At 37.4% G+C, this 70,992-nt stretch overlaps 5 protein-coding genes and 1 long non-coding RNA gene across 6 annotated transcripts in view; 5 read left to right on the top strand and 1 right to left on the bottom strand.

Annotated features, from left to right (window-relative positions):
* Positions 1–22,660: 22,660 nt before the first annotated feature.
* LOC140143475 (uncharacterized) lies at positions 22,661–23,026 on the top strand. The gene has a single exon (XM_072165312.1). The coding sequence runs from the start codon at positions 22,661–22,663 to the stop codon at positions 23,024–23,026; it is 366 nt and encodes a 121-aa protein (XP_072021413.1).
* Positions 23,027–23,210: 184 nt separating this feature from the next.
* On the top strand, positions 23,211–23,639 carry LOC140143464 (uncharacterized). The gene has a single exon (XM_072165301.1). It carries the CDS (start codon positions 23,211–23,213, stop codon positions 23,637–23,639), a length of 429 nt encoding a protein of 142 aa, XP_072021402.1.
* A 17-nt stretch (positions 23,640–23,656) lies between these two features.
* Positions 23,657–24,079, top strand: LOC140143453 (uncharacterized). Its single transcript, XM_072165290.1, has one exon. The coding sequence runs from the start codon at positions 23,657–23,659 to the stop codon at positions 24,077–24,079; it is 423 nt and encodes a 140-aa protein (XP_072021391.1).
* Positions 24,080–28,612: 4,533 nt separating this feature from the next.
* On the top strand, positions 28,613–49,628 carry LOC140143437 (scavenger receptor cysteine-rich domain-containing protein DMBT1-like). Its single transcript, XM_072165285.1, has 8 exons — positions 28,613–29,147; positions 33,754–34,110; positions 36,200–36,544; positions 39,465–39,785; positions 40,720–40,893; positions 43,689–43,847; positions 47,176–47,508; positions 47,843–49,628. Exons 1-8 carry the CDS (start codon positions 28,613–28,615, stop codon positions 48,247–48,249), a joined length of 2,631 nt encoding a protein of 876 aa, XP_072021386.1. The 3' UTR covers positions 48,250–49,628.
* A 1,643-nt stretch (positions 49,629–51,271) lies between these two features.
* On the bottom strand, positions 51,272–55,928 carry LOC140146645 (uncharacterized). The gene is made up of 2 exons (XR_011858279.1): positions 55,601–55,928; positions 51,272–52,885 (listed from the first exon to the last, which is right to left on the bottom strand). It is a non-coding gene; the product is annotated as an uncharacterized lncRNA (long non-coding RNA).
* A 7,853-nt stretch (positions 55,929–63,781) lies between these two features.
* LOC140146643 (scavenger receptor cysteine-rich domain-containing protein DMBT1-like) overlaps positions 63,782–70,992 on the top strand; it is a 15,710-nt gene continuing 8,499 nt past the window's right edge. Inside the window, exons 1-4 of the mRNA XM_072168515.1 lie at positions 63,782–63,948; positions 66,769–67,125; positions 68,303–68,647; positions 70,778–70,992. The exon at positions 70,778–70,992 is cut by the window's right edge and continues 106 nt beyond it. Of these exons, the coding sequence (XP_072024616.1) occupies positions 63,888–63,948; positions 66,769–67,125; positions 68,303–68,647; positions 70,778–70,992 (978 nt within the window). The 5' untranslated portion in view covers positions 63,782–63,887. The remainder of the gene's footprint in view (positions 63,949–66,768; positions 67,126–68,302; positions 68,648–70,777) is intronic.

The following is a 70,992-nucleotide window of genomic DNA, read 5'->3' as shown; positions in this document are numbered from 1 at the left end:
ACTTGATAGGGATAAACAAAATACTACTGCAGTTGAACATAGAAGTATTAAAGTTTAGTTTAGTTTAGTTTAATATCTTTATTGCACAAAATATCAAAATGCGGTGTGTGGTGCAAAAGGGCAACCCCGAACAGGCACGCAGGCCCACTGGATGGGGGCCCTTATACACACACCAAAATAAAAGAACTAAAATTACACAGTACATAATTATAAGCATATTTAAAAAACACTATAAAATACATTAAAAATACAATATAATACTAAAATTGAGTTGCCAAAATTGTAATGGCATCGCATAAATCAATAAACATTAGTGAAATTGCACAAGGTACATGAAGGTAAACTGATAAGTTCACAACTTGCAAATGTTCCCCCGCACAAATCCAAAAACACCTCGGCACAAAGATCCCCTGCACACCCCAATGACGCCCAAAACCACACCGTAGCACCATATCAAATTGACTGATCAACACTCACACTCCTCGTCTGATTCCTGCTGGAACTTGACGTTGGTGGCGTCAATTTGAGAAAGTACCACAGTGCAGCACGAAACGCCACCGAGGCATGCCTAAGACCTCCATACCGAAGCATTTCCAGACATGTACAGAAGAAACATTTGCAAATTGTGAATTATGAGTCCTGCATGAATTGTTCTAGTTTCACTCCCCTGACCTTATAACCCACTTAGCCATATTTCTACCAACTCACTCCCCTGAGTAAAGACAGATATCTCCACTAGTGGCGTAGTCAGGATTTTGGAACCGAGGGGGCACAACTTGTAAATGTACCGACGGAAATATTTTTTGCCGACGGAAGTTGTGATTTTGACCTTTTTTTTGCATGGTTTGAAAAAGTAAAGAGCAAAAAACCAAAAAAAAAGCATTATAGGCGGTACCAACATAAAAACACAAATTGTTTAGGTAAAATTCAATTTCATTCACAATTTTTAATCATTTTTATACAATTCTCCCCTTTTTTCTGTCACCCTGGGTAAAAAAATAGTCCATTGTTACATTTGATTATGATTGTCTTTCGTATAGCCAGTGTATTCGATCCAGTAGTAAAATTGGGAAATATCCCAGTCAGGCACTGAAGTTCCCAGTGGTGTCGATTGTCGCGCTATTTCGTTCGCAGAGCCTTTACTTGCACGCTGTTTCAACAGATTGGTATTCAGAGTGATTGATGCGATACAGTTCTTGGAGTGTTTATATTTGACATTTTGTATGATATGAAATGAGCGTAATTTGTTTTCCCAGTCAAAAACAAGGAAATACTAATTTATTTATTACGGTCGAATTTGTTGCGCGCACGGGAACACCGAACATCCCATAAAAGCTACTTCATCATGCAGGAATGGTATTTTACAACATTTCTTTTATAATTTCATTTTTTAGACGAAAAGCTCGTGATTTTTTTGGGGAAATTGTAAAAAAACACCCTTTTTTACGGTCGGGACTGTCGAGACGGTCGGTCGGACGAGAACAAGCAAACAACTTTTTTTTTGGACTTAGGGAAGGTAAGACGAAAATACCCAGCAAAGTAAGGCTAACTTTCAGTTAAGGGGGAATGATACCCTGATTTTCATCAGTACCCCTCTTTTTTTTTTCTTGCAAATTAATGAACTACATAAATATGTTCATCATCTCATGTCCTAAACTTATAAAATATCTCTACCTACAAAGTGATTTTAAACCATTTAAGAAAATCATTTTAGCCCTATATATTTTTTTGTTTACTGTATCCTGGTAACTGAGATGTGTGTTTCATAACAAACCATAATTTATTCTATTGAACATGTCCAAGTAGAATACATGAATAGAATACATTAAATCCTTTGTTATACTATCTATAGAAATGTACTCACGGATTATAACACTGAATAAATTAAATAGGCCTAATCTCTTTCACATAGACAATTTAATACTACACCATGTATGTATCTTGCATAATGTGTTGTTAGGAAAGGAGATTAAAAAAGGCTATAAGGTCATCAAAGGTCAGGTTATAGGTCAATTGGTTCAGGTCAAATTCAGGCATCAATTCTGAATACATGTGATAGTCTGTGATATCATACATGTCATAATGAGGCATCAATTTTGATATTTTGTCTGTTACTGGATATATAATGGAAATGTGTGAGGTGGATATACTAAAATACCTTGGGATGTAAATGGTGAGTACAATTTAGATTGCCTAGATGAGATGGATTGGGCAAATAAATATAAAATAGTTACCAAAATCACAAAATTGAAGCTTACGGAAAACTACCTAATATGGTGGTATAGGTGACAAAAATACAATCTTTTTCAACATTGCTGTAGTGTGGTTGTGATAACCTGTTACCTATGGCTTAATTAAGTTTCAGTGAAATAGTGTCGCAAGTTCAAAATACAAAATATAGCTCAACATTGAAAATAGAAGCATTTTAACCAAGTTCATGAAGTCATAAAAGAAATCCGGGACCACTTATTCCCATTTTACATATCAACATTATTTCCCTAATGTGTTAGCAACGCATATCTAAAATTTCAACGAAATCCGTTGATAGTAAGCTTTCCAAAATGAAGTGAATTTAAAACATCAGTGATGTACCACTTTTTGGCTTATACCATTAGAAGCATGTACGCGTCATTGATACTGATGCCACCAATTGAACGAGAAGATTTGCCCTTCATTTTGCATACCACTTTGTCCAATTTCTTTTTCTCATTTCTTCACAAAATGCAAAAAAATGCACAAAAAAATGCAATGGGTGTAGTACCCCCTTTAAGCTTCTGAGAATACAAAGTTTCGAATTCGGAAACTTCGTGTGGAATATTGCTATGTTTCTGGAATGTGACAAAATCCTGGATTCGCGAAATAAAGTACTCTCGAAAATGGCGAATATCGGCGATTCGCGAAATAAAGTACCCGCGAAATTAAAGTGTTTTACAGTATACAATAGTTAAGCATTTTTAAGCCCCCTTGCATTCCGTTTACTTTTTCCGCTTACGATTTTTCTTTTCGTAAATGTCGCCATGAAAACTTTAGGGAGGGGGACGTACATGCCTCCATCCCACGCACCGCTTCCCAGCAAACATTGTAGTACCGGGCCAATATAGTCCATTATACTGGCCCCCGGGATTAATCCACCGCCTAAAATATCGTCAACAACGTTCACTATCCTTAGATCTACGGGTATAATGGGCTATTCCAGAAATTAATGGTACCCCCCTAAAGAAGACATTTAAGTTTGTTCAGATACGCCACTGAATAATAACACAAATAAATTATACTTACTTGCTCCATGAGATACCCCAATGAGTACTGCTAAAATTCCAACGCAGACCACCCTCGCCATAGTGAAGAGATACACAAACAACAAAATGTATGTGCGTGTTTGTCTCAGTGCGACAAACCACTCAACATCTCAATCTCAAGAAGTCAATGTAATATAATTCCAAAGTGTTGACATAATCATCATGATTTAATGCAAAGTTGTTGATCTTGAAGTCGACCTCAAGCCCCGGGCCTCAAGCTCCTGAACTTTGGCACATAGCCCACTCATGGTGTGATTCTTCTGTGTGTACACTGTAAAAAATAATTGCCCAATAAAAAATCCCATAGGAAAATGGCCGAAAAACGGCTTGTGCCCCCATCAGACCCGGTGCCCCCCCCCATCATGGTCGATGCCCCCCCCCCCCCTATATGATGACCCACGCTACGCCACTGAGCACTAGTACTCCATCAAGGTTAATTAATTGTTTTTACTCATCTTGTTGAAATTTGGGTTAAGAGTTTTAATCGGCTTTCACTGAGTAAATTTTACTCAATAATTACTCCAGGGTCGAGTATATTCCCCTTTTGACTCAAAGAGTAAAACGGTACTCAACTGAGGTTGAGTAAGATTTACCACTTGAGCTGAGCAATTATTCAACATTTACTCTTCGAGGAGTATTATATTTTGACTCAAATTGGATTGAGTAAAAATTAATACTATAGATGAGCAGATAATTTGCTTAAATTAGGGGTAAATATCAATTTACTCAGGCTATAACGAGTAGGCCTATATTGAAGCTGCAGCATCAGGAATATAGATTCAATTTAGCTGTTGTCGTTTTTTTAAGTTACTCACTCCATGCAGGTACCTAAAGTTGAATCAAAACATAAAATTCTTCACACATTGACACATAAATTAAAAACCTCGGTCGAGGTTTTGCCAAGTTTAAAAAATACCGGTTAGCTAACGAAATAACGGTTAGTTAATGAAAAAAGAAGAAGTGAAATTTAGCAACGCGACGAGGTTTATTTGTCCGTAATAGAGTTCTATTGTATCCGCTATTGTATTCTATTCATATTCTAGTCATAAAAACTACTGCAAGAATCGCGGCATATACAGTTATTGCTAGTCTCTACCGCCGGTGTTTCGTATTTATTAAAATTTAAAATGATCCGATACTCTTACAATTATAGCCTTATACGTGCTTACAATTATAGCCTTATACGTGAAGTCAGCGATTCCTCCTGGACCTTCTATTGCGATCTTGCCGGTGCTTGTAGAGTTGCGGGGACCACAATCCCACCTGACATCCTGGCCACCCAACAAAGACCTGATCTGGTCCTCGTCAACCGCCCTTCCAAAAAAATAATTGTCATTGAGCTCACCATCCCTTTTGAACAAAACATTCACAATGCTCATGTCTACAAGACGAACAAATATGCCGGTTTGATCATGGACTTACGGGAACAGAATTATGACGCCAAACTTCTATGTATTGAAATTTGCAGTCGAGGCCTTATCTCTGACAAAAACAAGTGCAATATTGATTCTATTTTCCCTCTTATAACACCGAAGGGCGAGCAAAAGAAAAGGATTTGTAAAAAACTTCAAAAATAAATAAGTAAACGTGCAATATTGGGTTCATATACAATTTTTTATTCAAAATACGACCACGATTGGTCTGTCGAATAATGCTTTGGCTTTTTGACTTTATGGATCCCCCTTTTAAAATGTCTTTTATTCCTTTTAAAAAAAGATGATTTTTACTGAAGGTTTATTTTCTTGTACAGTGTTGAATGTTTTGTATGTATTGGTATTTATGCACCTGCGGAGATATGGGGATGGATTTTGTCTTCTCCATTCTCTAGTCTGGTTTATGTGTTTTCTTTTCAATCATTGTGCTTAAAGTTTATATGTTTTTTAATGATTGCAATAAAGATTGAAATGATCAAATAAAATATTAACAAATTGCAATTATGAAAACTACAAACTTTTAAAGTGAAATATATTTACCATCGAAAATATATCATACTAAATTGTATATAATCTATACCGAACCCTGAAGTGCCCAATTATATCAAATGGAAATTCATACTAGCACCTATGGGCATCTGTCGACGTATAACAATGTTAATCTTTCGTTCATGCTTCACACCTAACTCGTTTATTTACACACTGCACGCAAGACGCAAATTGGAAAGGCTAGCATCGAGCGACGGAGATAGCGGCGGCGGTAGATGCAAGTATGAACAACATCATTCAAGCGTTTAATCCCTTATCATCTTTAGGTCCGAGAAGTGTGAAAGTTTGTGAATGATGTTGTAGAATCTTGGTATGCAACTTCAACCGCAGTAGACATATTACCCCTGGTATGATACAATAATCCATTAATTTCTCGGTTTGAATGTAGAATCCACAGTCTTTTGATAGTTGATGCAGGGCTACGACACTGAAAAATTTGCATAGCAAAATGACCCGTTTCCTCCGCAGCCAATTTGGTTTCGCTCCATCGAAATCAAGCTGGCCACGGAAGAGACTACCCTCCTTTGTGTTTGTTCATTTGTGTATGGAGAGCCATTTTTGGAGTCCGACGCTGCATTGTACTAGAAATACCTTTTCTGTGACATCGCTGTAGAGCCAACCAGGAACATGTATTCATTTTGAAAATATAGCATTAAAATTAGTGGCCCCCGTGCAGTGGAAAACCTTAATTCTTTCATTAAAAAGAAATGAAAATTTAAAAAAACACGGATCCACCTGTGCACCTATAAAATGGACACATCAATCTCAAATATGAATGAATTTTAAGAAACATACGGGATATGATGAACCATTGACTTGACGCCATGATAGTAGGATCTATTAGTTGTTTTATATACAATGTATATACCGTATTGTCATAATACCAATATTTGTCATAATATATAATGAGTAATATTTAGCAACGTAAATGTGCAGTTCATATGCACAAACGAATACTGATCTTTATGATATTCAGGTTTTTGTACACCAAGTATAACATGTTACATAGGAGGTCATACTGGTTGACCTTCATCTATTGTATTTGTTCATTTGTGTATGGAGAGGAGGAACGCCATTAAACGCCATTAAAACTCCATCGGTATTAGGGCGTAGTTCAGTGAACTCACCGGATTGCTATTCCAAGTACTTTGATAATACAGATAATATGTATTAATGGGTCGAGGCGATTGCATTGAAAAACCTAATAAATTATTCATAACAGTTACGTAATCAATCGATAGTGCGGACACTTTTCATTTGCAAACCACCAAAATTCGTGATCTTTTAGCGTTGGAAAAGAAACCACGTGAATAGAGTGCCCTCTCAAGAATATCTACTCTCTGGTTGATGCTTGAGTAAATATTTTCTAAACACTTTAAAAAGACAGCTTTGTACTACAGACCTTTGGTTCAGGCCTCTTGCAAACTGGAATGTGTGTGTGGAGAATTGTAATTTCAATATCCGATGCTAAGGAAACAAGCAGGTATGACTATAATATTAATCAAAATCAAGAATAATATCAAACAAATCCTCCTATTCTCTCAGTACACTTGATTTAGGCCTGCATTATGATTATTGTAGGCCTACGGTAAAAAAAACTTGAAGAAATAAGTTGCACTAAACAAGAAACCTTTCGTGCTTGGCTGATCCTTACTGGATGAAGGCCATATAAAGGCCCTGCATGTTTTTATCGATTGGCTCCAAACAAAGGATTTGAACCGGCGTCCTTCACTAAATCATGGCGCAGTGCAGTCCATTTAATCAAATGTTGTTATCAACCTATTTGATCGTAGTGTATTTGTTATGCGTGCGTTTTCACCTACGAACGAGGACACCCACTTGACATTTCACTTATAAACTACAGACACACACAAAAACGAGGACGTCCTCATTTTTTAACGCTTGCAGAGGGCGCTATACAGCTCAAAATTGCATAGGGGGTAGGTCCCCCAATGCCGGTATTGTGTCGAGGTCCTCGGTTAGTCGATTAATTGTCAGGTTTTCACACGAATGTCCACGATTAGAATGCAAAAAGTCAAATGTATAAGGTCCTCAGTTGTACAGTGAAAAGCTAGGTGTCCTCGTTTGGCGGTGTAAACGGGTTATTGTGTGTGTGAGACGAACTGTCGCGGTAGATTGCAATCATGCTTTTGTTGAATGCATTTGAGAAGTCCACCATATTTACGGTATGATACGTCATTTGCACAACCTCTATTGATCTATGGTCTACAGAAATGCCTCCTCTTCACACCATTCGCTACTTGCACGGTTCCGCCATTATGCACTATGTGCGGGAGAGCCTCGAACTGGCAGCATACATGAAAGGAAGAATTATGTAACCTTACACAGAACGTTATGACTAGTTCAATTCCCATTCATGTATGCTGCCAGTTCGAGGCTCTCCCGCACATAGTGCATAATGGCGGAACCGTGCAAGTAGCGAATAGACCCTGTTCACACCAATGGTACGTTCATATCGATCGGTTGGACGTCCAAAGGTCCCGTAAATGCATTATAGAATAAGACGGCGTGTGGCATGTATTGACAACGCAATGTTTGCCTATAAGTAATGATGGGATTTTAAGTATTATTTCAGTTTCGAAATCTATAGGAACAAAAAGAGTATGGTGTACACATTCCAGGAAAATGTTTACTCGGTTTCTTCCATTATTCTAATTCAGTGTAAATGATTCTCTAACGCTACACAGAAATTTTGCGCGGAAAATCATTGAGATTTTACACAATTTGACATAACTTTAGAAAATATTGATAATTTTTTGGCATTTTGAAGGGCAACATGAGCTTGAGTAAATGTTAAGAAATCAAACACCGCGTCCCCGGCGCTACTCCCATGTAATCGAAGGTCGTAAAAGATAATCCGATAACAACAGTCATCGATATGTCGTTTCCCGTCTCTGGCTGAACTATGGGGTTCAGTATTTAATTTTACTAATAATTCTTGTGCCCCATAGCATTAAGTAACTAGTATTTTGTTAAGTAAAATAGCTGGATAAGAAATAGTCGTTTTTTAAACAATATTATTCAAACTTTCTCAACAGCAGGAAGAGCTATTGAACATATTTTTAATAACATCAACTCACCTAGAACAAGAGTGCAGTCGTGCATTCACTTAAAAAGTTAATGGTAAAACAATTCGTGATGTACTTTAGATTGCAATTGCATGCACACATCATCAACAGCTTGTGCGTTTGTGTTTGTGTTACATGTCACAAATTGTTGAAAATCATAGGTGGTGTGGCATAAAGTGCTGTAACATTTTTTCCATAAATCTGACAATAGTAAAAGTATATATTTTCGGATAGCTTATGATACAGGGATAATAACTTTTTGAATTTCAAGTTGATATACAGGGTTGTCCAAAATATATACAGGGTGAAACAAAAAGATAAGTGCTTGAAAACTTGTCCATGCAATTTACCTATTTATTTTTCACTGAAATGATTTTAGCAATAATAGTGATATATTTGAATAATATAATGACGATGCTTTCACAAAATATACAGTTTGTTTAATAATAATAATAATAATAATAATGGACATTTATAAAGCGCACAAAACAAAGGGTCTCTAGGCGCTGCACAAAAGGAAAAATACCGTTAACTACAAACATCTTAAAAACTACAGAAGCATAAAAACCCATCAAAAATAATATCAATTAATAAATCTTAATCTACAATAGGATAAAACCAGCAATCATAATAATACATAAACATCAATAATGCTGAGCCAATTTACACTTAAAGCTAAAAACGACTAAAATCAACCAAATATACACATGCTGAGATCATTAAAACACGATAATCAATCATAGAGTACATAATCAGAAATAATGTGAAATAACATGGTTTAAGTTCTGCCTAAAGTTAAAATATACAGGGTGTGCCAAAAATCTGTACATAATTTATATAAAATATTTAGATTGTTTACGTACACATTATTTGCCCATGTATTAACAAATGAATATACTCCAAAATGACTTGAATGTTGCAGAATACAGTAAAAATGTTAAATTACGCCATACAAAATTATATAGGGTGTCATTAAATAGTAACACAACATAATTTCTGCTATTTAAAATATGCAGGGTGTCATTAAATAGCAACACAACATAATTTCTGCTATATTAAATGTACGACATACAAATATGTTGTGAAAAAAACCCACAGGTTTAAAACATGAACATGTTTACTACATGTACATCATCCCATGAAGCAATCCCATGATTACTTATTTTAAAAAGGAATGGAAATTAGTCGTCATACATGTATAGGATGTAGCATAAAATTCCATGATTTGATATTTTCGTAGCATAAATTGATCACAATAATTGTAAGTTATCGTTAACTTCAGACATATACCTTGTCCCTTACAAAACGTTTCATACAATGTAATTACAGTGTACTCTGTAACACAATGATTAAGCATGTCAATAACCAGGCATGATAATTGAAATGTGTACAATTTGCCCAATATAAATAGGCCTATTGAAATTTTTTTTTTTATACTACTTATACAGATAATTCTAGATTCCTAGAGTCAGCAGCTTTCCAAAAATGTATAATCTTACTATGCTAGGGTGAATGGCTGAAAAGATTTTTAAAACATATGTATGTAATGAAATCGCGCAACTTCACACTTCGAATTACTGAGTCTTGCATAACGACAAACATGGTTGTCACGTGACGACTCGTTGGTGGCGCTTCACCAAGAGAAGGTCGAGTAGAAATCTACCACGATGGCGAATTTGGTACAATCTGTGATGATTTGTGGCAATTAGCCGCATGATGCAGTCATGTCTACAGTAGAATTCATCTCGACCTTTGCAGGACTTAAACCCCATTAAAAGCTATTAAACCAAGATAACACTCATTGAAACAGCTCAACTGATTAAATCGGATCTTCTCTGGTTGTGCACATGTGTCTGTTTTATATGTGCGATATCGCTATGAGGTGCTATAATACAGCTTCAGTTGGGTAACTGATTATAAAGGAAACGCAAAGAAACAATGGTATGTGGACCTTTGTTCACGAAATGAGACAATGGCCTGCTTTTTGTTAACCAGCATTCTTGAAAATGAGCAACATAATGATTGTTGACTTAACACGGTTTGGAAATAATTTCTTCATATTTTTGGTGTTATCTGTCGTTTACATATCCTTCCTAAAACACAAAAGTGCGACTATTTCCAAACACCTAAATTAGCTAAAACTTTAGGACATGTTACAAAACTATATTTTCTAGAATTTCATAGAATAGTTTAAATGTAGCTTGTACCGTTTTTTGTGGCATCCTTCAGAACGGAGCGGTCCGTTACCAATATAGCTCAATATTTTCGGTCAAATCTCCATTCAATTAACACGGGGAGTTGGCTAGCTATGAGCTAACTATGCTTTGCCCTCACTCATATTCTACGAAAGTGCGACTATTTCTGAACATCTAACCTAGCTGTAATTTTAGGTCATGTTAGAGTAATATATTTGCTAGAAGTTTGGAGAATAGTTTAAATATTGGCCGGTTATTTTTCACACAGTGATGTTAACTAGGCAAATGCAATATACTTCTAACATACACTATTTGTAAAAGGTCGCGCGTCAATGGTGAGAGCACTGTGTATTGTGTATAGGAAAACGGACAGTAACTGCAGTATGGACGCAAATGTGGCCTGCAGACAGCTAGGCTTCCCAGGTGTGGAGGAGCTTACAACTTTCAATGAGTTCCCTGGAGCAGAGGGGGTGATATGGATGGACGAGATCTCATGTGTGGGAAGAGAAACATCTCTATCTCAATGCGATTTCCCAGAGAACGGTGGAGGGAAAGCACCAGCGAAATTAGGCCTACCGGGAAGGAATTATAATGGTCCACCATAATGAAATCAACTTGACGTTATATTTTCATCAATGATATACTTCCGGAAGGACAACTTTAATCATGCTATTAATACATATGTATGTGGAACATAGGCCTATGCACCAGGCAGTGGTCCAGTAAATAATTAAATAACTTGACATAACTATTTTCAATATTGCTATACTTTCAGAACAATTAACGTGCTATAATTTTTACCTCTGGCCTTCATTGTCGAGTTCTTCGAAGGCGAACTTTTTGTAGGTAGTGATTGATGAAATGAAACTACGTATTATTTTTTGAAAGAGCAATATATGGATATCACACCAATAATATTTTACTGTCTCGGTTTACTTGATATTTACAAAATAATTATAATCATGGTCATGATACAATTGATATAAAAGTCGTGTTTTTAGTATGTTTGTAAACGGTAAACGTTCTAGCGTTTGTGTGAGACTATTTAATGTTATAAATTGTTTGTTCAAAAAGAAAATTCTGTGTTCTTGTAACGGTAAAAGACTTCTGCATTGATACAATTGCAACTTTGCTTAATTACCCTTCGTTTTAGGGGTCACGCACTCTCATGTCCATGCACATATTTCACACGATGATGTCAAAGCCCCGACGTTTGACCGTAAACTTTAGAATATCATATAGTGAAGAACAGATTATTTCCAAGATTATTGAGGTGCATTGTATTAGAGATTTACCCTCTCAAAGCATCTTCGTTTGTGATCCACACCTTTTAAGAATCCTCAACGACTAAATGTCTATACAACTGCATGCTTGAGATATATATTTATTTTAGCAACAAGACTAGGTTGAATATTAGTCATATAATTGAAGACATAATTAAAAAGACTAGTTTGCGTATGACGTACATGTACTGTCAACCAGACCAAAAATGCCGTACTGCGCAGGTCAGCAACCAAATTCGCCGCGCCTTTGTCCTGACGTCAGACGCAAACTAGTCTTTTTTTAATTCAGTCTTCAAGTACAGGATATTAATATTACGTTATAATAATAATGATAATAAAGTAGTAATAATAACTAGAGCTAATTGCGCATACACATATACGCGACCTTAGCAATAGCTAATTAACTAGGCCTATGGCTAATTAGCCCAGCTAGCTATCTAGCATGCATGGATGTATTAAGGCATAAACAGCCAGCAGTAGTATAATATGCTGATTTTACTGAGAGGTCTTTTTTGAAATGCACTGTAATTTGAAATTGACCATAGGGACAATGGGAGCAAGGTTAATTTGTTAGCTCACCTATAGCATATGTGAGTTCAAAAGGTCCAGCAGTTTGGTGTAATTCATTGAATATACATGTATAACTACAACAGAAGTTTGTAGTATCATATAATTAGGCCAAGTAAAATAAAAAACAGGTTGTAAAAAAAGGAGGAAGAGGGGGCTTTTTATTTTATATTTTCATGGCAAAATCGGTGTGAATACCCATAATTTGAGCTGTTTTAGCGTACACAATAATGCCTGGAAAAAGGAGGAGGCCTCTTTTAATATTTTTGTTCTGAGGATATAGGCCGGCTCCTCTAATTTTCATAAAACCTTCCAAAAGTGTTTCTTGTATATTAGCAAGGCTATAGAAATATTTCTGCTTCCTAGATATATCTTTTTTAAAGTTATAACTGAATAAATATATGATTGAAGAAACCTCAAAAAAGGAAGTGGGAGGGTACATGAAACATGTTTATTTTTTTATTTGGCCTTATAATTATTAATTATATTACATAATTATTTTCCATAATTGTGAAATCATTTTGTTAACCAAAATTATTCAATATTCATGTAAATATTTCTGTGCAACTTTGGTCATGCGCTATTAGAGTGCGACTTTCTAAGGTATTTTTCTACATACCGGAAGTAATATCTGCATGACCTTTGACCCCAATGGATGAATACAATGTGTAATGTTATCATACTATATTATAATTTGTGGAATGACTTAGTATTTTTTAGTAACAAAACAGAAAATCACATCAGCCATAATGACCTTCGTATGACCTTTGACCTCAAGGCTAATGCATGTGTCAAGTGACATCATCTTGCTGTGTAATTCGTGTAAGGAGTAGCAGTTTTAGTAAAAATAACAGGAAATAACATTTTCGGCCATAATGACCTTTCCATAACCTTTGACCTTGAGTTGGTCACGTGACATTTGTGCCACCAGCTATTGGTCCTGATGACCAAGTAACATTGTTGTACCATATATATTTGCGACAGCAGCAGCATTTTATGGTATTTGGTCATATACCGGCAGTATCCCCTTAATGACCTTTGACCCCAATTCTGGACAATAACTTTTAGACACTGGGTATAGCTGATGCATGTACCCAAGTGCCATCATCGTGCTGTATAATTTGTGGAAGAAGTAGCATTTTTAGTGAAATCACGTTTTTGGCCATTGACAGGAAGTGGATGACCTTTGACCTGAAGTTGACCATGTTTCATTTGTCCCCCCACCCAATGGTCCTAATGACCAACTATGGTCAACATGGCTCAAAGCATATGGCTACGGTGGCTCATTATAAGATTGACAGAAAGAAAGAAAGAAAGAACTAGATATGGTTGCGGTCGCCTGCGACCGCGAGCATGCACAACCGCCAGGTATTTTAGGGGGGGGGGGGCTGATGCAAAATAAAAAATGACCCCTTAATCTGTGAGAACCGGAAGTGATCCTTTAATTACCTTTGACCCCGCAAAAATATAACATAGTGCTTAGGATGTCATAAGGAATATTCCTGGTGAATTTCAGCTTAATCGGAACTTATACGTGGATTTTGATTTAAAAAAATTTATGATTGACCTTTTGACCCCCTTAATGACTTTTGACTTCAATGAAAAAAAAACCTTATCTACACCGACAAAATGCATTGTTCCAATTTTAATTAAAAAATTCTACTATGTTTAGTTGTCGAGATAAAAATTCTTAAAGTTATTTAGCTAAAAACAGGAAGTGACCCCTTAATGACCTTTGACCCCCAAAATAAAAATACCATGCATACACCATGTAACACTAATTCATGTATGATGGGTATATTACTCTGGTTTGTTTACATTTTGAGATAAAAAAAATTTAAACTTTTTTGATAATTTTGGTTTTTGACCGGAAGTAACCCCTTAATGACCTTTGACCCCAAAACTGTAGGCATCCTAAAGACCCTAGATAATAGCGATGCATGTGTGCTAATGGCGACTCTCTGCTATGTAATTTGTAAAGACAGTGATTTTTTGAATATTTTTTACAAATTTTTCAGACTTTTACCGGGAGTGACCCCTTAATGACCTTTGATTCCAATTTTGTGGTATAACTTTTAGACACTGGCTATAGATGATGCATGTGTGTAAGTGACGTCACGGTGCTATGTAATATGTGGGAGGAGTAGCATTTTTAGTGAAAATCCAAGTTTTGGCCATTGACCGGAAGTGGATGACATTTGACCGGAAGTTGATCATGTGACATCTGTGGCATCACCAAACGGTTATACTGACCAAGTATGGTCAACATGCCTGAAAGCATGTGGCTACGATGGCTGATCATAGTGTTGACAGAAGAAGAAGAAGAAGAAGAAGAAGAAGAAGAAAGAAAGAAGAACGCGGTAAAAAGAATGCACATCGCCGATGGCGGATGTGCAACTAGTGGCAAATGGTGGTCATAGACCACAAACCTAGCTGGGTTTTGGTGTTGTGGAGGTATTTGACCCCTGCAAAATGTTCCAAAAATGTTCCCATGGTCATGAGGTTTGTTGTCACCGAGTTTGAGTCCTGTATTCCTTACAGATGTCCAAAAAATACATTTATAAGATTTGACCTCTGCATGACCTTTGACCTGACCCCTACAAAATGTTCCCCTGATCATGAGATTTGTTGTCACAGAGTTTGGGCCCCATACCCCTTACAGATATCCAGAAAATGAAATTATAAGATTTGACCCCAGATAACCTTTGACCTGACCCCTGCAAAGTGTTCCAAAATGTCCCCCTGATCATTAAGTTTGTTGTCACCAAGTCTGAGCCCCGTACCCCTTACAGATGTCCAGGAAATTCATTTCTAAAATTTGACCTCTGCATGACCTTTGACCTGACCCGTGCAAATTGTTCCCTGGTCATGAGATTTGTTGTCACCGAGTTTGAACCCCATACCCCTTACAGATGTCCAGATAATGCAATTGTAAGATTTTGCCCCTTTAATGACCTTTGACCCCAATTCTGTATGCAAGTTCTAGGCGTGGGGTATAGCCGATGCATATATGCAAATGACATCATTGTACTATATAATATGTGGCAGAAGAAGCATTTTGAAGGTATTTGGTTAAATACAGGAAATGCCCCCTTAATGACCATTTACCCCAATTCTGTTTAGACCCTATGGGCACTGCATATAGCCGATACATATGTGCAAGTTACATAACTGTAGGGTGTAACATGTAGGAGGAGAAGCATTTTGAAATTTATTGCCAGAAAGAAGAAAGATCGGATAGCATTACAGTACCTAGCTGGGGGGTGTAAACCCCCCAGCTAGGTAAAGAAACAAAGAACTTGACAGAAACAGACCTTAGCAATTTTGCAAATTGCTAAGGAATAACGGCAATAGTATTGTAATGGTAATATTTTAGGTATAGGCTCACAAATAGACTGTGCTTTAGCAGGCGGTTCCGCTTTGGCACTGCTATCCTTTTAAACTAACTCAGCGCTTGGCGGCCCTTCCGGAGCGGAACCAATTTTAGTTCTCGTGTGTTATATATATAAAAACAAAGTATTTAGATCGCAATGGTGCATCCCCATAATTATGATTTAGTATGGGTGGCAACTGGACTAAATGCTGAACTCTATATCTTTATATCCTTTGAGTAAATTAGGAGTTAAGAGGAACTATCTGTTATTTTTGAGAATATAATTGCCACGGTCAAAAATAGATTTTCTTTATACTTTCATATTTGATGGACCTTGACCTCAAACTAACACACATGGGATAAATTTCGGAAAAATATCCCCGTTGCCATGGTAACAGGCAAATGTCAATTTTAGGCCTATTTTCACAATTTTTGCATTTTTCAGCAGTCAATTTGTCAAGTTTTGAAGCCAGTGTTACTAATATACACAATATATATATACTATTTTCTTTATAAGGTATGAATAGGTCAAACCTTAGATGCCGCAATGAAAGTATAAAAATAATCACCAGATGTCAGGGTGGGTTATACCATTTATTTGAAATAGGGTGTTTTTCAATTTTTCAAAGTATGAAAATATACCAACTTTGTATAGCTCATAAACCATATGGTAGTGTTCCGATTTCAACATCGACCACAGCATGTTGAGATGATACATTGGTCTTATGAAAAAGTTACATTTGAGCTTGGGGAAAACACATCTGTATATACAGTGTTGCCAGACATTTGCCTATTTTTCGAAATTCAACACAAATCTCACCTTAAGTTAAATGATGTGAAAATGAATCATCATCCTTTCAAGGAACATTTATTAGAAAGAGAGTTTTTATTCATATCAATTTTGATCAGTTATAATGGTCAGTGTTGTTCTAAACCACATGGGTGTTGCCATAATTGGGGTTTTATTGTGATTTGTGGATATTTTCAACTTTTTACATAATAAAGAAAGAAACATAGACCTCGTCATGTTGAGATGATATATTGGCCTTATGAAAAAGTTATTTTGATCTGGGGGGGGGGTAAAACATCAGTTTATACAGTGTTGCCAGATATTTTCCTATTTTTTCAAAATTCAACACAAGTCTCGCCCTAAGTTAAAAGATATGAAAATGAAACTTCACCTTCATACGGAACATATCTTTTTAGAAAGAAAGTTAATTTCATATTCAATTTGATCATCTGGGATGGTCAGTGTTATTTCTAAGCCATATGGGTGTTGCCATAGCTGGCGTTTAATATGACAATTTAGATATTTCCAGCTTTTTACAAGTCTTAAAAATAGTACACATCCTTAAAATTATTGTGGAATGAACGCAATATTAAGGTTAAAAATTACCCTAAGAACACTTAGTATGTGAATTTAAATTTTGAATTTGAGTTCGGAAAATATTTCCTTCTATACAGTATTGCCAGTTATTATCACATATATTCAAAATTCAACGTATGTCTCACTTTAGGATTTATATTGTTTAAATCGCTGCCATGAATAAACCACATGGATGATGCCACTATAAATGGAGTTAATAGTGAAATGTGGATACATTTTCAATTTTAAAATGACACCTTATTAAAGTTACAGCTATAGTATTCCAATTTTTTCACAAAAAACACCCAAAAAGCACACAAATTTGTCCTAATTTGGCGCTTTTATGGGCACCTTTGCCTTAATGCACCCAATTTGGTGTATTGTCTCCACTGCAAACCCACCAATCGACATACCAAAATTGCTAAGGTACCCCCAAAACCGTGGCACATCCCCGTATACCTTTAACCAGGGAGAACCCCCCTCCGGGGACGGGGTCATGTCATAGGTATACTGTGCCCAGTAGTCCTCTTTTTCTACTTGAAACGGATATTTCCTCAGACAACTTTTATCAACATTTGGTGATTTTTTATTTTGCTTTAACCCTGCAAGTATCTGCAAAAGTGTTCATATAAATCTCCTTCAGTCTTGAAAGCTTAATTTTAGTTGCTTCCTTTTTACAAGCTCATGTCATCAATGAGCAGGGGATGCTTGAATGACAGAGAATTAGCAACAATATCATGCAACATTTCAATGGTCATTTCTTCTATACTTTCGACTCTCCTGCGAGCTCCTCTCTAGAAAGGTAACTGGACATTAATTTGTCTGGCTGTGAAAAGGTTCTGTGCATTATTGTCTTTGACTATTCATATATCTTTCGAGACATTTGCTGGATCTATATATTTTTTTGCCCATTTCTTCCCCATATCTTTTTTGCAAGTATAGTTGGGATGTGTGCTTTAATAATATGGGGTAGGCGTAATTTAAACATTATCTTACTCTTATATGCATCTTTTGCAATGTAACAATCTTATGTTATTTTAATTTATTTTAGCCTAGCTAGTATGTGTATATTGGTAAAAACATTATGGTTTTTATGTAAATATTTTAAAGTATACATGTTTGATGTTTTCTGTGTTGTATTTTAAGGGGTTGGTCACCCACCTTTGCACAGTATTTTGTCGGACCTGAGAGCACATCAGACATACCAAATTGCATTTTGAATACGAGGATTGTCCTTCTGATATAGAATAATTTTTATTTTTTTTTAAATTTTTTTATTTTTTGACATATTACAGTTAATTTAATAAATCTAATGATGTGTACTTAAAGTGTATGTAGCTAGGATGAAAAGCCGACCACTAATCAATTAATTAATGTTAATTGAAAAATTTGACCTTTCATAGTGAAGATATAGATTTTTCCCCAAAAGACCTTAGGTGTTTTGGTGAAAAATCTATATCTTCAATACGAAAGGTCAAATTTTCATATGGACGGCTTTTCATTCCAGCTACATACACTTTAAGTACATATCACTAGATTCATACAATTTACTTTTGAGATCTGTTAAATTTCAAAAATATAAATTTCTAATCATTTGCCGTAAAATTTGTATTATATCGCAAATTTCAATATATGTCTGATGTGCTCTCAGGTCCACAAAAAATATGTGAAAACGTCGCTATTTGAACCCTTATGACTTATAAAAATATCGACATCTCACTATCAAACGCTAATTATGGCAACACCCATGTGGTTTGGAACAACACTGACCATTTATACAACTTATCAAATTTAATATGAAAGTAAATTTCATTTTAATAACTTTCCTTGTGAAGGTGAAGTTTCATTTTCGCATCATTTAACTTAAGGTGAGACTTATGTTAAATTTCGAAAAAATAGGAAAATATCTGGCAACACTGTATAAACATATGTTTTCCCCAAGCTTAAGTGACCAAATATGTATCATTTCAACATGGTGAAGTTGATGTTTCACTTCCACATATTTTTTAAGGAATGCATACCATGGTATTTTGGTATTTTTAAAACTTGTAAAAAGTTCAAAATAACCACATCTCGCTATTTAACCCTAATTATGGCAACACCCATGTGGTTTGGAACAACACTGACCATTTATACAACAAATTTAATATGAAAGTAAATTTCTTTCTAATAAACTTTCATTTTCAACCTAAGGTGAAACTAGTGCTGAATTTTGAAAAAATAGGAAAATATCTGGCAACACTGTATAAACAGATGTTTTTCCCCAAGCTCAAATGTAAATTTTTCATAAGACCGATGTATAATCTCAACATGATGAGGTCGATGTTTCATTTTCACATCTTTATTTTAGGAATGCATGCCATTGTATTTTGGCATTTTTAAGACTGAAAAATTGCTGAAAAAGCTGAAAACTACGTTGAATTTTGAATTATGTGATAATATCTGGCAATGCTGTATAGAAGGACATATTTTCCGAACTCAAATTTAAAATTTTAATTCACATACTAAGTGTTCTTAGGTTAATTTTTAACCGTAATATTGCGTTCATTCCACAATAATTTTAAAGGTGTGTACTATTTTTAAGACTTGTAAAAAGCTGGAAATATCTAAATATTGTCATATTAAACGCTAGCTATGGCAACACCCATATGGCTTAATATAACACTGACCATCCCAGATGATCAAATTGAATATGAAATTAACTTTCTTTCTAAAAAGATATGTTCCATATGAAGGTGAAGTTTCATTTTCATACCTTTTAACTTACGGCGAGACTTGTGTTGAATTTTGAAAAAATAGGAAAATATCTGGCAACACTGTATAAACTGATGTTTTACCCCCCCATCAAAATAACTTTTTCATAAGGCCAATGTATCATCTCAACATGACGAGGTCGATGTTTCTTTCTTTATTATAGAAATGCATTTTGGTATTTTTATAACTTTTAAAAAGTTGAAAATATCCACAAATCACAATAAAACCCCAATTATGGCAACACCCATGTGGTTTAGAACAACACTGACCATTATAACTGTTCAAATTTGATATGAATAAAAACTCTCTTTCTAATAAATGTTCCTTGAACGGATGATGTTTCATTTTCACATCATTTAACTTAGGTGAGATTTGTGTTGAATTTCGAAAAATAGGAAAATGTCTGGCAACACTGTATATACAGATGTGTTTTCCCCAAGCTCAAATGTAACTTTTTCATAAGACCAATGTATCATCTCAACATGCTGTGGTCGATGTTGAAATCGGAGCACTACCATATGGTTTATGAGCTATACAAAGTTGGTATATTTTCATACTTTGAAAAAATTGAAAAACACCCCTATTTCAAATAAATGGTATAACCCACCCTGACATCTGGTGATTGTTTTTATACTTTCAATGCGGCATCTAAGGTTTGACCTATTCATACCTTATAAAGAAAACAGTATATATATATTGTGTATATTAGTAACACTGGCTTCAAAACTTGACAAATTGACTGCTGAAAAATGCAAAAATTGTGAAAATAGGCCTAAAATGAAAATTTGGCTGTTACCATGGCAACGGGGATATTTTCCCCAAATTTATTTCATGTGTGTTTGTTTCAGGTCAAGGTCCATCAAAGATGAAAGTTTAAAGGAAATCCATTTTTTGACCGTGGCAAACATTTAAAAAAATTCTCCAAAATAACAGATAATGCCTCTTAAGTCGGGCCAACGGCGACTAAATCGTCAACCCCACTGGTTTTTCAGAAGGGATCCAGTGAGGAGGGTGGTTGGATACCCCGATGGAAATAAATACAAGATCCATCTACAAGAGCGGACGAGCTCTCTTGAAAGAGCCAACGACCATCCAGCAAAAGGAGGGTGGCTGGACACCCTGATGAAAATGAATGCAAGTTTCTATCTACAAGGACGGATGAGCTCTCTTGAAAGAGCCAACGACCATCCAGCACAAGTTGTACATGACAGTGCCATGACAACATTACCCGAAGGAGATGCTTTTAAAGCACCAGCAAAGGCAAGATCCGCAGGAATCCCAGTCCGCGGGACAGCACTGAGGCAGAAGGTAACGGGAGCCCACTGTATTAATATATTCCCGAGAATACCATTATGAGTCGCAGATCAGATGAATACGTGTTAAACAGATGGGTGTTGGGACCCTTAGGGTACCTATCCGAGATGCTACTGAGGAAGAGGTTGCTGAGCCTGAGAGGAGTGCGAATGATGACAGCGTTACCCCAAAGTCTACGGAAAGGATAGCGCTTGACGGCAGCATTACCAATCGGTCTCATGTCAACCTGATGGGGAAGAAGGGAAAGGTCTTCCAAATAGGAACATGGAATGTAAGAACTATGAATCAGGATGGAAAACTGGAGCTGCTACTTGAAGAGGCAGATAGACTACATCTATATGTTCTTGGCCTCAGTGAGACTAAATGGAAAGGTGAAGGATCTTTTCAACCAGACAAAAACACCAAAATTTTGTTCCCAGGAAAACCTAGTGGGAAGAAAGAAAATGGAGTTGCTATAATCTTGAAAGGAGCGGCATGCAAGGCATTTAATTTGCGAGCTACAATCCCATCTCCGATCGACTCATCACTGTAAGACTTCTTGCCAAGCCCAAACCAATAACCATCCTGCAGGCTTATGCCCCAACATCCAGTCACGAAGATGCAAGCATTGACGAGTTCTATGAACAGATGCAATCGGTTTTGGACAAGATTAAGAAAGGAGATGAATGTGTAGTTATGGGTGACATGAACGCCAATGTTGGAGAAGGCGAGGACAAGAAATGTGGAATTGGAAAGTTTGGCCTAGGAGACAGAAATGAACGAGGGGACAGGTTTGCTAAATTCTGCTGCGCCAACAACCTAGCCATCATGAATAATTGCTTCAAACATCACAAAAGAAACCTGTACACATGGAAATCACCTGGCGACCGTTACAGAAATCAGATTGACTACATCATGATGAAAAGAAGGTGGAAATCGAGTGTCTTGGATGCAAAGACATACCCTGGGGCTGACTGTGATACAGATCACATACTACTAGCAGCAAAGATGCGAGTGAAGCCAACATGCACCAAATCAAAGAGAAGATCAGGCAAACTGAATGTTAAGAGGCTGAATGACCCCACCATCAAGGCCAAGTTCAAGCATGAATCCGAACAACAATTCAGAAATGAAGCGATGAACCAAAATACATCAAGTGAAACTAAACCTGAATTCTTGTGGGTAACATACAAAACCATTTTAACACAGACAGCTAAGCAAACAATTGGTAGAGCCAAAAGAGTTCCCAAGAAGCCATGGATTAGCCAAGAAGTACTTGATCTAGCTGAGGATAGAAAAGAGCAAGTTGCGCAAACAAAGTAACACGCCAACCCAGAAGCAGCGATATAAAGAACTGTGTGCTGAGATCCAGAGGAGGATCAGAAGAGATAAGACAACATGGCTTGAAGAACAATGTAAGCAGATTAAAGACTTTGATGCAACCGGAAAATCCAAGGCAATGTTTGAACAGATCAGATTAGTAAAAGCCAAGTCTACTCCAACACAGCAAGCATGCATCAAGGATATAGAAGGAAAAGTCCTCAGTGAATCGGAAGATATCATGAACAGATGGAAAGAGTATGGTGGAAAACTGTTTGAAAAACCAGACAAAGAAGTACCACTTTCCATGCCAAAAACACCGGTTGAAGAGGTAGAGCCACCACCTCTCATATCTGAAGTTGAGTATGCAGTCAGCCAACTCAAGACTGGGAAATCACCAGCCGAGCTAATAGGACGGTATGGACTAGAAGCTTTACACCAACTATGCACAAGCATATGGACAAGCTGTGAATGGCCAGAAGACTGGAAAAACAGGAGTTTGTGATGTTATTCAAGTCTGGGGACCCCAAGCAATATTCCAACTACAGGACCATCGCACTCATCAGCCATACCATCAAAGTTCTCTTGATGATCATTATACATCGCCGCCTGAAAGCAAAACTGGAGCAAGAACTACCAGAAGAACAAGCTGCCTACAGAAAAGGACGAGGAACCAGAGACATGTTGGTATGCCTTCAGATCAGATACTGATGGAGAAGATACTTGGAATAGGTGAAGAAGTCTTTGTCATGTTTATTGATTATTCAAAGGCATTTGACTCAGTCGGTCATGTTAAACTGTTTGCTGCAATGGAAGAAATGTGCTTCCCAGTACATCTTGCGTCTCTGCTACAATCCCTGTATGTAAACCAGAGAGGACAGATCAGGAGGAATTGTGAAAATACAGATAAGTTCAGTATGACCAAAGGTGTGAGACAGGGTTGCATTGCGTCACCGTATCTTTTCGTGACATACACAGAGAAAGCGATGAGGGATGCTGATGTAGATACTTATGGCATCAAAGTAGGAGGCATACCAATCTCAAACCTTCGTTATGCAGACGACACCGCACTCCTGGAAACATCAGTAGAGGACATAAAAAATTGGCAACATCAGTAGATGATACTGGCAAAGACATGAATCTCAAACTCAACATGAAGAAAACAAAACATCTTGTCACAGGGGCAGTAGAAAAAGAGTACAACATCACAATAGATGGAGAAGAAGTAGAACAGGTCGATCACTTCAAGTATCTGGGCTCAGTAAAAACATCAAATGCAAATTGCACGGCTGACATCAAAGCCAGCATTGGAATGGCCAAAGGAAGAATGATCGAACTTCAGGATTTGTGGAATGATCGAAACCTTCCAACAGAACTGAAAATGAAACTGATCAAGATACTGGTATGGAGTGTACTCCTTTATGGCCTGGAGGGCTGGACTATGACCAAAGCAGATGAAAGACCGAAGCTTGCTGCTGAAATGTGGTTCTGGAGAAGAATGCTAAACATCAGTTGGAAGGAAAAACAAACAGGAGCATCCTTGAGGAACTTGGTGTGAAGAGACAGCTGCTTGGAGAGTTGGTGACAAGAAAGCTAACATACCTTGGTCACATCCTTAGAGGAAGTGGCAGTGCATTAACACTTCAGATAATAGAAGGAAAAGTTGAAGGGAGAAGGAGGAGAGGAAGACAGAAGAAACAATGGTTTGACAACATCAAAGAATGGACAGGAATGAACCTAGTCAAGCCAAGCGTCTAGCTCAAAACAAAACAGCTTGGAAGAAGGAGATAAGGAGATGCAGCCAGATGGTAGCCAATCGTCAGTAGTGACGGCAGCCGAAGAAGAAGAAGAAGGTTTACTTATTTACCAAATAATCTCATGAATATTTTCTACCATTACTGATATATTTTTCTGATCAGCTTTCATTTTTGCAATGTTTTTATTATCTGTCAGAGCTTCCCGGCTCCCATGCTGGTTCACAACACCCATTATTTCACGAGAAAAATTTAGCGTGACCGACTTTCCGCAATTTATCAGCGGCGTACCGGGCGCAATTCCAAAGAGGGCTTAAAGGACACTCCGGAACAATCACAACATTATGCCTTATTTGTTAGAAAAACAAACAACTATGGAGCACGAATCACGTGGTTTTATTTAAAACAAACTCATATTGACCATAAAAGCAAATAAAAACAGCCGCTAAATTCAAATTTCCCGGGCACCGAAATTGCCTGTGGCAATGTCGTCCCAGTAACACAATGAATGCCGACAAATGAGCACAAATAACCATGACGTCATTACCACATGTAATATAGACTATTTACATATGCGCCTCATGCTAATTATTGAAGCCCTCTCCAGGATTTTACTCCATTATAATGCTCCGCCAGCTGCCAAGGGTCACAAAATAACACTGCGCGGTAAGCAATTGGTATTGGTATCTCATTGGCTAAAAACGCCGCTAGAAACTAATCGCTATAGCTTAGCGATCATGTTATAAATTTAGCTGTTTGGGTTGTCTTTCAAAATATCCAGGCAAGATTGATTATTCTATTGTTGAATGTCAGACAATAAAGCTTGTATTTACACAGTATCTATAGATAATAACTCAACGAATTCGCTGTCGTAGTGCACGTTAGAATATGACCGTTGCTAGGTCAACTGGATCACAACTCTGAACTGGGGCATATCAAAATTCGGAACAAATGTATGAGCCACAGTGTCGACACCCTGTATTATAAATATTTTTCCCTGCAATGAATCACGTCTTAATACTCCGTTGGTGAGCGACGGGCGATTGGTATTTCACCGAACGCAAGAAAAGTAGTCCTATCTAATTGGCTAGAAATCGATCGCTAGATCACTCAGTGGTGAAGTACAAACTCAAAATGTAGAGATGTATTCATTTCTATTTAAATCAATATTCTGTTATTGACGCAGATAAAGAAAGTTGCATACTGTCTAGATATGGTGCATTGTATTATAGACTTGTGATTTAATATTCTATACAGCACGTGAATCTGACCTGAATAGGCTAGGCGTGTTCCTTTTATATGAATATAATTCTCAAATAGTTTATATCATATTTTTAATGTACGATTTAAAAATCGTTACGGTGAAAATGCAATAAAATATATCCGTTTAAAGAAAACAGCAATCGCCGCTGAGTGTATTGAATTTCCAGTTAGTGTATTGAAAACAAAACCTGGGTTTTACCTGACAACAAATCGATTTTTTTGTAATGGCAACCTCATATGGGGTACTAAGCATGCGCAAATCATACAAACGTGTAGAATAGAAGCTCTGTGGTATCTCATATCGTGTAAATGATATGCTTAGCCTGAATCTCGAACAAAATCGCCATGCGAGCTATTGAAAAACGAGTGGATTCGCCGTACTATTTTTGATACGAAGATATAGGGATGATGACGCTGTGTGAGCCCAGGCTTGGAGCAGTAACCAAAGATTACTAACGTGCACTACGACAGCGAATAGTCCGAATCATATCGTGTAAATGATATGCTTAGCCTGAATCTCGAACAAAATCGCCATGCGTAGCTATTGAAAAACGAGTGGATTCGCCGTACTATTTTTGACACGAAGATATAGGGATGATGACGCTGTGTGAGCCCAGGCTTGGAGTAGATTACTAAAGATTACTAACGTGCACTACGACAGCGAATAGTCCGAATCGACTCGCACTTCTGAAACATAATTGGATTGATATAAGTTGTGTGATAGGCCTATGCTAGTTGATGTGTTTACTATTGATATGATAAAATCTCAAATCCTTGAATATATTTCTGTATTTTTGTTATTTGAACAATACTTTTTGAGGCACGTGAATATATATAACTATTTAATTTCTTGCTTGCGTATTGAAAACATAAACTGGCAAAAAAAATTGAATTTGTATGAGTTAAAAACGTTAAAAGGGCAATGAGCATACGCAGATCGCAGCAGAGCATGCGTATATATGCGTAGCGGAAAAGAAAAGTTTTATGTATCTATCGTTCAGGTGGTGTTCGTACAGGTACAGGTGGAGTGTTATACTTTGCCTGTAGTGCTCGGCCAACCACGGCGGAACAAAATAGCCACGCCGTGCTGTTGAGTATAGTGGTTCGCCCTACTATCATAGCGATTTCTGACACGAAGATATAGGGACGGTGACGCTGTGTGGTGTGACAATCAAGCCGAAAGACATGCACTAAAGCTAATATCAGGTGATGCACTCTAAACAAATACGTTGGTAGAATGTATTTACCTGAGGTCATGCGACATGAATTAAGGGCAAAACGTGTTACATACTCAAAATTAGAAAAATAATCATGCTTTCAAACAAAAATGATTGTCATCTCAGAGTTAGAGCCTACAAAACCATATATCGTTGTAAAGCTGAAAATGTAAGGAATACAATTTTGCAACTTGTAAGTTAATACAGGGTGTCCCAGAAAAAAAATACCGAGTGAATTATTGAAGTCGAGAAGTAGACATCAGAATCAAAAAAAAATTAAATGTAGCGCATAACCTATTATTGTGCATCCCGATCCCGTACGAACATTTTATTTGATTCGGTTGACTGGTTCCGAAGTAATTAACGATTACATAATGCGCGCATCAATGCAAATCATTCCAAGTTTGATCACAGGTGGGTTTTTCATACTCGCTCACCGCTTCCTTGTTAAGTTTAGTTCACATGATCTATTTTATAATCCGACTGCGTTATGATATTCATGCTTTCACTGAAAATGCATAACAGTTTGTCAAAACAAAACATGAAGCCCATTGACAGTTAACCACTATAATAGTGCGCATTGTGTTGAATGATAATTCTTTCAAACTTGGAATGAAGTCAATTGACGCGTGCGTTATGTAATCGCTCATTTCTTCGCAATCAGTCACCCAATTCCAGTAGAATTCACGTATATAATGCAGAATAAAATGAGCTACACGCTGATGTTTAGATGTTTAGATGTTTGCATTTTTACCCAGCCGTGACGTTAGTCACGGCTGTTGAAACAAATTCATCAGGTTTGGTAATGAACGAATAAATAGAGTTTTTCTTTTGTCAAAACCAATTTGAAGAAAACTTACTAGTTTTTCTTGCTGACAGTTTCGTCAGTTAGCAACTGACTTTATCAAAGCTTGGTGTTGTTGTGATGATCCAACAGCTGACGACTGGCGGGAAGTTATGTCACTTCCGGTGTTAGTCTTGCTGGCAGTCTTCAGAAGTGGATCGTACACGTGACTAAGATTGTAGACCCCCTCGTCTCTGTTCATTACTCCTCGCCCCTCTTTCTGATCTGTATTGATTCTTTAATCCACCTGGCTTTCCTATCACTCTCTCTCTAAGATTTTGGACTCCCCCAGTTGATAATATGATTAGCCCTGGCTACGTGATCGCTTATGGCTGAGTTCTTAAAATGGCTCTCTGATTCTTTCCTCTTTGACCTTGTATACTTTTGTTGACTTGCTTTCTCCGCCTCCCTCCTGTGTTCATCCAGACGCGTGCCGAAAGTTCTTCTAGTTTCACCAACATAAGTTAGCTCACAGCTACCGCAGGAACTTCATAAACACAATTAGGGTTTTAACCGGATCTTGTTTATCTTTCGGATGGACCACCATTTTTCTGATCGTGGTATGGGGTCTCATGGCGGTCGCGATGTCATGTTTTTTGAGAGTTCTACTTATTCTTTCCGACACTCCCGCTACGTAAGGTAACACCACCAGACCTTTACTTTTTTTTTCAGATGTTGTGCTCTTACTTTTCTTTGTCTTTTCTTGTTGTTTGACTTCCATTTGATTCTTGACTTTATCAATTGTCCACTTAGGATAACCACACTTAGCTAGAGCCTGTCGTATGTGTTCCTCCTCTTTGACTTTATCATCCTCCTCCGTAACTAATCTGTCTTTCCTATCTTTCTTATGTTTGACGAATGCCATAATCCGTGACAGACTCGAAAAAGATCCGGATCTGAAAAAACGCACGCTGTTAGAGGTTGAAGCTATTATGGTTTTAATGAAGTTTGTTCTGACCACTACCTACTTCACTTTCCGGGGCACCATCTACAAACAAAAATTTGGTGCAGCGATGGGGTCACCGGTCAGTCCCCTCACAGCGAACATCTTCATGGAATGGTTAGAACAGCGCGCCATCCTTACTGCCCCACTACAGTGTAAACCCCGCCTCTGGAAACGCTATGTCGACGACGTTTTAGAAATAGTTCAAAAAGGCTCAGCTGAAACATTGACAGAACATCTGAACCAGGTCGACACTACCTCTAGCATAAAGTTCACGTATGAGGAAGAACAGGACCACCAAATTCCGTTTTTGGACACCCTAATAATCCGCAAACCTGACAATTCTATCAAACTCATGGTCTATAGAAAAAAGACCCATACAGACCAATATCTGTCTTTCACGTCCCATCACCCTCTTCATCAGAAAATGGGAGTTGTGCGCACGTTACTTGATAGGAAAGACAGATTAGTTACGGAGGAGGATGATAAAGTCAAAGAGGAGGAACACATACGACAGGCTCTAGCTAAGTGTGGTTATCCTAAGTGGACAATTGATAAAGTCAAGAATCAAATGGAAGTCAAACAACAAGAAAAGACAAAGAAAAGTAAGAGCACAACATCTGAACAAAAAAGTAAAGGTCTGGTGGTGTTACCTTACGTAGCGGGAGTGTCGGAAAGAATAAGTAGAACTCTCAAAAAACATGACATCGCGACCGCCATGAGACCCCATACCACGATCAGAAAAATGGTGGTCCATCCGAAAGATAAACAAGATCCGGTTAAAACCCCTAATTGTGTTTATGAAGTTCCTGCGGTAGCTGTGAGCTAACTTATGTTGGTGAAACTAAAAGAACTTTCGGCACGCGTCTGGATGAACACAGGAGGGAGGCGGAGAAAGCAAGTCAACAAAAGTATACAAGGTCAAAGAGGAAAGAATCAGAGAGCCATTTTAAGAACTCAGCCATAAGCGATCACGTAGCCAGGGCTAATCATATTATCAACTGGGGGGAGTCCAAAATCTTAGAGAGAGAGAGTGATAGGAAAGCCAGATGGATTAAAGAATCAATACAGATCAGAAAGAGGGGGCGAGGAGTAATGAACAGAGACGAGGGGGTCTACAATCTTAGTCACGTGTACGATCCACTTCTGAAGACTGCCAGCAAGACTAACACCGGAAGTGACATAACTTCCCGCCAGTCGTCAGCTGTTGGATCATCACAACAACACCAAGCTTTGATAAAGTCAGTTGCTAACTGACGAAACTGTCAGCAAGAAAAACTAGTAAGTTTTCTTCAAATTGGTTTTGACAAAAGAAAAACTCTATTTAGTCACGGCTGTGTCTTTTTTCTTACAGGTTCTTTCTTTCTTCTTCTTTCTTCTTCTGTCAACCATTACATTTGCTCTAGCACTCACATGCTTAAATCGATTTTGACCTAACTTGGTCACAATGATCATTGACTATGCCCCTACATGTCACATGAAACTTGTGGGGTCAAAGGTCACGCAGGGGTCACAGGGGTCAAAAACGTGATTTCAACTAAAAATGCATCTTCTCCCACAACTTACGTAGGACAGCGACCCCACTTGCACACATGTATTGCTATTACCCAGTGTCTATGTGGTGTACACAGATTTGGGGTCAAAGGTCATTAAGGGGTCACTTCCGGTATAAAACGAAAAACCTTCAAAATTTGTATTAGCTAAGTAAAACATAGCACAGTAATGGTATGTTCACATATGATCTGCAGTCACCCAATGTACATGTGGTATTTTTTTTATTTGGGGTCAAAGCTCATTAAGGGGTCACTTCCGGTATAAAAAGAAATACCTTTAAAATGCATCTTCTTCCACAAATTATGTGGGACAGAGACCCCACTTGCACACATGCATTGTTATTACCCAGTGTCTATGTGGTGTACACAGATTTGGGGTCAAGGTCATTAAGGGGTCACTTCCGGTATAAAACGAAATACCTTCAAAAAATTTTATTAGCTAAGTAAAACATGGGACAGTAATGGTATGTTCACACATGATCTGCAGTCACCCAATGTATATGTGGTATTTTTTTATTTGGGGTCAAATCTCATTAAGGGGTCACTTCCGGTATAAAACGAAATACCTTTAAAATGCATCTTCTTCCACAGATTCTGTAGGACAGAGACGCCACTTGCACACATGCATTGTTATTACCCAGTGTCTATGGGGTGTACACAGATTTGGGGTCAAAGGTCATTAAGGGGTCACTTCCGGTATAAAACGAAAAACCTTCAAAATTTTTTATTTGCTAAGAAAAACATAGGATAGTAACGGTATGTTCACACATGAATTGTGGTTACCCAGTTTATATGTGGTATTATTTTATTTGGGGTCAAAGGTCATTAAGGGGTCACTTCCGGTATAAAACGAAATACCTTTAAAATGCTTCTTCTTCCACAAATTACGTAGGACAGTGACGCCACTTGCACACATGCATTGTTATAACACAGTGTCTATATGGTGTACACACATTTGGGGTCAATGGTCAGTAAGGAGTCACTTCCGGTATAAAACGATATACCTTCAAAATGGCCCTTCTGCCACAAAAAGCATAGCAAAGTGATGCCACGTGGACACATGCATTGACATTAGCCAATGTCTATGGGGTTTTCATATATTTTGGGGTCAAAGGTGATTAAGGGGTCACCACACGGCTGTGTTCGTGGTCTTAGACCACAGCTAAGTCTAGTGATGTTTCTTTCTCGACTGTATAATGTGCCACAAATTTCATATAGGGTGGAAAAGTTAAATTTTGGTTCAAAAAGTACAAAATGTTGTTCCTCTCTTATTTACTCCAATAAACAATTTTTCTGTAGGCTTCCAAAAAAGCACACTTGTAATAATGAGTTAAGTTGCGTAACTATGATACAGAATGTTCAAAGTTGTACGTAATTTTAATATTTTTTATGACTTTATCCATCAAAACTTTTTCCCCCATCCCCTACAGAAACCAATGTCATATTTGAATTCCTCATCAAATTTCCTTTTAAAAATTATAAATCTGACATAGGGCAACTCCTTTAAGAGATATGGCCTTCACAGCACTTCGGAGTACAGTAACGTATAGGGAAACCATCAAATGTAGGATGCAATTGCAGCACTCTTAAAACAAATCAACCTAGTTTTAACTAAATTCTTGTCACATTTTGAACTAGATATAAATGCCAACACAATGGTACATAATCCATGTCAATACCTTTATACTGGATTATGAATATAGAGGAAAAAATAAATTCAAGAGACACTAAAAATCAATATTCCCTGTACTTTAACACATGCTTGCACCGTAGCAGCCGGTACCGTAGAGTCTCCATTCCGACATTGCATCATTCAAATTACAATATCTCAAAAAGTACAATTAATATTTATGTCAAATGTTTTCCTCAAATTTGGCCAGATAAATTACCATTAAAATGAAATATAAATCAGCTCAATGCCTTTCTCCATTCTATTATTACAGCAAAAATGTATTTAAAAAATGTCAAATTTGTAACGCCTCCACCGTTTCCTATACCTCAATTAACGGCGCATGACCCTAACTAATAGAGCTTATTAGCAGTAGGTCGAACGGTCGAATTACCTTTCTTTAAGCAAATGTTGCGTAAAGAAACACAATTAAGCCAAGAACAAGTTTACCTAAGTTTGTAGAATTGTATAACGATTCACATGTGCAACACATTTTTATAATTTATGAACACCATGATCGGGAGAATCACACCATGATTGGGCTATGTTCCCAAAAAGCTTGAGGTCGACTTCAAGATCAACAACTTTGCATTAAATCATGATTATTTCAACATGCGAAACCCACTTTGGAATATATTACTTGATTGACTTCTGAATATTGGGTGGTCTGTCGCAGACAAAAACAAGCATACATTTAGTTGTTTGTGTAGCTTCATCTCTTCACTATGGTGAGGGTGGTCTGCGTTGGAATTTTAGCAGTACTCGTTGGGGTATCTCATGGAGAAAGTAAGTACAATGTATTAGCTTTTATATTCTGTGGCGTGACTGCCGGGGGCAGGTGGCAATTACAATTACCCTGGCATTTTGTTTTTGGCCCCGCCCTTTTACCAATGCAGGGGAAAAGAATAGGAAGGAGTGAAAGGAAAGGATTGCCGGGCCAATGTAGTTCACATACTGGGCCCGGCAATGCAATGTTTGCTGGGAATCGGTGCTGCAATGTTTGCTGGGAAGGCATGCCCCCCTCCTTAAAGTTTTCCATGGCGACATTAACGAACAAAATAATTCTTTCATGAAGACTTTTAATAAGTGGCTGTGCAATAATGATGAGGCACCGGGAGGCGCGTAAAATTTCCTAACGGCTCTCCAAATATCGCTTCCCCCCCCCCCCCTCAGCCTGACAACAATTCTTCTTCTTCTTCTTTAATTCGCGGATCTATTTTCTCCATAATAAAAAAAAAATTGGCGACTCAAATTTATGCTTATTTACAATTTTATTTAAGCTCTAATTCGCCACTCTTTCTGATTAATGCAATGAACCGCCGTTGCGATTTATATTTGACCAATAAGGTAGCTCGCTTTTCCCGGAGTTATATCTCATTGGCTAAAACCAATCGCTATTGAAACCATATAGTTGCATTGAGATGATTTGATTGCCCGCCACTTGAAATCATTTCTGGTATTTAAGTGACGTGTTTGGGGCTCGAGCAAACTGACATAGGCCTATGAAAATATTGAGAGAGAGAAAATTGGGACTCAGCGGGGATTGAACCCCGGTCGCTGGATTCATATGTCAGTTTGCTCGAGCCCCAAACACGTCATTTAAATAATTATTTCTCGGGCTTACATCGTTTATTTCCGATCCTCGCATATATTAATTTGTGTCTCGCATTGTCTTACGCCCTGCTAGGGTGAAGCATATAGGCCGCCTCCTTCCTCATTATTTAGTAAATAATATTATTACAATCTAAAACCGATGGGATTCGACAATAAACCTCACTACCTTAGCTTTAAGTTAATTAAATATTTACCCTATTAAAACATAATACCTTCACTGCTCTTCTCCATCTGGCTCATTATTTGAGCCCAGGTTTAAATCTTGGATGGTCAGTGAATATTTTTCACCGGCTGTCATTTATGTATGTGGAGACTTGTGTTATAAGCATTTCATATATTTAATTATTAATTGTTTCACTTCTCTTGAACCTCTAGCTCCCAGCAATTTCCATCTCCAACTATTTGATCCACAAACGAACACGACGGGGGGCACACAAGGCATCGTGCAAGTCTTTTACGACGGAGAATATGGCACACGTTGTACTAACCATTGGGATTTTGTTGATGCCCTTCTTGTCTGCAAAGCGCTTGGCTTCATCGGAGTGCAGAACCATGCAGCGACGTTGGGCGAAGGCCTGGGTGATGCACTGTTTGAAGAATATGCGCGCTGCAAGTTCACCAACTTTCTCAGCACAGTGTTCAGACGTCGTTGCTCTACAAGTGACTATAGGAGGCAACTGTATAGACACAGGTGTGATCATTCGCAGGATGTTGCTGTTGTATGCCGTGAAGGTAAGGGCGCAGTACACCAAATCAATACGCGAAAGGTGCAATAGGGATGAGTTCCTGTTAAAAGTATTGTGAGTGGACACTACGAATGAGCCATAAACTCGGCAAATTGTATTCTGAGATACAGTGCAAAATGTGCGTGAAGGTCGAATAGGTGTCTCAATTAGGTGCGACATGTTTCTCATTTGATAGCGTTTAAAGCAATCAATAATCCTATTGCTGAAGAGGATAATAATCTTCTACATATAGAATCATTAAATAGCTCTAGTCTTTGTTTTCTTTGGCTAAATCCTGTTCAAGTGGTGGGTTACAATGGCATTGTATTTTGTCTAGGTATGTACCAACAATAACAATGAGAGGACATTCCTGAACCTCGTTGACTTGGGGATGATTTGAAATGATCGCCAAGTATGACTTTATTACCAGCAATGTGGAAAAATAGACACATGTAGAACCGACAAAAGGTACCATTTTGTTGGAGGAGCAGAGTTTAACAAACCATAACCCGGCTTCTGGATATCGTTTGAAGTCAAATGATATACTATTTTAAAGCTTATGATATTTTCTAAACACGAAATAAAACAAATTTGACCGGGGCCGACTTTGCGGCCGATTCGTAGTGTCCAGTCACATAATGGCTACTGGAGACAATTAATGTGGTGTCCTAAGTTACCATGTTCTTAGTCAGGTTGGCATGTTCAGATTTAAATGAAAGATGCTAGCGTATTAATGACTAAAATATATATGATGTCCGAATTCTTGATAACGGAACGAAAGTTTTAATGCTAGTTTTGGTGTTGAAATAGCGGCGTCGCTTTTCAACATTTTCTAATAAAAAACTAGACTACCCGTAGTCCACTTGCCCATTAATGCTAGTTTTGGTGTTGAAATAGCGGCGTCGCTTTTCAACATTTTCTAATAAAAAACTAGACTACCCGTAGTCCACTTGCCCATTGTGCATACTCTGGATATTGTATTTAAGCTTAAAACACTGATTTAATTAATGTGTGCACAATTGATAGATTTTCACATCTGTTCTTTTCAGTCACCCTACTCCCTCTGTTTGTTGGCTTCCCAAGTGGACTACTGACTTTGGATTGCGGTCAGAGATGCGTAACACGGCTGTCTAGTAACATGAGCTTATGGATGAGATTGTCGAAATTCTGGCCTACTAAAATTGGCCATGATGTAATGCATCTTTAAATGGGTCTGGCTTGTGATTGGTCGCCCCGATCTCGTTATGGTTTAAATCCTCCGGATACCTGTCATTACCATTAATAACTTCATGGTACACAAGTATGTGGCCTACCCCGCCTTTGTGTTGTGTAATTGCATGAACGCGTCAATAAGTGCATGAACGCGTCTTGTATTAATTTTGCTTGCGGTTAAATTTGATTGATAAACAAGTATGATTGACAGTGTGAGTGTTAGGGACTTTGCCCGTTCAAAATCCCGTTTAAAATTGAAAGTCCATAGTCTATTTTTAACATGGAATTCAAGTCGCGATTAATAAACTGGCAGATTCTAAAATCAGAATTGTTCAGTATTGAAGTAAGTGCCAATACAGTTATGACATTCAATAATATAAGCCTACGTACTCGTACACTTTACTTTTACTGTCACTAATATAATTATATAAACTTTTTCATAACAATTTTATACTAGTATTTTGATGTAATTAATATCAGTGTAATTTCGAGTTCAACTGAATGCTTTCATCATGATTAACATCAAAAATAGACTATGGCATAGTCTAATAAAAAACGGAATCTGTAAATGTAACTAAAATTGAAGCTTAAATGAAAATTCAGTCCTTAATTAACACATGGATGACGCAAAAGGTTTTTCAATGGAGAAGTTATTTGGTTGTCTGCGCCCGTAAAGAAAGAGAGAATTTCAGGAAAATATTTAATATGTATACACTACCGCCTGATTCAAGTGCTTCATTTGGTTTTATAATTCCAGCTTTTTGTGTCTCCTATTAAGAATTACAAACGATGTGGACGACACTTCCGTAAATCATATTAACAGACATTCTTCTTGAGGTCGATAATCAAGTCAATAAAACATTTTATCTCAATTCATTTTTTAGAGCCACACATGGTGCGTTTAGTGGACGGCAAGACTAGAGTCTATGGCAGGACCGAGTCACAAGGTCGTGTTGAAATCAACCACAACGGGAAATGGGGAACAGTTTGTGACGATCATTGGTCTATAGAGGACGCCAATGTAGTTTGCAAACAGTTAGGTTATGCAAATGGTGCATTAGTAGCATTAGGAGGCGCTACATGGGGCCGAGGCGACGGAGATATACTATTGGATGATGTTACATGTACGGGACATGAAAGCGCTCTTACTGGATGTGTGCATAATGGATACGGAGAACACAACTGCAATCATAACGAAGATGCGGGTGTTAGATGTGATGATGGCAATTGTACGCATTTCTTTGCCGGGTTCTTGTTTTAGTCCAGCCAAACTACGGCTGGACTTTTGTATTTCAGCAGTTTCAGCGAATGATTATGACTGAGACAAATTAGTATTTTTGTAATAATTAGACCTTAATATCTTGTTTTTGTATTATAGTGTCTTATCACCTTTCATAACTCATGTATAATTTCTTATAACATCATCACTGTACTACATGCATTGCATCTTGTACCACTTACCAGGTGCTATATGAGATGAAAATAAATCTGAATCTGAATCTGTAATTATTTATCCATGGATGGGGAGATAATATTTGATACGATTAGAGCAGTATTTGTTATGCTACAATCTGCACTCCCCCATACCCGCTTAATACCACGGTTGTTTCATGTGATGATTTATTAATTCTTCTGACAAAACATTATTATACTGTTCAATTCTAGACCTGAATAATACCAACAACTATCACAATAATAAACTGTATATACACATAATAATTTGTAGCAATTTTTAACATAGATTTTCGTTTCTATATCAAATTATTTATCTTTATCTGTTTTTGTGGTAATTTTAATATTTAATTAGATATATTTGTAATCTTAATTATCCAAATAATATGAGTTATACCTTAAATTTCATGATAAAAAGTTTTTTTGAAAATCCCCTTGTCATTTGTTAGTCCGTTTGCTGATTTATTGTTTTGTACGAGTGTTATGGTATTTCGCCCAAGATTTCAAGGATTGAAATCACACATTTTCCAGATCATAGGTTCGTGGTTTAGTGGTACATGGTTTAATAATACAGTTAGGGGCTGTTCAATAATTATGAGCCCGGGGGAGGGTAAAATTGAGCGGGGGGGCATGGAATTGTTGGCGAGCCGAAAGGGGGGGGGGGCAAGCAATTTTTGGCGAGCCGTGAGGGGGCAGGCAATTTTTGACACACATTTATGGGGCGCCTTTTAAATAAAACGCTCTATAATGCACATATCAAATGCAACCCCGGCCCCTGGGGACCCGGGGATGGTCCGGGACTTGACATCATGTGACCCGGGATTTGATTCAAAAGGTGTCCCGGGGGGAGCCGGGTGTTGGCCGGGACTGGTATAAGAATTGACGTCGCCCAAAACCCCGGGAAATTGGGCCGGGACTTTACCCAGGCCAGGGCCGGGATTCTTTCGTAACTTACCCGGGGTTTTCCAACCAGTAAAATGGGCCGTGAACATGGTCATGGTTTGATAGTAAGGATGCCTGCATTTATGGGCCGGGGAGTCCTTTCACTTGGCCGTACTTGAGCCGTGGATATAATCCACTGAGTCGCCAAATTAATGTTACTGTTCATAATCCATTCCAAAAACAAAATCTTGGCTGTTTTTTCAAAATTTTGCAGTAGGCCATGTATCTGTTATTTAGCGGGACTCTAAAGTTAGCATGGTTAACCAGACCACACTGGCTTTTGGATATGCATGTGCAAACGAGAGCCTGCTATACACTTCTTTATGCCAAATGTTTGTTTTTTTTAAAGTTTTTAACCACCTGCCGAGAGTAAAGTTTTAAATTATTAGGCCTACACTCAAAAACAAAACTGACCGGATAATAAAAGAATCTATGACATCTGCGATCGACTGATATAAAAATTGAATTCAATATCTTGTGTTAATATACAGATTTTTAAAACTATATTACATTTTCATGTTGGAGCGTTTAACAATAATTACTAGAGACATTGCGATTTCCAAACGTAGACATCAGAGGTATACTTTGATCTATTCCAAACCAAAAGGGATAGGCCTATATCAAATTTTTAGATTCCATGCCTATAGGTAAACTGTACACGTTGAAGTCCGTGCGTTGATACTCAAACAGTTGAGCAAGTATATAGGCCTAAACCTAATACAGGAAGGAGAGGAAATAATTATGCTGCTCTGCGCTATTGACGAGAATCTAGGTAACCTAATTTCGTTCATCGTTTTTAGATGTTCCGCAACATGGTGAGTAACTGACGTATTTGCAATGGGACACACAAGTAGACCTATATTTTGAAGCCTTTGAATCCTCCCAGCATGTCCAGAGCTCGGCAGTCGAAATTTGAGCCCGCATGACAAGATTGCCGCAATAATATTAAAACCATATTAAGATCCAAGCCTATGATGCTCAGGGCCGGGATCTTGGGCCGGGGAATAGGCTACCCGGGGTTTGCATCGGTTTGCATCAGATATTCGCCCCGGGGGGCCGGGGAGTGGCTGAGAGTTTTGCCCGGGTGGGTCCGGGACTGGCCAGGTGTTTACCGGGACTTGAACTTTTAAACCCAAAATCCACGGCCCACGACCCGGCCATCCCCGGGTCCCCAGGGGCCGGGGTTGCATTTGATAAGTGCATAAGGCTTAGGAAAACAGTACGGACACGCTTTAATATGCAAATTTTCATGCTCGCTACGCTCGCAACATATATCTAGACCATTTTAGGTTTGCAAATTGGGATGCCAAACATTTGTCATGTGTAAAGGGGGGAGATTTTTGGCGGACCGAGAGGGGGGAGCAAGCGATTGGGAGGGGGGACGGGGCTCATAATCATTGCACAGTCCCTCAGATGCACCTCATCATTTTGAATTTTTCCTGGCGCGATCTGCTTTCACTCTTTTCTGAATGCTGTTTCTATTACAAACAACGCCCCTCTGGAATCAATAACCTAAAAAAACTAAACTTTTACTAGCCTAAAAGCATTTAAACATTCCCGTGTGTGATATTTGACCTCAGTAACTCAATTTGCCAAATGGTGCCTTCTTGGTACAAAGCGGATTCTGTATATACACACCCTTGGTTGTTATTAGTACGCAATATCATGCTGTATTAAGGTTTTAAGTGACGACGAGGTTAGTGAATATTTGATGGAAGCGCCCTCATACCTTTTTTTTCTAACTTCATGTTTCAGATCCCCTCGAGGTGCGTTTGGTGAACGGCAGGATTGAGGCGCAAGGTCGCGTTGAAATACGACTCAACGGAGAATGGGGAACAGTCTGTGACGATAATTGGTCTATAGAGGACGCCAATGTAGTTTGTAAACAACTAGGGTATGAAAACGGCGTATCTGTTGCCTTAGGTGGCGCTAGTTGGGGTCGAGGCGAGGGAGATATATCCTTGGATGAGGTTAAATGTAATGGAGATGAGAGCGACCTCAGTTGGTGCTTGCATAGTGGATACGGCGTACATAACTGCGATCACAGTGACGATGCGGGTGGTAAGTGCAATGATGGTAAGTACAACATTTTGCACGAGGGTCATTTCAAAGTATTGCAGTGGCGTAGCGTGGGTCTTCACATGGGGGGGGGTACCGACCATGATGGGGGGGCATCGGGTATGATTGGGGGAGCCGTTTTGGGGCAATTTTCCTATGGGAATAAAAAAAAATCAGATCGATGAGGGGACACGTGCCCACCCTGCCCATATGACGCTACGCCACTGAGCTTGTACTACAATATTAATGTTTGATCCAAGGTGATGTTAGGGATAGACATATAATCAATATTAACTTTTGGACTCCCTAATTTATTAATAAAATAACATTAAAACATTTGAACAAATATGGGGAGAAATTGTGGAGTCAATAACTACTTATTGTCAACATGATCGTGCACTTCTGGATAAAAGCAATGAATTGGCCATAAACCTTCCTTGGGGTGTAGAGAACAATTTTAGAAGCGATGTCCAAAAATTCGGAGTTGTTAAGGTTGTTAAATGGGGTTGCATTCATACAACTGACTCGGCGGCGACAGGCCATAATAACAAAACGTTCTGGTTTTCGTAATCAAATTGGACCCAATGACTTTCAATAAACCTTTTATATTATGTATTATTGATATTAGTATTGCAAAGACATATTGCTTTGTTCCTTTGCTAATATATAGTTACGTTATATTTACCTGTATTCCACGCGTATATACACTCAGTTTGGAACATTTATTATAGGCCTATCACATTAAACAGTTATATTGTGGTCATGATGAAATTATTACATTAAAAGTAAACACGCATAACACTTCATGTTTTTGGTTGGCCTTTTGAATCTTCCCACTTTTAAGTATATTAATCCACATTTAAACCAACTTCTTTCAAGTCCTGTGAACCATATGAAACCTAGTTTGTCTGGTCATAAGTGACGTTCTGTTTCTGATTGTGTGCCTCTTTAGGACAACCTCTAGTAGATGTAAGACTCGTTAATGGACAGGTAGCTAACGAGGGTCGTGTGGAGCTAAGAATCACTAATGATTGGGGCACACTGCGTGGCCGGGATGGATACATGTTACGCAATGCCGATGTTATCTGCCGTATGCTAGGCTTCCCTCGCGCTGCCACGTTTTCAGGTAAGCGAATTACGTCTACGCCAGAAACGAGCTAATTACGTCGAAAACGCGGGGCAGTTTAATTTCTAATGACTTAAAAGAACATGGTCAATAGAAATGACGGACATCGAGTTCGCGTAGTGAAGTCATTTAGAGACTGCTTACGCAATACGGACTGTCTTTTTTATCATTATTATTTTACCCCTCGGTTTTCGACACCAGGAGCTCTAAGCTCTAAGTAAGAAAATGTCAGATAGTAAATATATTAGAAGCCATGTTTTACACAGAAAAAATACTTGGTTTTGGATTGAAAAACCTGTTTGTCTTCGCTCTTTAACCACTCGATGTTTGAAATGATTCTTCAACCCCGCCGACAGTATTTGTGCTACATGTTCTGGATAAAGCGACTCTGTACCATCCAGACAAATGATCGAAAAATCCAAGATTTCAATGATGAACTTCAATTGACCTTTACGGTAAATCCCATAACTCTTTGCGTTTGACCTGAGATGTTGTCACGCCGATTACATCGTTATTGAGCACTTCGCGGCTTTCAAATGCGCAGTAGCGATATGTTTGCTAAACGATATGCACATCTGCGTGACGTCAAATGATGACATAATCTCAGGTTTAACCGTAGAAAATATGGGATTTACTAGAAAGGTTAGGTGTTGCATGCAAAATACTTGATAGAGGTGAACAAATATTCACAGAGGAAGAAGATAAAATCACTGAAGAAAATCAGTTACCCTAACTAAATTAAAGGCAGAAAGAGCCAATAAGATCGAAAAGAAGCCAAACAAAAAAGACAAATACAACACGCAAAACAGCAAAAGGGGCGTCGTAATTCTTTATGAAGCAGGATTCTCTGAGAAGTTAACACAACGTTTCTAAGGCAATGAAGCCCCACACGGCCACCAGAAATGTGCTCGTTCATCCAAAGGACAAACAAGAAAAAGAAGAAAAGGAAACAATGGTGCACCGAACCAAAATTACCCCAATCATACATTGGTGAGATAAAAAGATAAATCAGTGCCCGCATGAAAAAAGGTCAATTATTGAAAGGAGAAATCCGATGCCAAATAACGTTTTAAGGCCCTATGATATGGGCGTAATTTATACATGCATAGTATTGAACAATGTACCCTATTTGACCTGGTAAATAAATAGATAAATAGAAAAAAAGTAAATAATTAATTTTTTTATTATTAAGATTGTCTTGTCAAGGTCATTGTCGGATTAACTGTAATGAAACTTGGTTGATGTGATTACAATTAAGTGCCAAAAATGTCAAAGGTCAGGTCAAGGTCATCTGAGACCGGCTGAGCATAAGATGTTGGAATGTCATAAAATTTGGTGAATGCATAATCACCCTCGAGCATTCTCAAGGGTATTTCATGGTCATCTGATGTCAACTGAATAAAGATTTTTGGATGGATCGTTGTTAAACTTGGTAGATGTAAATATCAGTGGTCATTGTTTACTTAATCCCATATTAAAACATGACAAATTCAATGCAAACACCTCCTAATCAGGACATTTTAAATCTAACTTTACCACTGAAAGGACTTGGTAGATGTTAATATCAGTGGTCATTGTTTACTTAATTCAATATTAAAACATGACAAGTTCAATGCTAACACCTCCCAATCAGGAAATTTTAAATCTGACTTTACCACTGAAAGGACAACTTGTATTTATGTGCCATTAATGACCTTGTTGATCAGAAAAATATATATATATGTCTCAATTTGACTACGTGAATAATGATCACTGGTGTGAATAATGACGATAATGGTAATTAATTATAACAAGTTTTGATCTCCTCCAAAGTACATGAAACAAAAAGAATAATCCAATGAGAGCTGAACATATTTCCTTCAATGGATACTAAATAAAAGGCAATAGGATTTTAAACTTTCAAATCATGGGTACTTTCATTATTTTAAATGTACGCTGTGACATAATTATTGAGACAACAATAAATGAGGTATCATAATGAGCATAAATAAATTCTGCTTCGAATGCATATCCCAAATTTGTCATGCGATCAACTGTTTTGGAATAACGGTCATTCATTGAGGGAGGTAATTACTTGTTGGTAGGTGTTTACTAGTAACTGTAAAAATGAGGTCAAGCTCAAGCGTATCTGCTAGAAATCTAGTTAATATTGTAAATTAACTACAACTGGCATCTATATAACTGATATATTATAATCAAGTATATTAGCTTACCTAATTTTACAGCAGTGCAACTAATGAAAATTGATGATTTAAAGTTAGGCTAATAGGTTGATATTTACATTTTCCTGTCACATTTTGTGTCGACTCATTATTGACTCTTTCATTATTCATTATTTGACTGTATAACATTATTTACATTATATTGTTGATGTAAGACAAAGCAGGGATTAATGCTTAAATCATCTTTGGAATGTTTGTAATCGAATCACCAAGACCATTATTATTATTATTAAACGACTCTTATAGAGCGCTATATTAAAATTATCAAAGCGCTTTACAATAAAAAAACCCATTAAATTGCAGATACAAGAATATACATCAAACTATATCTTAAAAAGTACATAATTATTAAGAAATATACATGATATACATATTAAAATCACATGGAAAATAAAAATTTAAGTAAAACCAAAGAACTAATGAGTGTGGCCATTTCATTATCGACTGCATTATCTATCCAGGAAGCTAAAAAAATGTTTGTGAGTTTGTGAAATTTTTGGTTACTTCCCATTTTAGTGTTCATGTGGCGAGAAACTTTCATTATCATAATATTATGTCTGTTACCTGTTACAGCTAATGCCGCGTTTGGAGAGGGCACTGGTCCTATTTTGTTAGATTGGCTCGAATGCCCTACCGGTACAGAGGGCACTATTGATGATTGCCGACACTCAACCTGGAATGCTAGTACCTCCATTGACCATTCTCGCGATGTTGGTATTGTTTGCTTCTTAGGTAAGTAAATCTTACAAAATGTAACGCTATCGGATCTATATAATGCTGATTTAATACTTTCCTGCCGCTTGCCGCTTTGCTGCTCTGAAGATGATTTTACTTCACTGCGCAGTCGCGCCAGAAACGCTAGCGGTGATCAGCGACAAGCCGATATATCGATCACTCCACCACTTTGCCGCAGCGGCAGCACCGATGGAAGTTGAATTCAAATCATCTCGGAGCCGTGCCGCTCTGACGTATGAGAACAAAATACGATTTTGGAGCGGTGCTGAGCGGCAAGAGTTGCTTTCAGAGTCATGCCGCTCTGCTTGCAGACATGTGCGAGCGCCATGATGAAGCGTCACGCCTCTGGTCAAATCCGGTCAAATGACAGACACAAGTTGGAAAATTAACTTTTTCGATAAATCCATCTTCTTGGTTATGCACGAGTTCTACCTCCGCTCTTATAACTTCAGTTGTGTAAATCTATAAATGGTAGCTTCTTCAAACTCAACATAATTATACATTGGAAAGTTATCTACAAATTAGAGAAAACGTATATTGATACCTTTTTCAGATTTGTGTACGTGACCTCAGAAACCAAAATAAGATTTGATACACCGGAAACGGTAAAAAACCTTTACTCAGTGGCGGCGCCAGGGTTTTTTTTTTGGGGGGGGGGGGCATTGGGGACAAAGTGAAATGCTACAAAAAGTGAAAATGTTTTGGTCAAAAAGTCTGTGGGGCAAACTGGGGAAAGACTATATATTTGGGGGTAATGCCCCCTTGCCACCCCCACCCCGCCAGTGCCGCCACTGCATTTACCAAAAAATATGTGTGTATCTTTTCAGTAAGATTAGCTTGACATGCAAGTTTAGACAATGCCCGATCTGAGATTATTGTTCCGAACCCAAACTACTTTTTCATACAGCCCGTAGTAAGTCCCTCTACAGGATGTCCCAAAAAAACCAGAACCCTCATTGCGCCCTCTTTTTTCCTATTTCTGAAAGGTTAATCAAACATATTTTGGTATGTAAAGAAACCTGTATTCGTTAGCTCTAATAAACCGAAAGAAATTATTTCAATCGGCTCACAACCTTTGAAGATATGCTCTTTTAAAAAATGTACCTGTTTTTCACTCTGTCCACGGAGAAGATTTTTTTTTTTACTTCAAAGATTGAAAAGGAGTACACGTACCATGCATGAATCATACTGCAGTTACTGTCCGTTTTCCTATAGCCTACACAATACACAGTGCTCTCACCATTGACAAATGATTGAGGTGTGACCTCTACAAATAGTGTATGTTAGAAGTATAGGCTATTGCCTATTTAACGTCACTGTGTGAAAAATAACCGGCCAATATTTAAAGTACTCTCTGAAATTCAAGAAAATATAGTTTTGTAACATGTCCTAAATTTTTACCTAATTTAGGTGTTTGGAAATATTTGCACTTTGGTGTTTTAGTGTATGTTATAGGTAATAGGACATTCCCAGCAAACACAAAATTAAAACGTTTTAAATAAGTTATATTTTGGCTTTTGGTTGGGTAAAAAACGTTTTAATAACATTAAAATGTCGGGTTATATAAAGGTCATGATAACGTTTTAAAACGTTTTGTATAAAAACACACTACAACAATATTTTGAAATGTTTTCAAAAAATGCTATTGTAAACTATTTCTGCAAACATTTTTGCCAAATATTGTGTCAATACTTTTAAGTAAAATAACATTATGTTGAAATATTAGAACCCAGGAAACACAGAAATGTTCTTAAAATGTTTTTTTCAAAACCTTTTAAAAACATTTAAATGTCGGGTTATATAAAGGTCATGAAAACGTTTTTAAAACGTTATTGAAAATACTTTGGGCAAACATTTTTCGCAAAATATTTTTTCAACCCCAAAATAACATTCTGTTTAGAATGTTTTGTATCAAGTTTTCAAGAATGTTTTTGGAATGTTATTAAAACGTTTTTATACCATTTATATAACCCGACATTTAAACGTTTTCTGTAAAACATTTTTGTTTGCTGAGCAGTAGATTATCAAAAATGTTTTTAAGGTTATGAAAACGTTTTATACTCTTTATATACCCTTTACATAACCCGACATTTAAACGTTTTCTGACAACCTTTTATAACCTTTTGCGAATGATGTCGAAAACGTTTTGTGTTTGCTGGGATTGCCTATTTCGTAAACAAAGGCCCACAGAGTATTGTTACCTTGCGTTTGCTTTATAATCAGTTACCCAACTGAAACTATAATACCAGCTCATTGCAATACCGCACAGGTAAAACAGAAACATGTGTAGTGTGGATTTAACCAGAGAAAATCTGATTTAACATAGTTGAGCTGTTTTCAATGAGTGTTATCTTGGTTTAATAGCTTTTAATGGGGTTTAAGTCCTGCAAAGGTCGTGGTGGATTCTACTGTAGACATGACTGCATTATGTATCAAGCATTCCTCAATGATAATATTATAAAACAACGAACTTTATTTAGGGAATGGGCTTCACCGGTGGACCTATGGGCTACGGATTTTGTTAGTTGTCTTTAACTTGTCGGCCGGCAAAATGGATGTGGGATGGGACTTCTCTTGCTATACTTCCAACTCAACTTATTTTTCCTTGCTTATTTATGCCTTTATGTTTTATTATGTTTCTTACTTTCATGCTTTGTTGTTTCTTGCTTTCTCTCTATTTGGGATAAAAAAAAGTAGCCTGAAAGGGGCTGTTTGGTATGTCCTTGGTTCTTCTGAAATGAGTTTAATGGTCCTCATTGCATCAATTACATTGCGTACCTTTCTTGTGCGCCGTACACTTGTGAATGCTGCAGTAATATGGTTGCGAAGTCTTTGGCGGCTAACTGGTGATCCTTGTTCTATCATAGTGAATGCGTTCCAAAGCCTAATGCTATTATATATCCATGTCATTAACCGTGTGTTTCGTTTTAATCTTTGATGTAGCCAAACCTTGTCACCAAAAGACCCCCCTTCTTTCATGAATTATAGGAAAATTTCAGATAAACTCTCACTTAATGACCCCTTTTTTCATTATTTTTCTTCAAATTTTGATGACTTTTTGACAATTTTGATCAACTTTTATATTTTGACCCAAAATTTTCCCGGTCTCACGCAAAGATCCCCATTTTTTGGGGTCTTCTCATCGAAAAAAAAAACCTTTTTTGGTGTCTAGGCTCTCACCGAAAGACCCTTAGTTTCGAAATGCTGTCCGCACATCCCCGTCACTTCCAAAGTCGAGTGCCCTCCCGGGGGCGAAGTGTCCTGATTCCGGTTTTTTATACATCATAGATAGTCCCCTTAAATATGTACGAATTTATTTGAACAGATAATGAATTACCGGTTCCAATGAGACTTGTTGATGGAGCCTCACCATCAGAAGGAAGAGTTGAGTTATACTTTAACGGAGAATGGGGAACAGTTTGCGATGATGACTGGAATCTGAACGATGGACATGTCATCTGTAATAACCTAGGCTATAATGGTGCACTTACTGCTGTGAAACGGGGAGGATTTGGCCCACGGCCCAATGGTTCACCAATCCATTTATATCATGCTGGATGTAGCGGTGATGAGACCGCTATTGAAGAATGCAATCATCGAGGCTTTAGGGTAACCACTTGTGAATTTGGAGAAGCTGCCGGAGTACAATGTCGTGAATGTAAGTAGACTGTATTGCACCGCTATTTGCAGCATTTTTTAAGATAACAAAACACCATTAAAATTATACATTTGAATTTAGTCTCTCGAATCCATCTAAACTTCCATTTTGAGACATATTATACTTTTACTTTATACTATTATAGTTACGATATATATTTATTTTATTCATTTGTTTTTTTATTAAGCTTTGCCTTATTGAGCTCACACTACGAAGAGGGGTTTCTTGCATTAACCCCCTCCCCATTACCTATATTAAACATTTTTATTTGGTATTAAAATAATGTATTTCATTTCAATTTAAAATGTTTATTTTTTTTTTTTTTTTTCCACAGGGCAAGAAGGTGATGTCCGACTCCTAGGTGCATCGCGATCTGGTGTTGTACAAATTTACCATGCTGGAGCTTTCGGTACAATCTGTAATGATGGGTGGAATTTAATGGACGCCAAGGTGGTCTGTAAACAGCTAGGTTACCATAACGGCGTAGACTATTATGGGAGTCGCACGGACCGTAGGAGTTCCACAACAGTGGAAATCTCTGATTCAGATATAATATGGATGAGCAAGGTGAAATGTGTGGGATATGAAAGATCTTTATCTCAATGCCGTTTTCCAGGATGGGGCGCTAATAACTGTGTGCACGCTCAAGACGTCGTTGTAGGATGCCATTCGTATAGACATGGCTTTATTAATACTTTTATGGGGTCCAGGCATATGCCGGGGATGATGGCCGTGGGATAAGTGGTCCACTTTTTCACATCATTGCCTCAAATTTAGGGCACACTATGACTGCTCTTGCTAATACTGCCGCACATCTTGCCTGGAATTCAATATTTGTAGCGCCTTGGACCTAATGTAAATGTTGTATTGGAGTTACAGAGTGTCCCTAAATGTGATGATATCATGAGCTTGAGGGCTCCTAAACAGTACGCGTATCTAAGGACCTCATTTAGAACACAAAGGACCCCAATTTAAATAATTTAACATTTTGGTAATATAACTCAGGAAAATGTAATCATATCCACTTTGTTCGGGAGTGGGCAATTTAGAAAAAAATAAAATGACAAAAATATCGTTCACGTTAATTAGACAAAATAATGAATATTTGTTTAGCCATCTGTGGGATAAGTGATCTAGTCTACCTTTATTGAACTTTTTTAAAAATTTCTTGCGCTGCAAAAGTAGCGTTATATGACATCAAGTTATTTATCTCCGTCAATGACTTGTGAATACGTAATTTGATGTGGTGGTTAAATGGAAAAAAAATTACATTGGATTCCTATGCGCTAACCACTTACCCCGGGCATGGGTGAGTGTTCCATTTGAAATTCATTTTTCCCATCAACAATATAAATAATAAAGCAAACAAGACAAGGCTAGGCTTATTCCATGATTTTTTATATACTAGTAGACATTTTATGTTTTTAAGCATAAAAATGTGCTTTTAAACACTTAAAAGTGTGCCACTTACCCCTCTCTCATGACCTTCTATTAAACCTACACTATATTCCACAAAATACTTTTCTGTTAGAACTCTGCGAGATCTTCTCGAACACTATGGTTGTCTATACTTCCCACTCCTCTATACACACAACACGGAATAAAATAAAACCTTTAAATAATCTGCGATTAAGGAAATTATGAGACTTTATTAAAGCGGGGACAGGCGTGCTGCTGGAAGCATTCATTGATATCCTTCACGCATGCGTTTTCAAATTAATACATGCATAAACGGTGTTTTGTGCGCGGGGACTAGTCGACAAGGGCTCATCAAGGGCTCCTCAAATGTCGTTTACCAATTCCGATCGCGTAATCATTTTGATTTCACTAGCACAGCCAGATTCCTGATTGTACCCATTTTAGTCACTGATTTGCCTGGGAGGTCATGGTAGTTCCCCTTTGTTCATTGTTATTATTTATATCAGAAAAACACGAGTAATAGTACAGGGCGCTATGGGTTTGGGATTTTATATTCCCACGTTAGTGTTTGTAGCATCCTTAAACCTCAAATTTGATTGGTTCCATTTTTTTCTAAGCCCCCTGTAGTTCCCACAAGGGGTCGAAGGTCACAGTGGGGGAAAAACTTAAAAATAGTCCCATCATGTTGTAATGCATCTCAATTATTCCTCTTTTTTTTCTACGGTGCTTAGTTCAGGAGTTATAAGGTCGAATAGGTCAAAAGTCAAACATTTCATACACAGAGGTCAAAATAAAAATGGTCCGATTTCATCGAAACTGGTCTCAAATAACAACCCTTAACATAAGAAATCGCAAACATATAATCAATTTCACAATTTAAAGGCTTAATTTGTCATTATATACTCAAAATGCTGAAATAATACTAGTAATAATTATCGGGAATGGTTTCTGTCCATTTTGAGCTGAAATAACAAGGTAAACACTGCTTGTTATTTTGGCCGTTTAACACGCAGTTCTATAGGAGGACATAAAGTCATAATTTCTTGAATTATGACTTTATGTCGAACTTTACTCTGTTTACCTACAAACACAACAGATTTGGCTGATTCCATTCAGGTGCAACTTGTGACATGTGTAAACATTACAAATATGCCAAAAAATCAGGTTTGAAAAAAATTAACCACCCAGCAAACACAAAAACGTTTTTAAAACGTTTTAAATAAGTTATATTTTGGGTTTTGGTTTAGGTAAAAACGTTTTAATAACATTAAAATGTCGGGTTATATAAAGGTCATGAAATCGTTTTAAAACGTTTTGTATGAAAACACACTGCAAGAATATTTTTAAAAATTTTCGAAATGTCATTGTAAACTATTTTTGCAAACATTTTTGGCCAACTATTTTGTCACCACTTAAATAACATTATGTTAAAATATTTGCTCCCAGCAAACACAGAAATGTTCTTAAAATGATTTTTACACAACGTTTTAATAACATTTATATATCGGGTTATATAAAGGTCGTGAAAACATTTTGAAAACGTTATTGTAAATATTTTGGGCAAACATTTTTTGTAAAATATTTTTTCAACCCCTAAAAATTCTGTTTAGAATGATTTGTACCAAGTTTTCATAAATGTTTTTGGAATGTTATTAAAAGTTTTTATACCCTTTATATAACCCGACATTTAAATGTTTTCTGTAAAACATTTGTGTTTGCTTTGCAGTGAATTACCAACAAATGTTATTTAATGTAATGAAAACGTTTTATACCATAAATGTACCCTTTATATAACCCGACATTTAAACGTTTACTGACAACCTTTTATAACCTTTTGCGAATGATGTCGAAAACGTTTTGTGTTTGATGGGGAGCCAGTAAACATGCTATAAATTCATAAAAGAAACATTTTCGTCACTCAGATATAACTTTCATTGAACCTGTTGATTTCAGATTCATGCTATTCTTGTTTCAATGGTTTCATTCTTTAGTGTTGTGATGGGACGCCATGCTTCTGACGAAGTGTCTATCAAATATATTCTGTTCCACTTTCTCAAAAGGATGCGGCCCAAACCATCTAGGGTTGTGCATGGCGGGAAACATGTGACAAACATGGTTTAAATAAAACATGTCGCTTTTTTTTCCCGCGAGCAAAGGTTTTACTGGAAAAACTTGAGAGTGACCCACAGCATACATAATACAAATGCTGTTACTTTCTGATACTTATCAGCGGTGTACCGGACAAACTTTCGAAATGGAATCACAATTTCCAAGTTGTTTCGTTGATCCACTGTCGGTATGACTTTACCGGGATAATAAGCAATTGTAATGCTAAAATGGGAAATGAGGTTACATGACCAATACGACTTTTTATTCACGATTGTACATTTTTACCGTCAAGACCTGCGACCCCTTTGGAAAACACCGCGCCCCAAAAGGGGCCGTGATCCATAGTTTGAGAACCTCTGGCATAAGATATGGATTCATTGAGTTATTGTCAACCTGAACAGCGCAATGTTTAGGGATAGGGTCAGTGTCAGGGTTAGTGTTAGGATTAGGATTAGTGTTTGGATTATATGGACTTATAATAGTCTGTTCAGTATATAGTGGAACATGACCTATACACTAAATGCATGCATCTTACACAAAAGTAATGGGGCAAAGTTCATGTTGCCAACTTATGGTAGACACACCGAAGAACACGCTTTAGTTGTCAGTAGATCATTTAGAGAAAGATGGAACATGACCTTTGGTGTATGAGATGATAAAGGTTAATGGAATTGGGTTATGATCCACCTTATACTGGAGACTATATATGTTAGCTTACAATTCGATACTTGCCAGATATAAATGTTTGAAGTGCCTTGAAATGGGCAATTCCAGCAGAAATCCATACACCCCAATTGGAAACATGACCTTCATTCCCCACACAGGGAGAGTGGTGAATTTCAAATGGGGATACCTGAATGGGTGACTCTTTATGAAATTTGCATCCCCTGTGTGGGAGATTGAGATCATATATTCCATAGGTGTATGGTTTCAGCTGGAATAGCCCCATATGATGTGCATTATGCGACTTATGCGTGATACGTGAGGGCTTTCATGTCAATCGTATCATGACCATGATTATAATTATAAGTATAATTAACATTTCTTTCATTTCATCAATCACTACCTAAACACGGTTCGCCAGAGGTGAAAATTCCAGCTGAAATCCATACACCCCAATTGAAAACATGACCTTAATTCCCCACACAGGGAGAGTGAATTTCAAATGGGGATAACTGAATGGGTGACTCTTTATGAAATTTGCATCCCCTGTGTGGGAGATTGAGATCATATATTCCATAGGTGTAGGGTTTCAGCTGGAATAGCCCCATATGATGTGCATTATGCGACTTATGCGTGATACGTGACTTTCATGTCAATCGTATCATGACCATGATTATAATTATAAGTATAATTAACATTTCTTTCATTTCATCAATCACTACCTAAACACGGTTCGCCAGAGGTGAAAATTATAGCACGTTAATTGTTCAGAAAGTATAGCAATATTGAAAATATTTATGTCAAGTTATTTAATTATTTAATGGACCACTGGCTGGTGCTTTTGTCCCACCATTCTATGGCATAGCTTGCATGCATCTAACACCCGCATCTTCAGCGTGTCCACAGTTGTTAATACCCCAGCCGGGGAAATCGCATTGAGATAGAGATGGTTCTTTTCCCACACATGAGACCTCGTCCATCCATATCACGCCCTCTGCTCCAGGGAACTCATTAAAAGTTGTGAGCTCCTCCACACCAGGGAAACCTAGCTGTCTGCAGGTCACATTTGCGTCGGCTATTTGCCACAAATCATCACAGATTGTACCAAATTGACCATCATGGTAGATTTCTACTCGACCTTCTCTTGGTGAAGCGCCACCAACGAGTCGGATTTCTCCTTCTTTAGCTAAAGATAAAATGTAAAATTTAAAGTGGAAAATAAAATGTAATTTCTGGTTGTATAATAGTTCACTCTCGAAAATGAGAAGAAGAAGACAAAACAAAACAATATGGGTAAGTGCCCAAAGTATTTAGTCACTCCCATTAGTGGTCAGGGCCTGGACTGTCTCGAGTGTAACATTCGACCTTTGATGACCCAGGGCCCACAATATTCAGCTACCTTCGTATTAATATATACGCACGTGACCAATGGGCTCGACATGACAAGACCATCATGCGTGACCAAATCCTCATACCATTGAACACTATACAGAAAAGGATAGGAATTCTTTAAATAAATATCATCAAATTAAAGTATTAATTGAATGGCAAAATTATTACACATGGCGGGATTTCGAATTTGTAAAATGTTATAATAAACAACGTTTTGAAAATATTTGCTGTCGGAGTTAAAATCTAAAGAAAGTGACCCGTAGGAATGTTTTGCAACCATGGCTGTTTGAATGGATCATTTATAAGTTTTCAAACAAAACATCATGGATATGTACATTGTACATTGTACATTGTACATTGTACAACCAAGTTTGAGGCTAAATGTGATATCATGCTAACCCAGCAAACATAAAACGTTTTCGACATCATTCGCAAAAGGTTATAAAAGGTTGTCAGAAAACGTTTAAATGTCGGTTTATATAAAGGGTATATTAAGAGAATAAAACGTTTTCATAACCTTAAAAGACATTTTTTGCTAATCTACTGCCCAGAAAACAAAAATGTTTTACAGTAAACGTTTAAATGTCGGGTTTTAAAAAGGGTATAAAAACGTTTTACTAACATTCCAAAAACATTCTTGAAAACTTGATACAAAATATTCTAAACAGAATGTTATTTTGGGGTTGAAACAATATTTTGCGAAAAATGTTTGCCCAAAATATTTTCAATAACGTTTTAAACACGTTTTCATGACCTTTATATAACCCGACATTTAAATGTTATTAAAAGGTTTTTAAACATTTTAAGAACATTTCTGTGTTTGCTTGGTTCAAATATTTTAACATAGTGGTATTTAAGTACTGACACAAAAAATGTTTATAAATATTGTTGTAGTGTGTTTTCATACAAACGTTTTAATACGTTATCATGACCTTTATATAACCCGACATTTTAATGTTATTAAAACGTTTTTACCTTAACCAAAAGCCAGAATATAACTTATTTAAAACGTTTTTAAAAGGTTTTTGTGTTTGTTGGGAATGTATACAAATACTTTGGAGTCATTCTCAACTTTAATTTCCACTCTGTTATAAAATTATTCACTTTTATAGCATTTTTTAATAGCTTTTTCGGATATAAAATGTATCGATTAATGATGAAATTGGTGGCGCTATTTAGTTAATGGAAATTATTCTTTCAAGCTTTTAATACAAATAATTCCTTGTATTGTTTGGTAAAATACGGTATGTTTATAAAATTTCCTCGTTGCTTCTTTCACCTATTTCAGCTGTTTTAATGGCAGTACTAATCACCTATCCCTTGCAAATATATGATTGAAAAATATGATTTAGGATAAATAGCACCATTTATACTCTGCATTTAGTTAATAATGATGTCAATTCTATATACATCAAACAGCCGTGCAACGGAAGGGTGACAAATTTTCAGAATGAGCATATTTTCCCTACGACCAACTCACTTCACAGTTTAGTGTGAACAATGGTCCTTTTGTTATTTTTTTTTACTTTATACCTTCTGCGATAGTAAAGTGCACTTTTTTGATCAATAAGGAGGGTGTGGGAACGGGCACTTTTTAGTGGGTTTGGCCCCGTCCCATATAGGCTTCCGCCAAAAACAAAAATCCTAGGAACACCACTTGGGTAAAGATCATAGTCATTTTTGACGTCGCAGTCAACATCTCCTAATATGGAACTTAAAAATAGGTACCGAATACAGAGAACATCGTGCTAGTTGGTGTGGTTGAGGGTTCAGAGTTTGCGTGTTGGCGCTGTTTGCGTTTATGGCCTCCACACCTGTTCTTATTCGGCCTGTTTTGTTCCGCGTACAATACCATTTGTTTTTCGGTAACACACACTTTGCGCTCGGTTCTAAGACTCTTGTTGTTGGGCCCCTCCTTGGCACATGCCAATATTTTCGGGGTCCAATTTGCAAACCTTAAATGGTTTTAGAGCGTTTTATTTAATAGGTGGCCCAAAAGTGTGCCCCAAAACTATTTTGCCACGCCCGCCTCCCCCCTGGACTTTGTCCAATTTTCGGAGTCTTTATTCTGGCTTCAAAAACGACCAGAACGTTGAGTGAAAACAAATAAAAATGACAGGAGCAACATTTTTAGTAAACGGAGAGTTTACGCTTCATGGTGGTATTTTAAGTCTGAAATAGTTTTGGAAAAACATTTTGTTCAGTAAAAGCCCCCCCCACTAAAACATATTGCATACAAAACGGGTACTACAAATACCCTCCCCTGTGGGCACTTAAGTTCTGCACGACTATAATAAAATACAAATAAATAAAACCATCATTTTTTACGATAGAATGAACAGGTAAATGTATAAAACAATTGTATTAGAGAAAAAACCTAGTAGTATATACCTAAAAAAAAGTCAGTAGAACAATTTGAAAAGGGTTTTATCATTGCCCCAAGATTAAATAAAAATGGCGTTGTGTTTAGCAAATCAAGCACAGTGTTGCAATTATAGTCTATACTTACATTCGCGACATTCTACGCCGGCATCTTCTACATGTCCACAATTGTTTTCCCCAAAGCCTGGATGATTACATTCCTCAATAGCGCCCTCATTACCGTCGCACTAAACATCATGTAAATGGATTTGTGAACCACTGGCCCCTGGGCCAAATCCTGCTGTTATCACAGCGGCAAGTGCAATGTTATAGCCCAAGCTATTACAGATTACATTCGCATCATTCAGGTCCCAGCTGTCATCACAAACTGTTCCCCATTCTTCCTTGTATAATAACTCAACTCTTCCTTCTGAGGCTGAGGCTCCATCAGCAAATCGTACAGAAATCGGTGCTTCATTCTCTGTTTGAATAAATTCGTACAATATAATTGCATCATCCGGAACATTTTAATTGTCGCGTAGATTACGCGTTTTGATCTGCGAATAAGCGCAGTATATAAAGCGTAGGGGTATGTATAATGTGCCCAGGATATGGGGGTTTGTGTGTGCGTGTTGTCTGTGTTAAGCTGCGATATTTGAGTTTTTAACCACATGCTACCATCAATGCTGTTCTTGTACCCCCCCCCCCTTGGATCATTGAGATGGACCCAATAACGCATCTTAAAATAATGTATTGCAACGGAAGGGTGACAAATACTTCAAATATTCAGTAATCACCCGCGGTTTTATCTCCATTTTATCTCCATTTTTTGAGTGGGGTACGTACACCTAAGAAGAATGCTCAATTTTTATTTTCTAATCGCGTGATTTTGGTAAGAAGATTAACATTCCGAATAACACTTTATTTTGGTGCCATGTTTCAAAGTTTTACTTCGATTATGATTGTCGCAATCATCAATGCTCACCTCTGCACCAGTGCATGTAGTTTCATCTAACAAAATAGGACCGGTTCCTGCTCCAAACGCGGCTAGACCTGTATGATCCACTAAAAACCTGTGTGTAGCAGCAACTTGATACGATTTTCCGTTACTGATATTTAACAGAAAATCATGCAGTTTAGAGGCCTAATTACGAAATGTGTGTAATTTAGCATAAAGGGTGTTTTCATTGACCACTCCCTAAATAAACCAAGTTCTTTGTCAAATTTTTTATTATGAATCAAAAGAATATTATTTACTCCTAAATCGTGTGCAATATGAAGCTCATACGACATTCCGTTTTTGAGTTATGAGACAAAAATGAAATTTAGATGAAATATTTTGCATTCGGCTCAGACATGTCTGAATGAAATGTAAAAAAAATCATCTCAAATTACGTTTTCGTTCATATCTTTAGAACGGAATGTCGGATTCACGTGCAATTTTCACAAAGTCTTAGCCTGTTTATGTACTCTATACTGAATACAACCTTTTGCATGTAATTTTTACATGGCTTGGTCTATGTATCCTATATTAATTATAAAGATGCCAAAATAATGCAAAATATGTGAAGAAAACATCAAACGCCATTACATGCTGTCTACTGAAGATAGTACACGAACAATTGTAAAACTATTTTAATGATGACGAAATAGCGTGAAGTTTAAGTATTAGCCCTAATAATAGCAAGGATCAGAAGAGGAAAATTATAATCATAACAAAGTCATCAGACGGATTCGAACCCCTGATTTCACTGATCTATAGATTACAAGGCGACGACTTAACCGCTGAGACACGAAGAAGTCGATGATTACGTGAGCATTTCTCATGTATTAATGCTAATTTAAAATTATGCAATGCTTATATGTACACTAAAACAGGTGATTTAATTCTCATTCACCTACAATTTCAATTGTTATACCGTTCCGGTTGGTTTAACCTAATATAGAGATGTTATAACCTCATAGTTGAATGAACATGTCATACAAATGCATTTAAGATCAGTAACCTATTGCACATATGGAGATGAGGTTGATGGTTTAACGGTCGACGGTCGACACAAACAAATTAAAAGAAATTTAGATTATTTTCTTTATTTAAAATTTGTCCAACGTGCGGAAAGTGCGTGAATCAAATTTCAAGTTTATTTTTATAACCATATATACATTGCCAACATAATTATATAATCGTTGTAAATCGATGAAATTGTGTGTATTTGGAACGTTTTAGGTCATTTGTCTACCATATGCATTGCATAATTTTAAACTAACATTAATATATTAGATATGGCTACAAAATTCATTCACTTCTACGTGGCTCGGCGGTAAAGGCGCCGATTTGTAATCTACAGGCTACGGCTTCGAATCCCTTTGTTAGTTTTGTTAAAAATTAATATTTTTCCTCTCTTAATCCTTCGTATTATTATTGGCCTAATAGTTAAACTTCACGCTATTTCATCATCATTCAAAAATGATGAAATTTTCGGTGTACTATCTTCAGTAGACAGCATGTAATGGCGATTGAGAAGTTTTTGACACATTTTGCATTATTTTGGCATCTTAATAATTAATAATATACATAGGCCGATCCGTGTGAAAATGATATGAAAAAAGTTATCTACGTTTATTGTAAAATGGATAAAACGGACATGATCCACTAAAACCTGTGTGTAGCAGCAACTTGATACGATTTTCCGTTACTGATATTTAACAGAAAATCATGCAGTTTAGAGGCCTAATTACGAAATGTGTGTAATTTAGCATAAAGGGTGATTTCAGTGACCACTCCCTAAATAAACCAAGTTCTTTGTCAATTTTTTTATTATGAATCAAAAGAATATTATCTACTCCTAAATCGTGTGCAATATGAAGCTCATACGACATTCCGTTTTTGAGTTATGAGACAAAAACGAAATTTAGATGAAATATTTTGCATTCGGCTTAGACAACCTTGGCGGAAATGGTTGCCACACCTGAGCGTTAATTGGCCAACATCCTTCCCCGCTCCCCTATTGCAATGTTGATTTGGACAAAATCGTCATCATTTCTACATTACATTGATAAATGGGGGGTGGGGAAGGGGCGAGTGTAAGCTGCATGTACATTTGCAACTATTATACAAAATAATACGGAACTATCACATATTTGGCTCCGATTGCGTGCTTTTAACACCAGAACGTGCAGGTGTGGCAACGAATTTCCGCCAAGGTTGTAGGTCAACTGGATCACAACTCTGAACTGGGGTATATCAAAATTCGGAACAAGTGTATGAGCCACAGTGTCGACACCCCAGTCTATACGCAGGACAATCAATTCTTTATCAATGCATAGTCGCGCTAAAAGTCGATCGATACATGTTAAAATCAGCACAATTCAGAGATACACCTTTTTGCTATGAAATTTATTTTCTCGGTCAAATATAAAGCAATATTTTTTTTTCTTCAGTAATGTCAGTTAAAAAAATAGTGCTTGGATGTACATTTTTTTTTTTTAATCCTGGTGTTAAAATTCAAGCATCATATTTTGTCTTTTAGTGTGATATTTTTGATTTTTATAGGCCTTTAGTTCGCCCGCGAGCTTTTTACGGAATTAATTTTTTAGCGTCTCAAACTACTATAGGTTGCTAAAGAAAGATATTTCCCACCTCTGTAAGGCACATCGTGTGGGTCTATATATTATAGTTTTGTCAGAATTTCCGTTTTTATTTTACCCTTTTTCCCTTCATGCTCCGAAAATGTCAAACTCAGTACTTTATCTCGAGAGCAACCAGCAGAAATAATCGATATTTCAATTGTTGTCAACCAGGTCCCTTTTCCATTGAAAACCAGGATTGCCTGACCAGCGATTTGGTAGCCCAAATCCCCAATGGGATGTTCTGGTAAATGAGGTGAATTTTGGAAATTTGCTCCCGTGATAGCCTGCAATTTCAATTTAAAGGGGCTATGGATTCCATGATTATGAAAACCATTTTGTCTGTCTGTTTGTTTGTTTGTTTGTTTGTTTGTTTGTTTATTTACCTAGGATGAGGTCCATGGGAAAATCCACTGTCCAAACCTAGAAAAATTCGCGTGTTATTATAGGGGATTTTAATTTTCTGTCCCTCCTATCTCCAGGTGTATTTTGAATGACCCCCCCCCCCATCGCGGGTTGGCATTTTCATTACACCCTTCAGACCTGCGTTCGGGTTTGTGTAGGCCTATTTGTCATAATTTAGCGTTATAGGACCTACTTTCTAAATGTATAGCTATAGCCGTGCTATATCATATATATCCTAATAATATTTAGTAAATATTATTAGGTACGCGGTATGTAATATTATGTAGGCCTATGGAGGTGGGGTGGGTGCAGAGGTGTGTGAGGTGGGTAGTGGGGTGTATGTAGGGATGGTAGGGGTGGTACTCAACATAAATGATTTTTCCTTTAGGTCATTATAATAGGTTGTTATAAACTTCCATGTTTAACCTTGTATTGTTTTGGCTGCTTCATTATGACTTTCGGTGGGTTTTTAAAGCAATTTCAAACAAACACAAACAAAAGGCACTATACTCAGGCACCTTCATGTCAATTGAAACACTAGGTAATTTCTTTGCTATATTGAAGTTCTGGCAACACTGTAGCCAGGCCGGGCACCCAGAGATATCGATCCACAATGCTAGTATTAGCCTAAGATTTCACGCGTGGATTTGAAAAAAATTCAGCTGGTAGTAACAAATTATGGAATCAAAACGGAAATTCTGACAAAACTATGATATATCGCACACGGTGATGTGCGTTAGAAAGTTGGGAAAAATCCTTCTTTAGCGAACTATATTACTTTGAAAAGCTAAAAGGTTGATAAAAAAAAGGCTCGCGGGCAGAGTTGAAGCCTATCAAAATCGAAAATCTTACACTAAATGACTGAATTTCACGCCTAAGTTTAACACTAGGATTTGAAAAAAAATACAGTATCAAGCATTACAGTTTTTCCTGACATTTACTGAAAAAATGAAAATTATTGCTTTTCATTTGGCCGACAAAATTAATTTTACATTGAAAAGGTGTAACTCAAAATTGTGCTCATTTCAACACCAAATTCGATCGTTTGTATTGCCTCATTAAATGACTGAGTGAGCCTTGCATAACAAAAGAATTGGTTGTCCTGCGTATAGACTGACCCTGTATTATAAATATTTTCCCTGCAATGAATCACGTCTTAATACTCCGTTGGTGAGCGACGGGCGATTGGTATTTCACCGAACGCAAGAAAAGTAGTCCTATCTAATTGGCTAGAAATCGATCGCTAGATCACTCAGTGGTGAAGTACAAACTCAAAATGTAGAGATGTATTCATTTCTATTTAAATCAATATTCTGTTATTGACGCAGATAAAGAAAGTTGCACACTGTCTAGATATGGTGCATTGTATTATAGACTTGTGATTTAATATTCTATACAGCACGTGAATCTGACCTGAATAGGCTAGGCGTGTTCCTTTTATATGATTATAATTCTCAAATAGTTGAATATATCATATTTTTAATGTACGATTTAAAAATCGTTACGGTGAAAATGCAGTAAAATATATCCGCTTAAAGAAAACAGCAATCGCCGCTGAGTGTATTGAATTTCCAGTTAGTGTATTGAAAACAAAACCTGGGTTTTACCTGACAACAAATCGATTTTTTTGTAATGGCAACCTCATATGGGGTACTAAGCATGCGCAAATCATAAAAACGTAGAATAGAAGCTCTGTGGTATGTCATATCGTGTAAATGATATGCTTAGCCTGAATCTCGAACAAAATCGCCATGCGTAGCTATTGAAAAACGAGTGCATTCGCCGTACTATTTTTGACACGAAGATATATATATATAGGGATGATGACGATTACTAACGTGCACTACGACAGCGAATAGTCCGAATCGACTCGCACTTCTGAAGCATAATTGGATTGATATGAGTTGTGTGATAGGCCTATGCTAGCTGATGTGTTTACTATTGATATGATAAAATCTCAAATCCTTGAATATATTTCGTTATTTTTGTTATTTGAACAATACTTTTTTGAGGCACGTAAATATATATAACTATTTAATTTCTTGCTTGCGTCTTGAAAACATAAACTGGCCAACAAAATTGAATTTGTATGAGTTAAAAACGTTGAAAGGGTAATGAGCATACGCAGATCGCAGCAGAGCATGCGTATGCGTAGCGGAAAAGAAAAGTGTTATGTATCTATATCGTTCAGGTGGTGTTCGTACAGGTGGAGTGTTATACTTTGCCTGGAGTGCTCGGCCAACCACGGCGGAACAAAATAGCCACGCCGTGCTGTTGAGTAACCAGTGGTTCGCCCTACTATCATAGCGATTTCTGACACGAAGATATAGGGACGGTGACGCTGTGTGGTGTGACAATCAAGCCGAAAGACTTGCACTAAAGCTAATATCAGGTGATGCACTCTAAACAAATACGTTGGTAAAATGTATTTACCTAAGGTCATGCGACATGAATTAAGGGCAAAACGTGTTACACACTCAGAATTAGAAAAATAATCATGCTTTCAAACAAAAATGATTGTCATCTCAGGTTTGTTAGAGCCTACAAAACCATATATAAAGCTGAAATGTAGGAATACAATTTTGCAACTTGTAAGTTAATACAGGGTGTCCCAGAAAAAAAATACCGAGTGAAATATTGAAGTCGACATCAGAATCAAAAAAACAAATTAAATGTAGCGCATAACCTATTTTATTGTGCATCCCGATCCCGTACGAACATTTTATTTGATTCGGTTGACTGGTTCCGAAGTAATTAACGATTACATAATGCGCGCATCAATGCAAATCATTCCAAGTTTGATCACATGCGGTTTTTTCATACTCGCTCACCGCTTCCTTGTTAAATTTAGTTCACATGATCTATTTTATAATCCGACTGCGTAATGTTATTCATGCTTTCACTGAAAATGCATAACAGTTTGTCAAAACAAAACATAAAGCCCATTGACAGTTAACTATAATAGTGCGCATTGTGTTGAATGATATTTCTTTCAAACTTGGAATGAAGTCAATTGACGCGTGCGTTATGTAATCGCTCATTTCTTCGCAATCAGTCACCCACTTCCAGTAGAATTGACGTATATGATGCAGAATAAAATGGGCTACACGCTGATGTTTAGATGTTTAGATGTTTGCATCTTGATGTTTCTTTCTCGACTGTATAATGTGCCACAAATTTCATATAGGGTGGAAAAGTTAAATTTTGGTTCAAAAAGTACAAAATGCTGTTCCTCTCTTATTTACTCCAGTAAACATAATTATTTTTCTGTTGATATCTTTTTAGATGTACTAAGAACATTGTAGGCTTCCCAAAAAGCACACTTGTAATAATGAGTTATGTTGCGTAACTAAGATACAGAATGTTCAAAAATTGTACATAATTTTAATATTTTTTATGACTTTATCCATCAAAACGTTTTCCCCCATCCCCTACAGAAACCAATGTCATATTTGAATTCCTCATCAAATTTCCTTTTAAAAATTATAAATCTGACATAGAGGAACTCCTTTAAGAGATATGGCCTTCAGAGCACTGCGGAGTACAGTAACGTATAGGGAAACCATCAAATGTAGGATGCAATTGCAGCACTCTTAAAACAAATCAACATAGCTTTAACTAAATTCTTGTCACATTTTGAACTAGATATAAATGCCAACACAATGGTACATAATCCATCTCAATACCTTTATACTGGATTATGAATATAGAGGAAAAAATAAATTCAAGAGACACTAAAAATTAGTATTCCCTGTACTTTAACACATGCTTGCACCGTAGCAGCCGGCACCGTTATAGGAATCTCCATTCCGACATTGCATCGTTCAAATTACAATATCTCAAAAAGAACAATTAATATTTATGTCAAATTTTTTCCTCAAATTTGGCCAGATAAATTACCATTAAAATGAAATATAAATCAGCTCAATGCCTTTCTCCATTCTATTATTACAGCAAAAATGTATTTAAAAAAATGTCAAATATGTAACGCCTCCACCGTTTCCTATACCTCAATTAACGGCGCATGACCCTAACTAATAGAGCTTATTAGCAGTAGGTCGAACGGTCGAATTACCTTTCTTTAAGCAAATGTTGCGTAAAGAAACACAATTAAGCCAAGAACAAATTTACGTAAGTTTGTAGAATTGTATAACGACATGTGGAACACACATTTATAATTTTATGAACACCATGATCGGGAGAATCACATCATGAATGGGCTATGTTCCAAAAAAGCTTGAGGTCGACTTCAAGATCAACAACATTGCATTAAATCATGATTACTTCAACATGCGAAACCAACTTTGGAATATATTACTTGATTGACTTATGAATATTGGGTGGTCTGTCGCAGACAAAAACAAGCATACATTTTGTTGTTTGTGTAGCTTCATCTCTTCACTATGGCGAGGATAGCCTTCCTCGGAATTCTAGCAGTACTCATTGGGGCATCTCATGGAGAAAGTAAGTAGAATTTATGAGCTTTTATATTATGTGGCGTGACTGCCGGGGGCAGGTGGCAATTACTAGTACCCCCCCCCCCCGGGAAATTTGATTTTTGGCCCGCCCTTTTACCAATGCAGGGGAAAGAATAGGAAGGAGGGAAAGGAAAACTTGAGAAAGATAGAGAGAGGTGGGGAACAGGTGAATAAGAGATCGAGAGAGAGGGAATCCGTACACCCTAAATATGCATACTAAATATATCATCAGTATAGTATGATACCCGTGGATCCAAGGATAGTGATCTTTGATGACGATATTTTAGGCGGCGGATTAATGCCAGGGGCCTAGTATGTGAACTACATCTTGGCCCGGCAATGCAATGTTTGCTGGGAAGCGGTGCTGCAATGTTTGCTGGGAAGCGGGGCTGAAGGCATGTCCCCTCCCTAAAGTTTTCCATGGCGACATTAACGAACAAAATAATTCCTTCCTGAAGACCGTATAAGTGGCTGTGCAAAAATTATGAGGCACCGGGAGGGGGAGGGGTAAAATTTCCAAACGGCTCGCCAAATATCGCTTGCCCCCCCAACATTCCTCCCCCCCCTTCCCCCTTGCGCCTGCCAAATTTTCGAGATGCCAATTTACATGTTAAATGGTCTAGATACATGTTGCGAGCGCAGCGATCAGGGAAATTTGCATATCAGCGTTTCCGTACTGTTTTCCTAAGCCTTTTTAGAGCGTTTTATTTAAAAGGCGCCCCATGAATGTGTGACAAAAACGCCCCCCCCTTCTCGGCTTGCCAAAAATTCCTTGCAAAAATCTTTTCCCCTTCCATTCGACCTGCCACAAAAAAAAGCCTGGCCCTATAATAAATCAAAACGAAAGCGACAGGCAAAAGTGGCACCCTATCTATCAAGCCTTTGAATCTCCATTATAGAACCCATATCATTCTTCTTGTGAGTCAACTTTACTTGCCTCAATATTTGAGTGCAAACACCGCTTAAGACATGCTCCCTTCCCATTCTCCTTAAAGTAGATGTACTCCCAAAATGAAATAAACACAAGTAACCTGGTCGTGGTGAGTACATGTTCTACGGACTTTTTACTTACTAGTTTAGCCTAATAGTTGCTGTATAGTGCTGCAGAACACGCAAAGCAAATAATAATTGTTTTTAGGGCACATGTAGCAGCATTAAAGCACATTAAAACAGCCCAATATATTACTTTCATAAATTTGTCGTGAAATCACCCATTGCGCAGAAAACCATTTTTATCGCCTTTATTGCTTTTTGTTTCTTTCTTTTTTCTTCTTTTTTTCTTCTTCTAGTAGAGTGATAGCGCACTTTGTCATAATAGTGACTCACTGTCCGTATAGAATTAAAACCATATGTGACCGTCCACGGCGAATGAGCCGTAAATTCCTCCCCCGGTCAATTTTGTTTTATTTCGTGTTTAAAAAATAAACATCATAAACTTAAAAATGGTACATGTATATGATTTCAAACGATATCCAGAAGCGGAGTTATGGTTAGTTAAACTTTGCTCCTTCAACAAAATTATACCTTTTTTTCGTTTCTATGTGTGTCTCTTTTTCCACATTGCTGGCAATAAATATCAAACAGTCATAATTGGCGGTCATTTCAAATCATGCCCAAGTCAACGAGGTTTAAGAAGGTTCTCTCATTGTTAATTGTTGGTTATGCATACCTATACAAAATACAATGCCTGGTAACCCACCACTTGAAAAGGATTTAGCAAAAGCAAACAAAGACCAGAGCTATTAAAAGTTCTATAGCCATCTAAGGTAGAAGCTTATTATCCACTTCAATAATAGGATTATTGATTGGTGTTGTGACTATCAAAATAAGACAGATGTCGCGCCAGCTTAAGTGACCGATGAATACGACCTTCGTACACATTTTACACCATAACTCAGAATACAATTTAGGGAATTTACGGCTCGTTTGTGCTGCCGGGTCACATATAGTTGCATTGAGATGATTTGATTGACCGCCACTTGAAATCATTTCTGGTATTTAAGTGACGTGCTTGGAGCTCGAGCAAACTGACATAGGCCTATGAAAATATTGAGAAAGAGAAAATCAGGACTCAGCGGGGATTGAACCCCGGTCGCTGGATTCATATGTCAGTTTGCTCGAGCCCCAAACACGTCATTTAAATAATTATTTATCGGGCTTGCATCGTTTATTTCCGATCCTCGCATATATTAATTTGTGGCTCGCATTGTCTTACGCCCTGCTAGGGTGAATCATATAGGCCGCCTCCTTCTTCATTATTTAGTAAATAATATTATTACAATCTAAAACCGATGGGATTGGACAATAAACCTCACTACCTTAGCTTTAAATTAATTAAATATTTAGCATATTAATAGATAATACCTTCACTGCTCTTCTCCATCTGGCTCATTATTTGAGCCCAGGTTTAAATCTTGGATGGTCAGTGAATATTTTTCACCGGCTGTCATTTATGTATGTGGAGACACTAGTGGAAGTTTTGGATAAGAAAACGAACATTTTGATGAGAAACGGCCAAAATGGTGAGAATTTAATTTTCTCATTCTTTTGGATGAGAAACTTCCTGGTGTGTGTGTCAATCATTATTGTCTTATTAAAACTGGTGAGAATTGCTAATCCCCGCTGAGCTCAAAATAAACATTATTATTTTTTCATCCAAAAGAATGAGAAAATTAAATTCTCACCATTTTGGCCGTTTCTCATCAAAATGTCCGTTTTCTCATCCAAATCTTCCACTAGTGAGAGTTGTGTTAAAAGCATTTCTTATATTTAATTATTAATTGTTTCACTTCTCTTGAACCTCTAGCTCCCAGCAATTTCCATCTCCAACTATTTGATCCACAAACGAACACGACGGGAGGCACACAAGGCATCGTGCAAGTCTTTTACGACGGAGAATATGGCACACGTTGTAATAACCATTGGGATTTTGTTGATGCCCTTCTTGTCTGCAAAGCGCTTGGCTTCATCGGAGTGCAGAACCATGCAGCGACGTTGGGCGAAGGCCTGGGTGATGCACTGTTTGAAGAATATGCGCGCTGCAAGTTCACCAACTTTCTCAGCACAGTGTTCAGACGTCGTTGCTCTACAAGTGACTATAGGAGGCAACTGTATAGACACAAGTGTGATCATTCGCAAGATGTTGCTGTTGTCTGCCGTGAAGGTAAGGACGCAGTACACCAAAATCAATACGCGAAAGGTGCAATGGGGATGAGTTCCTGTTAAAAGTATTGTGAGTGGACACTACGAATGAGCCATAAACTCGGCAAATTGTATTCTGAGATACAGTGCAAAATGTGCGTGAAGGTCGTATTCATAGGTGTCTCAATTAGGCGCGACATGTTTCTCATTTGATAGCGTTTAGACCAATCAATAATCCTATTGGTGAAGAGGATAATAATCTTCTACATATAGAACCATTAAATAGCTCTAGTCTTTGTTTTCTTTGGCTAAATCCTGTTCAAGTGGTGGGTTACAATGGCATTGTATTTTGTCTAGGTATGTACCAACAATAACAATGAGAGGACATTCCTGAACCTCGTTGACTTGGGGATGTTTTGAAATGACCGCCAATTATGACTTTATTACCAGCAATGTAGAAAAATAGACACATGTAGAACCGAAAAAAGGTACCATTTTGTTGGAGGAGCAGAGTTCAACAAACCATAACCCCGCTTATGGATATCGTTTGAAGTCAAATTATATACTATTTTAAAGCTTATGATATTTTCTAAACACGAAATAAAACAAATTTGACCGGGGGCCGACTTTGCGGCTGATTCGTAGTGTCCAGTCACATATGGCTACTGGAGACAATGTGGTGTCCTAAGTTACCATGTTCTTCGTCAGGTTGGCATGTTCAGATTTAAATGAAAGATGCTAGCGTATTAATGACTAAAATATATATGAAATTATACAATTTCACAAGAAAAGGCCCTGTCCGAATTCTTGATAACGGAACCAGTTTTAATGCTAGTTTTGGTGTTGAAATAGCGGCGTCGCTTTTCAACGAATCTGTAAATCTAACTAAAATTGAAGCTTAAATGAAAATTCAGTCCTTAATAATTAACACAGGGATGACGCAAAAGGTTTTTCAATGGAGAAGTTATTTGGTTGTCTGCGCCCGTAAAGAAAGAGAGAATTTTCAGGAAAATATTTAATATGTATACACTATCGTCTGATTCAAGTGCTTCTTTTGGTTTTATAATTCCAGCTTTTTGTGTCTCCTATTAAGAATTACAAACGATGTGGACGACACTTCCGTAAATCATATTAACAGACCTTCTTCTTGATGTCGATAATCAAGTCAATAAAACATTTTCTCTCAATTCATTTTTCAGAGCCACACATGGTGCGTTTAGTGAACGGCAAGACTAGAGTCTATGGCAGGACCGAGTCACAAGGTCGCGTTGAAATCAACCACAACGGGAAATGGGGAACAATTTGTGACGATCACTGGTCTATAGAGGACGCCAATGTAGTTTGTAAACAGTTAGGTTATGCAAATGGTGCATTAGTAGCATTAGGAGGCGCTACATGGGGCCGAGGCGACGGAGATATACTATTGGATGATGTTACATGTACGGGACATGAAAGCGCTCTTACTGGATGTGTGCATAATGGATACGGAGAACACAACTGCAATCATAACGAAGATGCGGGTGTTAGATGTGATGATGGCAATTGTAAGCATTTGAATATATGAATACAAAAGCCACCCAAGTCCATACATTGGCCAAATTGAGTTAAGCATGGGAAATTGTTGCTATACATAGGCCTGTCATATGTATGAAAGAACAACTCAAATTCATCCTCTGTGTCTATTGAGCATGTGCAAAAAAACATGTATGAAAGAATCACCCAATTCTATGATTTGAGTCTTGTAACACATGGATTGAAATCCAGTATGTATAAAAGTCCACTTGTAACACATTCATTGCTAGAGAGTGAAAAAAAAAAAAAAAAAATGGGTTTAATAAAGGAAATTTAGTGTGTGGTTTATATTACATGGCAGAATACTTATCAACATTATACATACCTGTGTGCTTTATTTTGTATTAACTTACTAGTGGTAATCTCATTCTAACATTGTTGTCTTTGTATATGATTCAAAAACCACCCAAGTCCAAAATTTAAAATGAACCCCACGAAGTCCCTGAAATGCTAATCGTCATACCTAATACAGGTTAATCCACTCATTTGCACGTAAAACTTACCATATCGACCAGGTAAGTCTAACTGAAGGAATTAAAATGATACACAGGTTTTTCTCTCAAAATCACTTCCCGTGGACTTGGGTGGCTTTTGTATTCATGTATTCATTTCTTTGCCGGGTTCTTGTTTTAGTCCAGCCAAACTACGGCTGGACTTTTGTATTTCAGCAGTTTCAGCGAATGATTATGACTGAGACAAATTAGTATTTTTGTAATAATTAGACCTTAATATCTCTTTTTTTTGCATTATAGTGTCTTATCACCTTTCGTAACTCATGTATAATTTCTTATAACATCATCACTATACTACATGCATTGCATCTTGTACCACTTACCAGGTCCTATATGAGATGAAAATAAAATCTGAATCTGAATCTGTAATTATTTATCCCTGGATGTGGAGATAATATTTGATACGATTAGAGCAGTATTTTGGGTTTGTTATGCTACAATCTCCACTCCCCATACCCGCTTAATAACACGGTTGTTTGATGTGATCATTTATTAATTCTTCTGACAACACATTATTATACTGTTCAATTCTAGACCTGAATAATACCAACAACTATCACAATAATAAACTGTATATACACATAATAATTTGTAGCAATTTTTAACATAGATTTTCGTTTCTATATCAAATTATTTATCTTTATCTGTTTTTGTGGTAATTTTAATATTTAATTAGATATATTTGTAATCCCAATTATCCAAATAATATGAGTTATACCTTAAATTTCATGATAAAAAGTTTTTTTGAAAATCCCCTTGTCATTTGTTAGTCCGTTTGCTGATTTATTGTTTTGTACGAGTGTTATGGTATTTCGCCAAAGATTTCAAGGATTGAAATCACACATTTTCCAGATCATAGGTTCGTGGTTTAGTGGTACATGGTTTAATAATACAGTTAGGGGCTGTTCAATAATTATGAGCCCGGGGAGGGTAAAATTGAGGGGGCCAAGACATTTTTGGCAAGCCGAAAGAGGGGGGGGGGGCAAGCAATTTTTGGCGAGCCGTGAGGGGGCAGGCAATTTTTGACACACATTTATGGGGCGCCTTTTAAATAAAACGCTCTATAAGGCTTAGGAAAACAGTACGGACACGCTTTAATATGCAAATTTTCATGCTCGCTACGCTCGCAACATATATCAAGACCATTTTAGGTTTGCAAATTGGGATGCCAAACATTTGTCATGTGTAAAGGGGGGGGGAGATTTTGGCGGACCGAGAGGGGGAGCAAGCGATTGGGAGGGGGGACGGGGCTCATAATCATTGCACAGTCCCTTAGAGATACATGTGTCTCGGATTCGAATCTCAGATGCACCTCATCATTTTGAATTTTTCCTGGCGCGATCTGCTTTCACTCTTATCTGAATGCTGTTTCTGTTACAAACAACGCCCCTCTGGAATCAATAACCTAAAAAAAAACTAAACTTTTACTAGCCTAAAAGCATTTAAACATTCCCGTGTGTGACATTTGACCTCAGTAACTCAATTTGCCAAATGGTGCCTTCTTGGTACAAAGCGGATTCTGTGTAGACGAGGTTAGTGAATATTTGATGGAAGCGCCCTCATACCAATTTTTCTAACTTCATGTTTCAGATCCCCTCAAGGTGCGTTTGGTGAACGGCAGGACTGGGGCGCAAGGTCGCGTTGAAATACGACTCAACGGAGAATGGGGAACAGTCTGTGACAATAATTGGTCTATAGAGGACGCCAATGTAGTTTGTAAACAACTAGGGTATGAAAACGGCGCATCTGTTGCCTTAGGTGGCGCTAGTTGGGGTCGAGGCGAGGGAGATATATCCTTGGATGAG

This window comes from Amphiura filiformis, chromosome 2 (assembly GCF_039555335.1).
Source record: "Amphiura filiformis chromosome 2, Afil_fr2py, whole genome shotgun sequence".
Lineage (NCBI taxonomy): Eukaryota > Metazoa > Echinodermata > Ophiuroidea > Amphilepidida > Amphiuridae > Amphiura > Amphiura filiformis.
The sequence above is the reverse complement of the archived record's forward strand: the minus strand, read 5'-3'. Positions and strand labels throughout refer to the sequence as shown.

Bases quoted from the DNA above. Each gene is read 5' to 3' on its own strand.
- LOC140143475 (XM_072165312.1), top strand. From the start codon at position 22,661: ATGTTTGAACAGATCAGATTAGTAAAAGCCAAGTCTACTCCAACACAG.
- LOC140143464 (XM_072165301.1), top strand. From the start codon at position 23,211: ATGCCTTCAGATCAGATACTGATGGAGAAGATACTTGGAATAGGTGAA.
- LOC140143453 (XM_072165290.1), top strand. From the start codon at position 23,657: ATGAATCTCAAACTCAACATGAAGAAAACAAAACATCTTGTCACAGGG.
- LOC140143437 (XM_072165285.1), top strand. From the start codon at position 28,613: ATGGGGTCACCGGTCAGTCCCCTCACAGCGAACATCTTCATGGAATGG. The intron at 29,148-33,753 runs GTAAGAGCACAA...TTGAACCTCTAG, and splicing joins ACAAGAAAAGACAAAGAAAA to CTCCCAGCAATTTCCATCTC. The intron at 47,509-47,842 runs GTAAGTAGACTG...TTTTTTCCACAG, and splicing joins CGGAGTACAATGTCGTGAAT to GGCAAGAAGGTGATGTCCGA.